Source organism: Monopterus albus, unplaced genomic scaffold (genome assembly GCF_001952655.1).
Source record: "Monopterus albus unplaced genomic scaffold, M_albus_1.0 scaffold54.1, whole genome shotgun sequence".
Lineage (NCBI taxonomy): Eukaryota > Metazoa > Chordata > Actinopteri > Synbranchiformes > Synbranchidae > Monopterus > Monopterus albus.
Genome location: NW_018127934.1, coordinates 170,715 through 241,530, shown reverse-complemented (window position 1 = coordinate 241,530; position 70,816 = coordinate 170,715). Strand labels below are relative to the sequence as shown.

The window sequence follows — 70,816 nt, the reverse complement described above, 5'->3', positions numbered from 1 at the left end:
CATTTTTAAAAGTTTTTTTTTTCTCAATTGTAGTTAATTTTGATGTGGGCAATGAAGAAAAAAACCCGGTGAAAAATGAAAATCCAGTGTTGATTATTGCTTTTATATTGTATGCAATTTACAATACAGCATCTCAAAATTATTTTGAAGTGGCCACATATCTCATATATATATATATATATATATATATATATATATAGTGTAGACACATTGAGATATGTTACATTTTTTCATCTGAATGCCAATGTAGAGAGTCATATTTTGATTATTCTGTGTGCACTTGTGCATATGTGTGCGGGCGTCTAGGCGCAAGCGTGTCTGGAGGGATGTGCCACAGTGCTAATTGCCCATATTCCTAATGCGGGGATGATTTGCTGCAGCACTTAGTTGCAGCAGCACAGGAACCTGACTCTACTTTCTGTCTCTCTCCCCTCCACCACCTACAGTCCCCCGCCCCTCACCCTCTCTCCCTGCTACACTGAGGAGGAAAAGAAGAGACATCCGGCACCGGCAGGCAGTTAGGGGATTGGTGAGAGAGGTGGAGGGAAGGAAAGAAAGTAGGAAGAGGAGGAGGCGAAGTGGGGGTGGAGGGTAGTTGGTGGTTGGCTCAGACAGCGTGTGGTCTCAAGGGAGGGAGAGAGGCTGAAATTATTCTACGGTCACAGGCTTCTTTCCCCCTCTCCATCTCCTGGCAAGGACCTCAGTGTATAATCCTTGGCACTTGCCTGGCTCGTATATCTGCCGTCCCTGAGACAAAGGTTATATCGCTTTCCTTCAGGACCACTGGCCGCTGACCGAAGACCACGGACCTCTTCTATTATTACCACATCATCGTCCCTGTAGTGAAGAATTAATCACAACAATGACCTTAATTTTCAAAGATTCATCCTGTGTATTCAATCTGGAGACAAATGATAACGTAGCAATAGATCATGTTAAGACAAGTCTACCTGAAGGGTTTTGATGTGCTCAATAATAATTTTTTGTGCTATGCCATATTCTTCAGGTATCTCATTGTTTGCTTCTTTCATTGACATGCTAGCCTGGATAGGCATGTAGTTCCATTCATTCACAAATGCCTCTCAGCTCTTTCCTCCTTTCTGTATGAAGCATCACAAGCCTGCCTGCCTGCCTGAAATGACTGTGAGCACCCATAAGATGAGAATAATTACTAGTCTCTGCCATTCCAGTCTCTTCTTGGCTCAGGCATCACCTAATCTTGGTGAAACCACTTGGTACCAATCCTAAGGATGGAATTATTGAGAAATACTTAAATGTAATGCAATTTTGCTGCCTCTGTAATGTCAAGGGATGAGAGGTTTGGGATTTATTAATGTTGGGTGTTAAAACCTCAGTGCCCTGTGGACAGAGGCGTGAAAGCACCCCTCAGTTAATGGCTCAAATCACGAGAAACTAGACAGCACTCAGAGATTGCAGACCTCCGCCAAGGGGCAAGTCTGTTTCCCCCTAATGCCATGAAAACAATATTCCTCTGATAGTTTGACCTTCATAATATGATTTCTTGGCCATGGAAACCTACTGCTGGCATTTGTAATGACGCTGATATCATTATTTTGTTGAAAGTTGTTCAAGAAGAACAGTAGACATGACAGCCATTCACTCATTTGTTTAGGGGTAAAACTGGGACTTTAGTGAGTGGACCGTGGGCAAAGCGGTGAAGATGTCGCATTTCTGCAAGTCTGTGTTCTGCTTGTTCAACAGCTGTTTGATAAACTGCTCATACAGTCTCTGTTACTGGCTGATTGTTGCACTATTGAGGCACTTCACATCCCTCTGCCCAGCTGCGAGTGTGTGTCTCTTCTGAATAGAGACTGACATGGAAAATACAGTGAAAAAGCAAAGTAGGACAGTCCACATCAACCCGTGAGGTGCTGGGTGACAGTTAAGGGAAGCACGGGGTGTACCGCTAGTTAAGTTCCGACAGTGGACAAACAACTACAATGTGCAGCTGGAACGCTGAATACTGTGCTCTGAATGAGATGTAGCTGCCTGCTAATAGAGCTAGCTTGGTCTAATAAATGTCTAAATTGGCATTACTTAGACAGACTCACCACATATTCTCAATCAAAGTGGTTACTTTGTTACCTCAAAATATGTCAAAACCTAATAAAATGGTATAATACCAGTCCTATAAATGAAAATGTTAACAGCTTTGACCCTAGCTCAAAATCTCTGCCATCAGGCTCTCGCCCAGCTGTCGCTGCATAAAGTAGATCCCTGTTTCTGGAACTAAAAAGCCAGAGTTTCCCTCATTTCACCTTGAACAAACTAAACCTGCTTTCTGGAATAACATTATCCCCCAGACTGTAGCATGTCAGCTAGCTTTAGCAGCATGAACACCATGAACAGATTGGCTTTACATAGTACATTGTTATCGAGCGTATAGTAAATGCCACAAATGGCTAAACAAATGTCCCATGCAGACTGACGTAATAATGTGTACTTACAGTTCTTCATAGATGCACACTTCACACTACACTTATTAGCTGCACTCTTCTTCACTCCAGTGCTCAATTCATTCATTACTTTTTGAGAAACAAACAAATAAACAAACACACAAGCAAACAAACTAACAAATGCTGGCAAAAACATAGCCCCGCCCTTGGCGAAGGTAAAAATTAGGTAAAAAGACACAAAATCGAGGGAGGGGTGCAAAGCAAACTGAAAAATATTGAGGGAATGAGGGACAAAAGAACAATACAGAACAAAACAAGACACTCAGAAAGAGGCTGAAATGAAGGAAATATGAACCCAAATCTCTGCTTAGTGTGCGGGGCCCCTGATGGGCCATGTCTAAGCTCAGGTATTCAGATACACTGCATGGATATCCCTTCCACATGCACACACACTCAGACAGACAAGGCCCACCTCCCTTGTGCTGCTCATCTCGTTAATTACCTCCCTCAGGTACTGGTACACAGGGATACACCATGCACGTGCTGCCACCGGGGGCACTACGCCAGGGAAAGCAGACGGCAGCTATTCAAGGGGCAGTGAGGAGAAAAAGAGGTGGAGGAGTGATGATGATGATGATGATGATGTGTGTGTGTGTGTGTGTGTGTGTGGGCATGGAGGTGGGGGTGTTGAGGGACTTGTGGCAGTGTAGGAAAACATCAGGGGGAATTGGCTTCTGAAAAACAGGCATCATGGCAGGCGCGCAGTCTCCTAATTACGCAAGGTCTCTCACTGCCATTAGGAGCTGTCAGTAACATGAGGGGACACAATCAGCTGCTAAAGAACAGCAGTCCACTGCAATCTGCCACAGACTGTGTGTGTGTGTGTATTGTGTGTACAAGTTGTGCAAGAATTTTCAGGGGGCATTGGCTTTGACCTGAACCAACTTTTTAAAAATTTTGTTTGTGTAAATCTGTGTTTACACCTGCAGGAGAATTACTGGAGGTCAACATATTTAAGGTGTGTAGAGCTATTAAAAAGTGACATTATTTTGAAATATATAAATGCAGTTATGAAGACATGCCTCTGAGTTGAGATTTATACTTATACTAGGTTTTGTGCTTGAAAACTCACTTTTGCAGATTTGTATATTCAGGACTGGTCTTGGAAGATTATTTTTTCATTATCACCAAAAGAGATTCAGGTCTAATCCTTGGAAATCTTGATTTAAAACCATATATATATATATTTAAATTCTTTGTTGTATTGTCTTTAATTATTCTTCTAAATTTGCCCAAGTACTATATTGATCACTGGTATCAATGTCCCATTCCCACCTGGAAAAAGAAGTTAATATTAACCACACAATATCTCATAAAATACACACATGGTCATGGTTAATGCCAATCTGATGGGAAAACTGACACATTAAGGTAAACACATGCTCAAACACTCAAACCACATACAATATTTATGTGCAGTCACTGACAGAGGTTCCAAATTAGGTTTTACATGATTTATTATATCCTTAGATTGTGATTTTGTTGCGATAATGAAATAGAAGTATTGTTCTAAGAAAAAGACAATGATAAAAATCCCTGTTTCAACAGGAGGTGAATTTTTGATCCATCTCTACAAAATGTATCACTACTATCACAAACAAGCCCCTGGCTCAGACACTACACTTTTGTCTTGTTCTGAGGTCAGTGTTCTTGTCATGTCTGTCTGCAGATGGTCCCCATGTGCCTGGCCTGCAGTTGACTGGATGAGGGTTGTTTGTCCTGTCTGATGTTCTGACACAGCTGGGATGGGGTGAAGCTTACCAGCATGGCAACATGCCAAATGAGTTTCTAGGTTTGCTCCTACTGTACTGAGCTGTGCATCTGCACCTGTGCACCTGTTCACTGAATGCACAAACAAACCATGTAAAAGGAGCTGGCACCAGAAGCTGAATGTCAGAAAAGGCAGCCTAAAACAGTTAAATACTGCTGAAACAAGAAAGACCACCTTTTCCACCCTGTGAATGCATCTTAGTAGTAAAAATACGCCAGTCAGTGTTGAATTTGTCACCTGAGTTTAGTATATTTAGTCTCAGTATTTTGATAAAAAATAAATATGTATAACATTTAGTCATATTTTAGTCATTTTTATAGATTTAGTCTAGTTCTGTTTCAACTAGCAGTATTTTACTCTAGTGTTTTTGCCCTGCATTTCTAATAGTTTTATCTTCTAAACATCTTTGTGTACAGTTTCCAGATGTTGCTCTTGTGTATTGCAAGGTTAGCAAACATCTAGAGGAAGATTTAGATGGTTGACAGTAGTCCTGGAATTTTCTTTTGATGGCACCACAAAAGACAACCAAAACTAACATTAATATTACACCTACAGCCCATAATTTTAAATTATATTACCTTGTCATAAGCGTTGGCTTACTGACTGTATTTTTGTGGTTTCTTTCAGCTGTTTGTTTTGTTTGTTTTTGTTTTGGCTTAGATAGATTGTTGATTAACTTAGTTCATAAACCCATTTCTCCCAAGAATTGGTTATGATGAGGCAGAATGTTAGCTTCTGAATGTAAGATGCTTCTTACAGTACATGTGGATGCAGAGGAAACTGTTTTACTTATCAGAAGCTGCGATTCCATAGATACATGCAGATCATTGGATAAGACTTTACATTAATAGGGTAATTACTTTTTATCAATTCATCCTTATTCACTGGTAAAAATAAATTACATTTTGTCATATATAGTTGCAGGTATCAAATATCCATCCTGCGTCACTCCGTGTTGTCAACCAAAAGCAGCAGCTGTGGTGATAGCCCACTACACACACACTCACACACACACACACACACACACACACCATTCTCTTTGCCTGTCCCTTGTGCCTTCCCCTTTAAAGAGACACACGGGTGGCTGCGCTCCACTTGACATGTGGGCCCGCATTCTCACCTTAGAGACAGAGGATGGTACGGTTTGCGCGCTTTGATGGCTTAATTATCGCTGTGGAAACAGGAGTGGTTGGAGAAAGAGGGAGGGAGGGTGAGAGAAGGAGAAGAGGCACAGAGTATGTGCAAGTGTTAGTAACACAGATAAGCTTGTGAAGGTTGTTAGCATGAGGCTAAATTGGCACTGCGGTCCCTATGTGCTTTGGGTGAGGAGAATTCTGAGGCTTAGGCTCATTGAATAAGGATGTATTTATTATGGTTTGTGATCACATTCTAAAATGAGACCCTGCTGATATATTTTCCTGATTTCTTGTTGCTGCCTCTTCCAATTTTACAAGGATAAGAAAAAACACTTATTACCCAATGCTAAAACACCTGTTAGCCTGTTAACCTGTTTAGCATACCCATCCCACAAGGTCAAAGGTCAAGGTCAAAGTCATATGCACAGTTAGAAAACGTGTTTCCCTGTGCAATGAAATTCTTACTTTGCCATCTACGTGAATGCCACAAAATACAAGTGAAATATAAAGTAGATGAGCAATAACACAAATCTAAATAGGCAATAAAATCACAAATCTGCATGTGCAAAATGAGTATGTAAACAGTACAGATGGAATTAAATGAGGTAGATCCTGAGTCAGCTGTTTAGGAGTCTGATGGCAGTTGGAAAGAAAGAGTTTTTCAGTCTAGAAGTCCTGCATTTCACACTTCTGAGCCTCTGGCCAGAGGGTAGGGGTATGAACAGTCCATGCTGGGGGTGGGTGGGGTCTTTGAAGATGGAGGCAGCTGTGCTACGCACCCTGCGGTGGTAAATGCTCTGCAGAGAGGGCAGTGGAGTCCTGGTGATCTTCTCCACAGTCTTTATCACTCTCTGCAGGCACTTGCAGAAGACTTGCAAGAAGACTAAATCCAACAATGATGGATTTTTATTAACAAATATATATCACAAAAGCTTGATGAGACTTTTTCTCTGTGCCATAGAGCTCCATTTTGTTCAGAAATGATTGAAAACACACCAGGATACACAGTTTTTTTTTACCTTTGTTGGTAACAATAATATGACCCATACCACCATTCTGCTGGAGGTGTACTTGACCTTTGCCGTCATGGAAACAGTCATTAAAACAGTCATTAAAACATTTCAGGCTAGGGAACCATTAGGTTTAAGCACAAAAACAGCTTTGTTAGGTGTATTAAAAATTGTGGTTTGGTTTAATCTAAGTACTTCCTTAAGGTTATACAGTCTTAGGCTGAATAAGCTGACATTACCACAACATCACGTGGAACCCCGTTGCCTTAAACCATTAGTTTTTACACAAGCTGAAATATGTCAAGCTGTATTAACACAGAACCTTAAATGGATGCAGTGGAGAAATCAACCTTACATTAGTCGTCTTAGAATGATTCATTCACATTAATAATGTTAATAAGTCTACAGCAAATGCTTTGTTGAGTGAATTTGAAATTGTAAATGGACTCACTAGACTTTAGAATATGTTCCCCAGGTTATATAAAGTAGACTGTAAGTACAATAATGGTCAGATATGACATGTGGATTAATCATCTTTAAAGATTGTTTATCTTTTTCTGCTTTTGATAGATTTCAGATTACATAATGTACATGAGCTTGTTTTAAATTTCTGGCGAAACAAAATGTTTTGTTCCTATTCTCACACTTCTGGGTTCTCAGATTGAAATTGTTGAGTGTTATAAATACTTAGGGATTAAATTTCAGGTTAGACTCACTTTCAAGACCAACGTTGGACACCTGACAAGCAAACTAAAGGTCAAGCTAGACTTTCTGTATAGAAACAGATTCTTTATTCTTAAAGTCACTTGGCTCTGTGTATCACAGTGCACTGCAATTTATCACAGGTGATAAATTCTTCATTCACCTTTGTGTCTTAAATGAAAATGCAGAATGACCCTCATAAACTGACAGAAAGGAAATGGAATGTATGTTATTTATATATAAGGGTCTAAAACTGCCTCATTACCGCTCTCTAGTTTCATATAAACACAGTACTTGCAATGTCAGGTCACAGAATATTTTAGCATTAGCTGTGCCTCATGGTCAATCTGAGTGTGGGGGAACTGGTTTTGGGTACTATACAAATGGAATAAGTGGCAGAAAAGTTTGAAATCTCTTGTGAAGACTTTAATAAAACATTCACAGTTTCACATGTAATTGTTTTTTTATGTAAAATGTTGTAATGTGTGTGAATTTTTGGTGTCTGTCCATATTTAAATTTTATTCATGTACAGAGATCACAATCTCAGTGAGACTACCTGTTTATATAATGGATTTAAAAAAACTTTATCATTTTTTACTAAGATCAGAAACATTATGAAAATTGTCTTTGTGCATTAAAAAATCAATATAGTCTTGAAAACATGCTGTAAACCAAACAAATATGTAAACAGATTAATACTGGAAACACAACAAGCAAGAGCCAAAAATGTGTCAGCGTGGAAATATTGATGTCCAGTGGTGAAAAAAATTGATAATGGCTCACACACTCACCATAAAGCATGGCAGCACCCGGGCTGCATGGCAGGGGAGTGGACCATTTATCTTGGGAAAGAGGAGCTGTGTGCTCCAAGGTCCATCTGTCTCAGGATGGGGGTTGGGAGTTGTGAGGCCAAGCTCGGTTTAATTGAAGATTATCTGCTTAATTACTCAAGCACAGCCGGCGTTAAACAGCAATGGATTAAGAAAGCGTCAGCGAGGCAGACCTTGGGGTCCAGTGCTGTGCTCAATTAGCAAGAGGGCCCAGATATGGCTCTCCCCTCCTCATCAACCACTGAAGTGGAACTGAAACTGCATGCTAAGAGACAGGCCATAAAGATAATAAACACACTGAACTATAGAGTGTGGATGTGACATCTGGATCACGCAGTGTGCCACTAGCTTCCGTATTGCTAAGTAATCAAACAGCAGCTCCCTAGAGATTGCATTCACATTAGACAGTTTCTTAGGCCCCCGACACACCAAGCTGATGGTCAGCCATCAACCACCGATGGGCCATCGGTGAGCATCTGTCAGGGCTTGTCATCCTGGTGTGTCCCACGTTGGCACTAGTCGGACCCTGTTTGACATGTGGAATCATGTCGGGCCTCATCAGCGAGAAAGATTACTTTGATTGGCTATTCAGCTAAGTGAATCAGTGCACAAGAAGGAAAGCCCCTTCAGCCTGTTGCTGTAGTACCCATGATTTCACATTTACTGTGGTTTCTCCTTCTTTTTTGCCTACACAGCCTCCTTTGTTCTTCAACAACCAAAAGACCAAGGGCAGAGAGCGGCAGTGTCATTTGCAACTAATTATCTGACATATTCTCAATTAGAAGCAGCTATAAACAGCAGCTGTGTTGAACGAGAGCAGCTTTGTGTACAGCTTTACTTCAGCAGTCTAGCTCTTCTTCTTTCTCTTTGTGAATGGCAAATACAGATACCGCCACCTGCTGATAGGGGAGTTATTTCTTTCACGCAGACGCAGAACGTATATACTAGTCGGCCTTTGGCGGTAGTCTGTGCCATGTGTTCAAGTGCCACTTTTTCAACCCACCTGGTCCAGACAAAGGTGACGTGAGGCAACGCAACAGTCAGTCTATGTCTCTACTGGTTCTATCACATTGGCTTGATGTGTCTGCATTTAATTAACAGCTTATGTCCACTGCCAAAGTTCAGTGCCAGTACTGGAAATTGCATGGCCCTTCACTGGGTGTCCAGACTAATAACAGCAGTGTTCACGTGGCCTTCACGATGTCCATGGCAGTAGTTCTCTGCGTAGGCACTCTCACTGTGTGGTCTCACTCAACCAATGAAGGGGGGAACTGAATTTTTTTTTAACTCAGGGCTAATGCTGGTTTTTCTTAGTGGGGTATATGGTGGAAAGAAAAGGTGAAGAATGGGGCAGTCTTTCTTTTTTTAAAAATATTATCCATCCCAAACATTTCTGTTTGCCAATAGGATTAAGATCAACTATCTACTATAGCATATGTTATTAAAATTTGTTAAATGGTAATTAATTTATCAGCATTCAAAAAACTTTCCATCATAACAGTGAACAAATCTTATACATCTGTATAGTTGTCATGTAGTTGTCATTCTAGCTAAAAAATGTCGACCCCCTCCCTGTCAGTTCTCATATTATTACTTGATTAGTCTCAGTCTGTCAAGCTGAGGATGTTTAAACCACAGATATCTTGAACTTATGTCAAGCTGAGGATGTTTAAACCACAGTTGTCTTGAACTTATGGAAAGTGATGTTTGTTTAAGGCTGAAAAACATTTAAAAACACCAATAATGAGTAATACTGTTGAGGTTATGCTGAAGGGCTGGATTTTCTACAATTTGAGTCATTACAAATGTCATTGTGTTTTTCTGAGTCGGAATCCAGAGATTCTGGTTTCAACTCTGGTTTGTAATACTGTGAATATTTCTCCTTTTCCTCTCCTGACCACACAACAGTACGATAGTGATGAAGGTAGATGTCATGAACTGACCGCCCCCTCTGTGCAGGCAGGATACAGGATCTCTTTTTGTAGATAGGTTATTTATACCAGGCACCTTGATGTTAGAAGGTTTAGCTTGACCTAAAAAAAATCCATTCCCTCATCCATATGCCCTGCCACCGAGGTCTATCAGTGTTGTGGCGTGTGTGTGCATGTATGCTCATTTATGTGCATGCTGACAGGTTCTTTTGTCTGCCTGACTCCCCGTGCAGTGAGCTGAAGTGAGGATCACATGACACCTCGGTCTGTTCACCTCCACCATCCTCCTCTTTTTTCTGTTGCGTGGCCTCACTCATCATTTCATCCACCTCTCCATCATCCTTCTCCATCCTTCTTAATCCCTTCATCCCACCCTCTTCTTTGCTTTGCACCCCTTTCATTTTGAAAGACATTCAGGGATGGGGACAACTCATGGCGGAGTCGCACACAGATGGTGGGCTATAGCCAACTAGGCAAACAAAGCTTTATTTGGCGTCCCAGAATGATAGTGATCACTGCTAAATGAGAGCAATCACTTAACATGAAGGTCTTCACACAACAACATGCTTTATTAAACTTGTCAAGTCTTTTAAATGTCACTTTATTTACATTTTAATTATATGCGTTACAATATTCATTAGGACTAACACAAATAAAAAATAAGCATATAAACAAGGTTCCTTCTTACAGCATTCATATGTCAAGTCAGTGTCCACAGTGACCAGCACAAAGCCAGACAAATTGATTCATCACCACATCAACTTCATTAACAGCTTCACCCACACAGCAACATATAATTGTGCTCACTGATGGTAAAAACGGACTAAAAATGGATTGTAGTGATGCTGTATGTGTTCACTGAACAGATTTATCCTGCTATGCAAACTACAACAAAAAAAAAAAAGATAGAGGATGTGTCCCATAAACATTTTCTGGATGTTTTCATATTCAACAGTTACAGTACACACAGCTACTCTGAGTACTTCTTGGCTGGCCAGTGCACGTGGAGAAAACAGTGTGTAATTGTAAGTTTTTTGTCGAAATAATCTCAGTTAGACTTTGGAGACTACAATTGCAGATGCCTCTCACTCATTTAGCTGCCTCTGCAAGATCATCTTATGGAGAATCTGCATTCTTCTTTTGTTTCATTGTGTAAATGAATGATGTCATAACGGTGATTCCTCTAAACTTACTAAATGAGAAAACACACAGGTGTAAAGAGAACAATAGCATCTTGCTTTTATCGTCTACAGGCTTGATTAGAGTGTGAGATACAGCACAAGAGTTACTTTTATTAATGCAGACATTGCAAGTTGTACCAGGCTGTCAGGGAAAAGGTAAATATATGAGAGCAAGAGGAGAAAAAATGGAAAAGTTTCATTGGACTTTGTAGGGGACTGGATTTAATAAATCTCACTAAATCCATACTTTCTGCGGGAGGAGCAGGAAGGGTGTGGCAGTTTAATCTGTCCCCTGGGCTAAGGTGCCACTGCATCAACAGTATGTGGGGAAGAATTTAATGAATGGACCAACTTTCCTCTACTCATTTTTATTTTTTCCTAGCCTCTAGAAACAAATATAAATCTTCAGTTCACAACTTTAATGGAGTCACAAGGTGAGGATTTACTGTAGTTGATAATCCTGATTAAAAATGTGCACTATAAACTCCAAAATATCGGTAATTTAATTTAAATACACATATAAAGAAGCTATACATACATACAGGTATGAACAAATGTGTAAATTGTTAGCCCTGTCACAGGTGGCGATTTGAATTATAAGTAATGTGTGTGTAGTTTCTTGTGCACAACATTCAACCAGAACTTTTCCACAGATATTTTGACATGAGAGGTAATGAAGAGGCAGCATGCAGCACACCAGGACCTTTAAACTGAAGCACCTAAATAGAATTAAACCATCACAAATTTTATTATCCAAAACTGTGCTATTTGTACTGTGGTATCCAAATGTCTCTGCAAAAGGCCTATTGAATTTTGTTTAAAGCTGCATTAACTTAGATTTAGCACAAGTTTGAATATATCAAGTAAAAAAATGTCCAGAAGTGTTCTCTCCCTGTTTTTCTATCCTTCAAACCTCACCCCACTCTGCTATCTTCAGGCCTTGTGTTTATTTCTTGCCCACTGTAGCCATTGTTGTTCAAGTCCACATCACACTTCTTCCGTGCCCCCGCTGATCCAAGCTTATAAGATGTGTTATTTCAAACCAGTATGGCTCATTTCAGAGATGGCCTGTGGAGGCTCCCTTTGCAGGTACAACCCAGGATGGGAGCGGATCTGCCTTTTAGACCCAAGAGGCTGCGATCTGTAGCACATAAAGAGTGCAACAAAGATCAGGGCAAAACCAGGGTTAACATAGGTTTGGCTTTTCAGAGATGGAGAACATTACTGATGTTTTTAGTATTGAGTATATGACCTGTTTCCTTAACTTTATAGTGCCTTTGTCATGAGTGTTATAATAATCAACATGCCCTTGTGGTTGCTGTATGGTCATCGATAAAGAACACGATGTTTCCCACTGGACTTGAGCATCCGTCTCTCTGGGAAAGTACTGTGTTTGATTTATTCATCCATTTCTCTCCAACTAATAAGAGTTTTTATACTGTGCCTGTACTAATTTCCTCCTTTGCTTGTGTCATTGTTACTACAGCTACTAGAGGTGTTACGGCGAGCTGTGTGCGAGTTGTTTAGGACCCAGTAAATATGCAGATTCGAACCCAGGCTAGACAAGAAAAACGTATTTAATGCTCCACGAAAACAAACAAAACAGAGCCGGTCTTGTCCGCTGATCTTGGGGCAGCTGGGCACACTGAGTTGACTGGACTACTGTCTCCCGGGGTGAATGAGAGGCGTTGCTCGCTAAATAAGAACAGAGAGAGAGTTTAAGAACAAGCAGCAGGTATGGTATAGATTGTTTCTGGTAGTCACTCTGGGGACCTGAACAGCTGAGTGCGCTGCAGGCCCAGGGAGTAGTCCAGGGAGGGGGAGACTGGTGCCAGAGATCCCGGGTTCGGTGTGTGGGTCCCCTGATGAGGCAGCGCTGGTAGCTGAGCGGTGCGACGTAAGATGGTGGCGCTGTCCCAGGATTGCCTTGGAGCTCTGAGAGGAGGAGCAATTCACAAAAAGCAGTCCAAAAACCAAAAACTCCTTTAAACGTGAGAAGGGCACGAAAACCGATACAACAGAACAATGCGCAATAACAGTTCACAATGTTGCGAAAGGAGCGCAGATCAAACAATGGTCCATAAACTTGAGGCCTTGACATGAACATGAAACGTAGTTACAGTACCAACAGGATAACACATAATAATCTGGCGACGAGGACGCACCAACGCTGACCCTATATACTGCTCCGACAATGGAGAGCAGGTGTGCCTCGTCGCCTGGAATGCACCCTCACCTGTGCGGGGGCGGAGCTGCTGGAACTACCTGTGCCTGCTACCGAGGTACATGGGGCGGCCCGGGTCACGGACGTAACAAGAGGTCACCTAATCATAAGTATTAACCAAAACCACCTACTGTGCCTACTAGTAGGTGGAGTAGGGCCACACTGAGCTATTACTATGGTGCTGATAACAAGTGATTAAGGGCCATTGAATACTGTGACAACACTTGATTCAACTACTTCAGCAGAAACCTCACACTCCTTCTGCTGTTTGTGCTAAGAAACAAGCAGCATACTTTAATTCACATGGCCACATAAAGGCTTGAAATGAAGATAGTTATTGAGGACAAACTGTGATGCATTGTTGTCCAGTTTGTAAAATATGAGGACAATGCTCTACAGTCACCTGTGACACAGTTTTCTCCCTATTTTTTTAACATTTATAACAATGTTTAACATTTATAAAATACCTGTCTGAATGTACTACTGCCTCCATGTGTTGATGCATGAAATGCTCTTAATGTTCATGTACATGTACAGACTGTGCGTTAAGGCCAGCTCTTGTTCTCTGGAGTTATTTCTAGCATTAAGCTTCAGTGACCCCAAACTCCACAACACAGGCACGCACATACAGGATAGGAGGATTATTCTGTTATCCAGGGGTGCTGCTAGGAAAGCAGGAGAGAGAGAGAATGAAACTGAGAGAGGGTGACAGGAAGAGAGGGGAAGGAAAAGGTAGCTGGGTGGAAGTGCAGTGAAAGGTAAGCAGGTGAAGGGTTGGTTCAACCTGAGTGCTTTGTTCATACGGGGGAAAGGAGGTCAGTCACCTGCTGCCTCCCCCACCCTGTGGTCCCGCCATCTCTTGCTGTCAACCTACCTCCTCTCCTCTCCTTCACAGCCCCTTATCTATTTCCCTTCCTCTTGAGCCACGTGCCATTTTGACAAACAGATTTATTGGCTACGTCATATTTCTTCCCTGTTTTAATCAAATGCCGGGGCGGCGAAACTGACTTGTGCTCAGATTAATATTGCCATTGATCGGATTGGATGGAAGTGTCCTTGCAACCACTTCATACACCCTCCCCTCACGCCCTCATGCTTTCATTGCTGGGAAAAGGACTTTTCACTCTGAGAATTTCAGTAATATGCCTTTCCCCCTGTGTGGCTGTGATTCGACTTTCACATGCTCGCTGTATACATGTATTTATGTGTGCATTTGCTTACACAGTATTTTGGCATGTGTAAAAGTGTTTGCTAGCTCACCTTGGCTTTGTTAATGAATGCTCTCTCTTGTCTGGATTTTGGTGCTGCTTTTTTAAAATGCACTGTAAGAAGTCCTGCAAATGTGCAACTGTGTTTGTATCTGAGCTTTAGAGAATTTGCGGCCATTTGTAAAGCTGTGTGAACAGTGAAAGGGAGCACTGTGACTGGTAGTGAGACAGAGAGAATATGAAGCCGTGGAGGCTGGGGAGGAGGAGAGCAGCTGCTGTAGCAAGCTGGTGACAATGGTGCACGAAGAAGTCATTTTAACAAACACACCGTGGCGGCCAGGGCCGGTGGCTGCCACCAGTACTGCTCCTTCCCTCGCCAACCAACCTCCATCATTCACACACTCACACCCAAACACCCACACACACAGAGAGCATCACAGCCACCTCTCTGACAGAGCTTTCACCCCCTCCCTGCCCCATTACCATCGTCTCCTCGGCCTGCCAGTCACACAGCCGCAGCCCACCACTCTCCCCTACGTCGATCATGTGTGACATGGGGGTCAGCTGCGAGTAGCGGCGAGGCAAAGAGCCTCGGCGGACCCCCTCCCCTCCATTGCCCCCCCGGGGTGTGACCGGGCCAGCAGTTTACCGCACGCACAGGGAAATTACCACACATCTTTTGTTGCTAAGTGCATGGGTGAGTGATGAACAGAAGCGGCCTTTGGCAGACACTAACTGCAGGGGTGTAAAAGGAGGTGTGTGTGTGGGAGGGGGAGGTGGGAGGAGAGAGGAGAAATGTAAAGTGAGAGAGAGAGTGTGTTAGGAGGGAAGTGGCGGCTGGTGGTGAAAGGATAGAATGAAGGGGGATTGGGCGGTTGGGGTGACGAGGAGTATGGAGGAAGGAGGCAGAGGAGCGAGGGGACCCACAGCCTTCTGATTAAGGGCGAAAGACTGCTGGTTGAGGTGGTGGTGGTGGAGGAGGAGGAGGAGGAGGAGGAGAGATGCTGAGAACAGAGTGAGTGGGAAAGGGAGAGAGATGGAGAGAGATGGGGAGAGGAGAAGAGAGAAAGAAAGCGGAGAGGGAGAGATGGGGGAGAGGGAGGAGGGACAATTTAACGAAGCTCAAAGCGTCTGCCATCTCTGGAAAGCAAGAAAGGAGACAGACAAGGAGGAGATCGGGCCAGGCTCAGGCTGGTGTTAACAGCCTGTTAGTTCTGCCCTTGCTTTTCTTCCTATCCTTCCTCTTTGTTTGTGATTTGGGGTTTAGAAAAATGTGAGCCAGGATTACTCCAGGCTTTTGAATGAAACTTGAAAATGTGTTTTCAAAAAGACTATAGGCTGCTAGGTTCTGATAAAACCATCATGGTTGGAGAACTTGTTGATTATTCATTTTTTCCCCTGCACAGTCTAGAAATCTATCTATCTATCTATCTATCTATCTATCTATCTATCTATCTATCTATCTATCTATCTATCATCTAATATTGAAGCCTAAGTCTTTTTTAAACAATATTTTAAAAACTTCCTCTTTCTAATACAGATCAGTTTGTTTCAACAATCTTATCAAACAAAGTGTCATCATTTGTTTTTTCAGCACAGATTTTTGAAACAAACTGATGTGAATTGGAAATGGATTAAAATATTTCATTGGCAAATTTTTCACTTGATTTAGAGTTTTAGAACATACAAAAAATGCCTAGTACATAAGATGGTGTTCTTAGCAGTGCATAGTGATTTCATTATTTCTTGATGACATCAGAAAACTACTAAAAAAAGCCCATAATTAAATGAGAATAAATGAGAAATGAGGATGTTCTGAGTAATCGAGGTGCAACCTCTTTATGAGTATATGACATTCATGCTGAACTTAGAATGAGTGCCATTTAACATTATTGAGGAGAAGATGCAAAACCCACGAACACTGGATGAGAGAGCGAACAACAGAGAGAGAGGGAGAGAGAAAGAGAGCACCTGTATCATTGTTATGCCTGTTGCCTGGTAACAACATTCTTCACGGTGCAGCAAACGAAAGCCATGTATAAAGAAAGCCTTCCTCTTAGAAAAAAATAAGAGTAAAAAAGAATTTCATATTTCACGGAGGTTTTTGAAGATGGCATTTCTGTTTGGATCCATCGTCTTTCTGCAGATTTCAGCACAAACAGGTGTTGACAATGAAATTAACTAGAAGACATCCAACATGCACCGTGGCCACAATTTCTCAGTTTCTGGAGGCATTTCAAATGACTGGTTTTACCTGTTTGTGAACACACAAACACAGTTTTTGAGCTGCTAGCGGTGCATATACATAGATCTATTCTATGTAAATATTTTCTTACAGTGTGTTTTAACCCGGCTTTGTTGGTTTTTCAGTTTGAACCCACACTTTTTTGTCCTATGTGAGTGTGTGTGTGTGTGTTTTTTTTTATCTACAGTGGATTAGAGTGAAACTGGTGACTATTGTTAATTTTCAATTCAATTCAGTGCAATTCAGTTTTAGAATGTTATAGTGCCAAATCACAACAAAAGTCATCTCAGGACAGTTTACAAAGTGATGTCTAGACTTTACTATTATTATGATTGTAGAGGAAAAACCCAACATATCCCCTTTGAGCAAACACTTGGTGACAGCGGGGAGGAAAAACTCCCTCTAACAGAATAAACCTCTGACAGACCCCGGCTCTTGGTGGGTGGCCTTCTGCCTCGACCGGTTGGGCTGAGCGGATAGAGGAGAGAGAACAAAAGAAAAGCAACAAGGCACGACAAACACAGCAACAAACAATCAAACACTGGGCAGGTTGATGAGGCCGGTTGACATGCGTACCACTGATAGCTGTCCATTGCAGCAACACCTGTTGACGAGTTCAGGAAGAAGCCTGTTGCTTTGAGTAACTTGGGAGGATGCTGGCTGTGCAATCAGGTAAATCAACTTTTAAGGATGTAGCAGCTCGGCGGTTCAGGCCCCATCCGTGCACTATGCATCCAGAATGGATTCATTTGATTCAGTTTTTTATGTTTTGGCTCCATCAGACACAGATAGGTGACAAATTAAAGGAAAATCCTGAGTAAATGAGTGGAACATCTAACAAAATAGGAATGCAATCAGAGACCTGGCAATGCATTAACGCTTACATTTTTACCCAGTGAGTTTTCAATATGATAGCATCTGTAAAAGAGTTGTCAAAAACATTGTTCAAGGATTTTATCACTCATAAGCCTTTCAACCGTCACCAGTGACTATATCACCATTCCTCACTTATTTCAACCTTTTCAAAATGTAAAACAGTAATAGCAGGAGGTCAGGGGTTTGTTCATACTGTATTATAATTCAGATTTCTTTCTAAAAGAAACTTTAAGTGCCTATAACATTTGTAATTTCCTCTTTCCACATTTCGATATTAGAGTTGAAAAAAAAGACATTTGTACTTTGAGTCTTCAGTCAGTAAAATAGAAGTTTCCCATCAACCCCAGTCTACTGGTACCTAGAGCTATTCATTGTGGATGGTAAAATGTGCCCATCTTTTCTGCGGTGGTTCTTAGGGGTCATGCTATGTAAGCCTGGCTGGAGAACTTTAAACGCTGGCCTTTGCTGCAGCTGGATTGTGTAGACTTTAATGTTGAACCACTATTGTTGCAGTTGTATGATCTGTGTTAACCACTAAGCTACCAAATGCAATTTGGCTGAAGAAATTATACTTTACATCTCACCACTACACTTTACATACCATTTTTGAAATTACAGCGATGGGCCTAAAAAGGCATTTAGAATTACAGGTCAGAAGGTGACATACAGTATTTGTCACTGATCGGCCTCGAAGATGACAGCATCCGGTCTGCCGTGATGAAGGACATCGCAAAGCTCTTATTTCTGCCCTGAGGAGTGAGGACAGAGGAGCGAGGAGGCTGCCTGGAGAAGCTATAACCGAGGATACAAGAGTGCATCCTTTGGGTCTGTTAAAGACCGACTGACATTTATTGGAAATCAGTTTGTGATTGGACACGTCACACAAGGATCTGCAGAAAGGACATGTCATGTCACCTAAAACATACTGTATTTCCTCGGTTCTTCTCTCCTTGCATTGTTTCTTTGCATCTTCCTTGGGCGGGACTAAGATGTAATGAAAAGATGCAAGTGAGGGAAACGTGGATGCAATTAGGGGAACTGGGATTCACCTAGTAAATGTTGTCATGTCACAATTTTACAGGCCTTATTCTGACACTACTACATTTTGTGCTGAGGACCTTTGTAGCTATTGTGCATTTTCATATGAGACTGGGCTGAAATAGAAGAATGGTGGTGCAGTGAAATAAAGCCCTACCCTCCCTGTCACCCCACCTGCTGAAAAATATTGAATGAAACGCTCCATGGAGGAGGTGTTGGCTAGGGTTGGGGCTCGGCAGCACTTTATCAAATCTGAATTCCGTTTCAAAGTTGCTTATTGAGCCCAAATCCTTTGGAATCACTGAATGTGCTCCATGCAGCTGCAGATGCCCTATAAAGTAAAAATGACACAAAAAGAATACTGATTCCACGTTATCATTTAGTGAATATTAGTTAAGTAAATCGCTGATGTTTTGTATGCTCTGTGCACTTACTGTTTCCTGAAGGCAGGTCACAGAACACGGTGTAACACCAATGGGCCATGCACCCATCCTCCTCAGCTTTAGCCAGCTGGGTGGTAACTAGAGATTTAAACAAAGGACTTTTCATTCCCCCTTCCTCGCAACTACCCTCCTGCTAATGCAGTGTTTTTCAGTTGTTCTGGTGACACTGGAATGTTTATGCCATGTCAATCAGTGGTATCAAGTTTCTACACTTGGTCCGTCCTTCTGTTCTTTGCTAGTAACTACACAGAAAGGCTTAAAAGACAACCTAAACAGACAGCGTGTATGAAAAGGAATTTGTGTGGCCACAAAACTTAACAAAGTTAAGAGTATTTTACCAACTTGGGACCAAAGTAGGACCCAAAATTGGAGCCCATTCCTTTTCAAATATGACACCCACGATCCTCACTGTGGCCAGCACAGAGTGAGAGTGCTGTCTGTGTGGCTCAGGATTCACATTACCCTCCCCGGGGTCAGATTTCACATGCTCTCCACCAGTTGCTGGACATGACAGTGGGTCAGCCATCTAATGGCACACACAGCGTCAAAGCCACGAATGAAGTGAAGCATTGACTATCAAGATAATTGTATATACTGGGGGGAATGTATATAGTTATGCAACTATGTATATGCATTAGTATTCCACTCCTGAATCAGTGGTGTCTGTGAACATTTTGATTATTTATTTATTTGCAAATGGTGACTTAATCAAGTAATAACACTGGAAACAAAATGACTTTCAGCTAATCTTTTGGCCAATCACGAGCAATGGTAAAGGCCTGAGAGCTGGCAAATGAGCCAATGGATTCAATGCACACGGGCTAATGACATGATTATTTGCTCATCAGAGAGCTGTGAGTGTGTGTCTATGTCTGGAAGTCTATATGTGTGATTTTTGGGCTTGGTGGTGGTGGTGGTGGGTGCTGGTCATATCTCAGCATGGTAATAAAAGCCATAGCTGCTGTCACAAAGCTCAGCCCCTGTGCCTGGCTTTTAAGTGCTGCGTCTATTCTCAGAGAGCAGCAGACACATTACAGAGAGAAGAGAAAAAAGAGGAAGAAAGACTCATGGAAAGAGAGAGAGAGAGGAGCGAAGGGGTGGGGTGGGATGGGGGGGTTCGAGGCCTATGGCTGAAGGATTGATTTTAAATGTTCTGCAAAGGCAGTGTTTACTATCCTCTCTGGCTAGCCCCCTGACAGCGCCAGCATCAAAACAAGATTTGTACCCCCCTTCTCCCACCCAGTAGAAAGAGAGGAAGGAAGCAGGAAAGGCAGTGGTCGCTTAAAATGATGGTTCATCGTTCTAGTTTGTCTTAAAAAGCAATGTATTTATATTTTACCTTTTCTTTCTTTTTTTTTAACATTTTGCAAGATTTGTTCTTCTTCTGTAACACAGTGTAAAGGTCAGGAAATGTGGTGACCCAAACTCATCAGAAATCATTATTTATGGGCATGGCAACCTGGCTGGAGTTGTCAGGCTCAGTCCTTACTACAGTCACAGGAACAAATAAGCTTATTTACTTGCTTAATGAGGAAACTAACAGATTATCTGCAGTGTAAGGTAGGTCACAGGGTGCGCTAATGGTATTTATAATGCAGTATTCAAAAAGAAGATTTAAATGTAATGGTTAAGGCTACTGTTTTGTCTATATATTTTTTAATTAATCACCAAATCCCATGATAAGTTCAAAACTAACAATGTCTTTCCAACTTCCCAATGTCTTTAGCTCTTAGTCCCAAGCCCAGTGTTTCCTACTATAGAGGTCAGCCTTTGAAAATTGATAACAAATATTCATGGTTTAATGTAAAAAAGGATAGTTCTGTAGTTTTTTTGTTTTTGTTTGTTTGCAAACATTACTTAAACAGAAGGCAGTAGTGTGTTTGCTGGGAGGGAACATGTCACTGTGGATTAATACACATTTTGGGCACCAGTCAGTATTAACAGTAGCAGGTCGGTGATTGTGAGACTGACTCTTCATAAACTACAGTACCCATGTACATGGTAATGAACATGTCAGCCAGTGCAACAGTATGAGTCACTGATGTTTTTGTAATAGTGTTTGGACACCAAAGGAGCTCTGTTACAAACAGGAACAATCCATTTTAGATCATTCTTGTTAGATGAATATATTCTTTCCTGTTCTTGGGCTTTTCATAAATATAGATTTTTTTCATATACCAGATCCATCCTGTAAACCAAAAAGATGAAACTTTGCATCAAGCGGAAAAGATTTCTTGACAGTTTTAATAGATGCAGTAGCAGACTGCTAATCACTTCAGCGTTTAAGAAGGGAAGCAACGATGTTTAAATTTTTACATCTGGTATGTCTCAACTCCAAAGAAAAAAAAAACAAACAAGTGAGGCCCAGTGTACTGAACATTCTGAGCACTGGCAAGAAATCAGGCTAAATACTTAACTCAATTTGAAGGAGAAAATTCCCTTTCGTGCTACAAGCAGCCACACTCATAATTATCTGGTTGTTGCCAACCATTAGGAATTTGATTTATTGTTCTTTGGCCATCAGGATGGAGGTTTCTCACCCTCCGCCTCGCACGTGTGTGAAATGCACAAGTCTGGAGGGCTGAGGAGAATATGGAGGAGTGAGAGCCATATGTCTGCGCTGTCAGAGAGCCACTTGTTAGAGGAAGTTTAGCCTCCCTGTGCCTCCAGCCACAGCCTTAATTATTAACAACATGTCTCCCCTCTGAGGTGCTGTGTGAGGGCAGCTCACTGAAAAAGGTGCTTTGGAGTGTGAGCTGAGCGCTGACTGCACCTCTGGATATTGAGTTAAGGCAGTGTTTCTGGGAAAGTTGTTGGCCTGTAGATGCATATCTGCCCCTTTTGTCTCATTGGAGATTTTGTAATTGAAGCCAACTTGTAAGCACCCAGAGTTTATCTTACATTAAAATCAAGGCAATCCTCATCATGTTATTCACTGCCAGTGAATGACATGATGCTATATGTAATTAGATAAATTGTAAATCTTCAATAATTAATTAATAATTTAAAAAAGTTTATTCCATGAGGATTTTTCTACTTAACAAGACATGGTATCCTTTTTAAAAATCTAAAGCCAAGCTTGAAGTCCATAATATAAGATATTATATTACTGAATACCATCTTTCCACAACACTTTAGAGTTTCAAATAAACAGCGGCTGATACAGCATCATACAAGGTGATGGATCTCCGCACAGCAGCTAGATAGCATCGAATCAATAAGTGTCTGTTTTCGTTTCAGCTGCATTGTAATTATCCAACAATCAGCCAACTGTAATTATCAATTACAAGATTGAGATGGCTTGATGACTTGTGAATCAGATCAGGTTTACCCTCGGCACCAGAAATAGGTCAAGGTTTGTCAGGTTCATGTCAGCGCCAACGCCAGTCACAGAAATGGTCTTTGTATCACTCGAAGGACATTTTAGAATTTACAAATAATCTCTGATGAGAAAATAATGACAAACAAAAGCAGGCTCGACAGCATTTGCGCATACACTAAGTAAAACTGATGTAAACTGCTGTTCTATCAGTTTAACTTACATGCTGTCTTTTTAGCGACGCATCAACATTTATTTGGAATTTGATGCAGAATAAAAATTTTGCACTGATTTAACCATTAAGATATGAACAAACTCCAACCTGCTGATTTGCAGCTGAATCTGCTGCATGTGAAACAGATTTGCCTTTTGATTTTTCTCTTCTGTCTTCAGAGGGAGTCGGTTTGCACATTAAGACAATGTTACTCCTTGACCTTTTCATAACTCTCTTGTTATTTGTCTTTGTGCCCAAAGCTGCCTGAGGGATGTCATGGTTAAAAAACACAAAGCATTTCACTTGTCTGGATCAGCCCTCACCATCCCCCACTCAGGGCAAACAGACACAAACATACTGGATGCAAAATCACAAACTTTGTCTTTTAAACTTATATGAATTCCACTTAAAGTGTATACTAGTTGTTCTGGATGTTGAGGGCCATTTTCTAAAAGTTGTGCAAAACTGCAAAACTTTTATCAAAGCAAAATTTGATTTATTACCTTCCAACCATCCACTGGATTCCATTTTAAGGCATTTCAATTTAGTTCAACAAACCAGTATTATGATTATGTAAAAAAAAAAAAGTAAAACCATTAAATAAATATCTAAGATAATGTGTTTGTAATCATTGTTCTACAAATTGAAAACCACATGGCAGGCTGATGAATTGCTTTAGCATAACAGTGCTATTAAATTGGAAAATCACTATTAAACATAAGGTCAAATGCTTGTTTGGAAAAATAAAACTAAACAAATACAATGAAAGCTATATTTTAAAATGTATTCACTTATATTTAACACAAATGGCACTGACTTTAAATTTCAGCTACTGTAATGTACTTTAATAGTGCTAGTAACATGGCTTCCACCGTTAACCCTGTTATGTGTTAATTCATCGCTCTCTTTTGGAGCATAAAATATCGTTCCTTCTTTAACATTTATAACATCATACATAACATCTTCCTTTACTGAGTGGTCCCTTTCTATTGAGTGGTCCAAGCCATCGTTTCTATGTATAATGACACAGCAAACTACTAGAAAACAAGTTTCCATTTAATATTTTCATTGGCCATCACAAAGGTGGGAGATGTACAAAAAGTGCATCTTCCGTGCAGAGGAGCTTAAGAAACTTTGATGAAAATTGGGTGTTTGACACCATACCCAGAATAGATCTTAGCAGTAAACAGTGGTACAGTAAGCTTTGTGCTTCTGCACATGTCAGACTTGTTGGCTATGACTTGTAGTAATTCTTTAACTATTGCATGTGCAGGGGGCATTGACATCACAGGGGTGCCTTGGACACATGTAGTCCACACAGTTCACACTGAAAAATATTAAGTCAATTAGGATTCTGCTCTCTTCCTCTCTCCTCCCACTAATCTTCTATTTTTCTTGTCACTCTGTTGCTCTCTCATCTTGTCTTCTCTGAACACAAAGGCCGCTGCTGCAACCCTCCTGTTGTATGCAGCCTGCATAAAACTTAAAGATTGCCCTGCCCCCCCCAAAATAGGCGCGAAAGTGAAGCAATACCTTCTCATATCTCAGAGACCTCAGTGGGGCAAAACAACCTCCACTGTTGCAACTTTCAATACAAACATGGGCTCGGTGCTGGGGCTCACACTCCCAGTCAGTACAAACCAAGTTAAAACCGTGAACACCCTCAACATTTCACTGAAAACAATATAGAAGCATTAATAATTGATGTAATGTTTAATATGGTACTTTGAGGTGCGTAATTAATCCCATTCAGCCTGTTTATTAAAACTGCCGTTGCTGAGGATGAAGGGCTAATTAGATCAAATGAATTTATGAAACAATTTGACCAACTTTTATCTTCTAATCCTTATTTGTGTGAGTAAATTATAACCTCTCCTGTGCCTTGTTCTCGAGTTTTCTTTTGTCCTTGTGTCTTTAACAGGCAAAAACAGTATGTGTGTCTTGAGGCCATAACTGACAATGCAAGGAGACCACGTTGCTTTTCTCATCTCGTCCTTTCCTCTCATAAAAACCCTCACATCACCTCACACACACACCTGCATATATATGCACAGAGGTGCACATACACGCCATCCTACACACACACACCCACACACACACACACACACAGAAGCTCGCTGCTGTGTAGCAGCCATCAGTCAAAGTGTGTTGGCGCTGCAGGTCTGGGGGCATTTACATAGATAGATGATGGAGAGATTATGGGGCACAGGGGTTATTAATCACACTGCTGAGAAGGAGAAGAGGGGCTTCTTGGTGTCACTCTTCTCTCTGGGGATGGCTCTTCGCCCTGGATATGTCTTTTGTGCTATTTCCCATGTTGTATTTGCTGCCTAGCTAAACCACATTGGTATTATGAGTCCTGTGACATTCAATCTTGCTGCAGGGGAAGAGTGGTGAGGCTAAGTCCACCCCCAGCCACTAGCTTCAGGGCTACAGTCCTGAATTTCCTGCAGAATTTTAGTGGGAACTGTAATGTTGCTATACCTGTTATATACATTATCTAATATTTAGACAGTGTAAACCAGAATATGTTTCTGTGTTTTATGATTGTAAACTGAATGTAAGTTGCCTCAAATCTAGAGGGCAGAGGGTGTCATTTGGTATATAGATTGTAAAGCCCGTTGAGGAAAATTAGTGATTTGTGACTTTGAGCTATATAATTAAAATTGACTGTTAGCCTTATAAACAAGTAATTGAGATGGTCAGCTGATTTGGAAATTGTTTCACAGTCTGTCCTGCACCCCTTTACCTCTGCAACCTGGCTTGTCAATTTCTTTGTGCTTTTTGCTTTTAAACCATTATATTTTACCACTCAGACACTTGAACACACCAAATAAATTCAGCAAATTTGAATGTAATTTTGATCAACTACGTATGTCACTGTTGTGTCTGTACATATTGTTGCAAGTTCCTCTTGTTTAAAACTATACCCAAACACTCAGAAATACCACATATCTTATTGAGAACTGCTCTGACCTAAAGTTGATCACCCTGATTCCAAGACTTCATCTCTATTGTGATGTCACATGCAATGACCCACAAATACAGTCAGCTTCTCACATCTACCTCCAGAACCTTCCTGCAGGTTAACATTTTATATGCTCCCACCGTTCTGCATGTTGTATGAATTTTGAAGAGTGAGCGGTTGGATTGCGACACTGAGAGACTGGTGGATGTGATAATGGCATAATCCACAGCGACAAGTGAAGTACCCTGCTCCTCTGGGCTGTTTACTTTGGTAAATGTAGCCACCATCCTCTGACCCCAATGGGGCTTGACACTTGGACCCTCCCTGTTCTTTCTCCTCTCTCCATCTCCTCTTTCCAGTGTTCAGACCATTCACCGACATGCTCATGGTGTTACCACATGTTGCAGTATGTGTCAGTGATAGAAACAAAGCCAGGTGGTATTTTTGTTTACTTAAGATGACGTAATGGCTGTACTGGATGACTTGGCTAGACTTGGTGGGTGGGTGTATAGGTGGGTAAGGGCAGCATTTATGGACAGACAGATGATGAATAAGGGGTTTGATGTGGATATATGAGGATACACTGAAGTAATGCCTTGAGTGAATGAGATACAGCACACCAGGAATTTCCTTCTGTCTTGATGACAGGCATTTTCATCATTCTATATCATCCTATATACAATGCAGCTGTACTGCATCAGCCAATTAAAGTTATGAGTATAATAATTATTAATTAATTATTGAATTAATCGGTCAAGAGGGTTGGGGTGCAAAGAGATAAGTAGAAAATGATGCACTGAGCAGAAGTAGAAATGGAAATACAGTACAGTGTATTGTATGCTTTATATAAAGTAAAGCTGCTTTGTGCTACTCGGATGAATCTTCTTGGAAGAAAAATTATAAATATATTAGTCATGTTCTCTGGCAGTGTTGGAAGAGATTAAATGTTAATCATAGTTTGCACAATATTTTGACATTTAATTAATGTAAATATGACATTTTGTCAAATGGCTAGTTTCTTCATTAACTGGAAAATTGTTGAATTTTTTTTCTTTCGTATCGGCTGGAAGACAATGTTGGAGCCCTCGGTGTGGGACCTCTGGATGATAGCATGAAAAAAGTGAAAGGCAGGCTTCACCCCTGCCTTACACACTGGACCTGAAGGCTAAGTAGATTTAGGCCACTTTGTGCTGCATTGCACTCTTTGAATCACACAAAGATCTCCTACAAAACATGTTAAAATATTATTCATTTGCTATGCCTTATATAGCATATTGAAGGAAATGTAATTTCTGTTGGAATCACATTTGCTACTGTTGCAATGCTTTTTCCATTCCAGGAAGTGCAATGATGCTGTTCTGCAGTGACAATGTAATGAGGTTGGGGTCTGTGGCTTGCCCTGGAAAACAGGACATTGGAGACAAGGGTTTGTGTCCAGCGTCCTGCTTAAAAGATCAGGCCGGTCATTTTTTTATATTAACAGTATTTTCAGCAAAACCATAGACATGACTGTGTTGCCCCAAAGGCTCTAAGCACCTATAATTTCCTGAACGTAGCATGAGTCAGCGTCTACTGCGCATGTGCGAGATTTTGCACGAGCTCTCTGCTTTGTTTACATTTCACTAGCTTCTCATGCTCAGGTCTGTTGTTTGCTAATGAAGAAACATGTCACCAGGTGCAGCGGTGTGTTTCACTGAAGTGTTATTAATTGTTTCTGAACAAAGGAGGTCTATGGCACAGACAAATAAGCTGATCCAGGACTGACACAGTGATGAACATTTAGTGGGAGTACAGGCAAATCATTGTCCGTTTTAGTCTTTGTATGGGGAGTGTTGAAAATACTGTTAATATAGAAACCAATGTAAATATACAAAATAATCAGCTTCCTTTAGTGGTCGTTTTAAGATACTAAAACAAACTGGACATTCAGCATAAGCAGAGATTATTCAGGCAAAGAGCTCTGGTATATTGCTGTGACTTTGTTCAGCTGAGCTTTCAATTTTTCTTTGAGAAAACATCATTTAGGTTCAAACTTGAGATGCTGGTTCAAACTGGAGGACTTGTTGGAAAAATCTGTGTACCCTGGCTCACGCTTCAGTTTAGCTTTGGCATTTTTGATATGTAACTAAGGTGACAGTCTTTTCCTACATGCTTTAAGTTTGACAAACACAACCAGTGAAAGTGTTTTAGATGACATGAAGTACCATAATAACTTTTTTGCTGCTATGTTCAGTTTAAACATCTGTTTTCGGCACTAAGTAGTTTGCAGATATGTTTAATATCAATAACAATGACTTGTTATTTTGATAGAAGTAACCAATGCAAATGAGTAATAATATATATAGAAGACAGAGTTGACAGAAAATAATGTTTTCTCATATTTTAAGTCTTTTAAGACTGTTGTACAGGCACCAGTCTGAAATCCAGCCCTGCTGACTTTGATTACCTAATTCCTCAGAGATCACTCTTAAACTCTTGCCGCCAGGGGCGTTGACATGATGTGGGGAAATGTCACCAGCTGTCACGAAACCTACTGCCCCAATCAATCAATCAGCATGCTTGTACCTCTCTGTGTGTGTTTGAGCATGGGGCTCACCCATTTGCTCTGCTGGGCATGTGAGAAAAAGAGGCAGAGAGACCCTAAATGCACCATAATCCACATTCCTTAATGACTATACCCAGGAAGGTTGTGCCTGTCAGGAGGAGCAGATAGTGTCTCTGCATCTGTCTGTGTGTGTGTGTGTGTGTGTGTGTGTGTGTGTGTGTACGTAACCTGTAATATACTGTATGTGTGTGTGGATACGACAGGATGAGGGTGTTTGTATGTTTGTGAGAGACAGACAAAGGAAATGACAGAGACAGAGATAGAAATGTATGAGACAGAGATGTACAGATGTGTGAGGGAGATACATACAAGTGTGTTACATGAGGAGAAGCAGTGGGAGAGAGCTGGTGTGCTCGGCTGTTTCACTGCGCTCGGTGATGGCTGCAGGATAACTAATCAATCTATACCTGCCTCTGAGATAGAGAGAGAGGAACAGTCAGACAAGATTAGTGGCTCCTCTGCAGACCCTGTTACTCCGTGTCCTCCTTTCAAAACTGCACATCCCCACAGAATTACATAAAACAACTTTCCAATGGTTATGCCTGAACACATTTGACTTAATTTGACTGAAATAGGAATAAACCATGACTATGTTTATTATTGATGCCTTTGGGGAATTTCTGCAAATTAAAACCTTTTGTCATGATTGTAGAAAGCAGCTCTTTTTCACTACATATATTCCAAATTACTTAAATTCCCTGAAGGTGCACAAAATATTGTCCAAACAAATTAACAGTTAATGTAGCTTGTTGAATCACCTCATTGAGGTTTATTCCAAACAAAAAAAAACAATACACTGCCTTTATGCTACTTTTTTATTTTATTTTAGGGGAACAAAATCAGAGATGAACTCAAACAAAACAGCCCTAGTATCTGATTTTCTTCCCACAAACTTTTACAACTTTGTAAATCTACTTTCCACCCAAATGTTGCTTGTGCAAATCTCGCTGCTTCCTTCAGTAGGGAGATGTTTTTCTCCTCCCTCCTGCTCTTAACTGTGTACCAGCGGTTCTAGAGGCTGTCATATTGCATCAGCGCTCTGCTGATTACTTCCACCTTGTCTCCCTCGTCAGGAAATGATTCTGACACGCACTCACACCCTGCTTTCCCTGCATCAATATGCGTGCGATGGAAAAACTGCAGACAGTAAATAAATAATGAAAGACAAGGTAGGGAGTGAGGAGGGAGAGAGAGGGTGGATAAGGGGGCTCCAGATACCATTCTCTCTCGGTCTCATTCCCTCTCCTCTGTGTGTGCATGAGTGACTCACTGTGGGAAAGTGTGATGTGCACTGTGTAAGGATTTTAAGTATTTGCAAGTATAAAGCTACCTCACAATCTGAGATGGAAAAGAGAAATTGGAATTTGATATGCAAAAAATGTTACTTATTTAAGGGGTCAATAAAACAATGTGAGACAGTTTTCAAGCAGGATTCATCTTGAAATTCCTAAGTCACATATCATTTCACTTTGTTTTGATTAAAGCGAATGCCTCTGCCATTCAGTATTCCTTCAGCATTGTGCTAATGTTCCAATACTGGTAATTTTCCTTAGTGCTTCCTCATGGGAAGCTATTTGGATTATTCATTTGCTCACTGCCAAGAAATATGTCAGTAGAGTGAGGGCATGTTCTCAGTCAAAATCCCTAAAGGGATTATCACATAGACTGTGCATTTCTGTGGAGGACATAAGCACATTGGCCCGCTAACTCCTTGCACCTAGTGGCATGACTGGCATCAGAGGGACCTGTACTCATCTTAATTTGAGTGACAGCTGGTGCTCAGCTTTTCTTCGGTTTGCAGAAAGGATTGTCAGATGTCAGAGGTCATTACAAGTGCAAAGAAAGAGACATAGCTGTTCTGGGTGTTTAACTTTAATGCACTCTGCCAACACAAACTTCTTGATCAGTGTTTCTGGCTCATGGTTAAGTGCTAAACTGATAACCTGTTAGTGTACATGATAAAAGATGATATGTTGATAATGTTACTGGTTATACACTTACAGTTATACAGGTAGCAGTTAGTCAGGTGCCCCGAGTCAGTCTAATCCAATGGTCCTGTAATAAATCCTCCTTTATGAATGTGATGATGTTCAGTTTGTTGAAATTGTTTTGGAGATGTGTTGATTCAACCTTATGATCATTTTGGAGGTTTTTGCTGTTGTTGAACTTCATTTCGTACAGCGAGGGGTTTCTGTTATTTAGCCTAGCTTCGCTGAGTTACATAGGATGCACAAAAAGACATTATAACAAAACAGTTTAATAGCAGCACATACTACATCCTCCAAAAAGATCAATGCCTCTCTAAAACAGTTTGAACACAAATGGAACATTATCACCTTCATAACGGAGGATTTATTACAGGACTATTGGATTAGATTGCATTGGTTTTAGCTTGGTGTACTTAATATACTGCTAAGCGAGTGTATTGTGTGTCATGTTACATGTGAAGCTCAGAGACGTATCCAAAGGTTTTGCACTCTGTCCCCAGTTTTCCTTGTGTAATATCCATATTTAGATTCAGTTCCCATATTTATCTTTAGGTTCAAAGTATTCAACAAGGAAAAAGATTGTCTATGGCAGCTCAGAGGGACACAATATCAACCCACTATAAACTGTTATTACAGTGGATACTTTTCAAAAGGACAAAATACTTTTGTAATAGACATACGATATTGGAAACGTTAGATACTTGATTCTGACTCCAAGTCAAAGACTTCAGACTTGACTCAGACTTACATTTTGTGACTCATGAATACCTCTGCTGCTAATGTGCTCCTGCTCCCTCTTTCTCTTTCTCTCCCTGTCTACAGCAGGAAACTGAACATTACCACTGAGGGCCCGAGGACTATAAATCACAGTTCCAGAGAACCGAGTGGGAGGTTGCAGGGAAGGATTAGAGAGAGCTGTTGGTGATGTTATTTAGTCTTACCGGCCAGGGAGTGAGCGAGCCAGCACACCCTTGATGCGTATTTACCCCTTTTCGACCAACACGAACTAAGTGCTAGTTCTGAACTGGTGCTAGAACCAGTTGGGGGATGGTTCAATTTGCAAACTTTCTAAAAACCAGCTTGCTTCTCCACTGGCTATAGAGTCACTGCAGAGCCAGGGAATTACATAACTGTATACATCTGAATATGCCTCTGCTTCCCAGCAATGCTAGCGCCAAGCACAATAACAACAGTGGTGGACTTCAGTATCTCTTTTGTAATGTTGCTCCTGGCTTTGCGAGTGAATATTGGAATCTAAATACTACTGGTTCCACGCATTTGAGCTGCTTGTCATGATATCTATGGTAATTGCATAACACGTTTTGATTCATATTAACACTGAACTTAAGATGTTAACCTTTGTTAGCCTAGCCCTTAGCTAACTAACAGGTTGTCTCCTCTGCAGTCCACTGCTGCTTCGATTTCACGTCAGCAAAGCGCATGTTTTGGGTTTAAAAAGTTAGGCAAGACAATACTAATCTGTGGTTATGTTTTTTAAAAATGGTGGTCACAAAGTTTTAGTTGGTCTTTGGTCACAATAATCCCGCCCCCAGCTCCTGATGTAAGTGATTCTTTGTTCTAGACCAGCAGAGAGTTGGTGCCAAGTTAGAACTGGTTTTCCTGGCTCAGAGACAGTCCTTGGGGTGTTGAAACACAAAGAACTGGTTCAAACTTAGGCACTGGATCTGAACCAGCCTTTGAACAGCCTTAGTCATAAAGGATTAATTATCCACCTCTGATGACCAGTGAAAGGGACTGGGTGATGCCATATCGCCGCCCACGCTGCCCCTGCAGAGCACTTCAAGCCGGCTTCCTGGCTGGCCCTAACCAGTCAGCAGCTCCATTTGGTTGATGGCAAGCATGCTCAGTCAGGGAAAAACACTCGGTCCTGGATGATTTTGCCCTTCTCTGCTCATTCTCCTCAGCAGTGACACCCCTCCCCACCTCAGCTACCACCCAAATGCGCCACTGTCCTCCCTTTCCCTGCTCCTGCTGTCCTCTCTTCCCATAACTACAGGCGCCCACCCCCTGCCTCTGAAACCCAAACACCCAGCAATCGCTCAGTTGCTCAGTCTATCTCAGGAGCCCGTCTCGCTTCACCTCCCCACCCACCATCCTTGATTCTCTTCCTTCCCCATGCCCAACCTCCCCCCCACCCCCCAAGTGCATTCCAGCATGACAAACCACATGGGATTTCACTAGTCCTTTAAAGTCTGCTGCCTCTGGGAACCACTCTTCTTCATGCAACATTTTAGTATTCTAGGGAATACGTGACTGGGGAGGCAACCACTGCTGTTATATTTCTCTTGTCTCCTCCTGGTTGTTATTTCTGTTGATACTTTACAGGAGGAAAAGAAAGAGGAAAATGTTTTTTATCAGCTGATCACTGATTTATCTTTTTTTTTTTTTTTACATTGCTGGATTTATTTTTCTCTTCATCTTTGCTGATTCCTCAACATCAAACATTTTCTGTGAAGATGTCTTTTACTCAAGTCATTTTTTATTTTAACACATAAAAGCATCACAACAACAATATACAAATTCTTAGTAATCTTTAAAACCAAAACACATTTACACATGCAACAATAGGGTTTAAGACAATGAGTAACTTATAGAATAATTTTTGTTTTTGGAATGTGTTAATGTTACTTTGCAGGAGAAAGGACCATTTATACCTTAGCTCCAGAACAATATCTGATATGTCAAATATGTAGTGTACTTTAATCATTTGAATGTTTTCATCATTTCTCACGTCCTTTTTGACAGTTAACAATCTTTTAGAGATCAAAACTCAAAGAAGAAAAAAAGGCTTTATGACTTACATTTAGTTAAAAACATGTACTTGGATCATCTTTGAGAATTCCAGACTGCAGTCTGAGTCATACTGTAAACGTCTGGTGCTGCCACAATCAAATGATGTCCAATTAGATTTTAAAGAAGAGTGACTCACCGCACAGGACAATGTGCCCTGTTCTGCAGTAAGTCCACTCAAATGAGGAAACATGTCAACAAGTCCATCACAGAAGCTCTGCTGCCACCGTTCTCTTCATCGCTCTTATCGAGATACATCATACTGCCAACGTGGCATTTCAAAGTATATCTTTAAGATGAAGTAAAGGACAAAACAAAAGGATAATTCAGTTTGGCAAACTAACCGAAGAGTCAACAGAAATGAATGGTTGAAGAATAACTAACAGAACAGGTTATTGCTCCAGAGTAAAGTGTGTATTGTTATGTCGATGTTGTGGCCTCTTCTGTTTGACGGATTCAGTGTGCTCATATGATTGTCTGAGTCCTTTACATAGGATTGGCTGTAAACCTACAGCCACAACACTGAAAACACATTCATAGACACCAAAAATATACATTATGATACTGTCAAAAGGTACAATAATTACACAGAAAAGGAAATTACAGAGTTAAAACAACACCATTAGGTTTTCATTTATCTTTTTGCTTGTCCACTTTCTCTTCTCTCATCCTCTCCAAATGTGTTGGCTGCGCTGGGCTCTGTGAACACATCAAGCGCTCCTGGCAGAGAGTCAAGAGTCCCACCTGCCCTCCTGCCACTGGACTCTGCAACCCCAGCTCACCTTTCTAAAAGAACCACCGGAAAGCTTCGCCGTTGTTGACCGGCGTCCTCTGTGGGAGACAAAATGTGAAAGATAAGTTTTAATTTGCAAGTTCTGAGGTCATGTCACTGTCACATCTAGGACCACTTTGTAAGAGCACTTTGAAATAACGTGGGCATTAAGTAAAGTAAAAACCCAGGAGGGCACTTAAAATGGCTATAAAACACAACTACCAAACCAAGTATTTCATCAAAGAGTCAGCCAAGGTGATTACACTCACGTCCAACCCACACCCAAATAATCATTACGCTGGATGAAATATTCAATACAAATTCCCAAGAAGCAACAATGAGGCATTTAATTACTGTGAGCTCCAGCCGCAGTGAGGGGGAACAGTGCATCATTTCAATTTGAGCCCGCGCCAGCAGCCGCCCCTCCTCCTTCTCCCCAAAACCTCTACGCCAGAGTGGCAGCCTCTGCTTTCCGAAACTCATTTGGAAATCAGAGACATAAAATACTGAAGTCTCCCACCAATCCCCATGACCAATTAGCACATTTTTTGATTTTTTTTTTTTTAATGTTGACAGGGGGAAATGGTGCATAATCACAACTAAAATCACTTTAGTCTGAGTGGAGGGCAATTTGACATTTTAATACCAAGTGTCATCTGTGGCTCCTTAAAGGCATACTGATGAGTACTTTAGCATCAGACAGGCTCTTACATTCAAACCTTTCTCTAACCTTTTGCAAAGGTTAGAGAAAGATTGTAGTTAAATGTGAATAAACACTGTCTGAAGCAACTGTGAACATTTTCCATATTAAACAGAACTACAATCTCCCCCTAACCTTAACCAAGTAGTGTGAGTGCCTAAACATAACCATAAAAAAAGTTTAATAATGCTCTAGACACTACAGGTGGATTCAGTAGTGCAGGTTTGGATATTTTGGCAGCCAACAAATATGTTTTGTACAAATATTTCCCTCTTAGAAAAATAATCTGGTTGCAGTTACCCTTTCTTCAACATGTATTTGTTCCTTCATTCTAGTTGTACTCTATATCAATGCAATTTCTATTACACAAGATTACAGGACTGGTGCCATCATAGGTATATAATTTAGGCTTTAGATAACTGATTTTATTTAGTTTATGTAGATCGGTGAAATAATCGACACTTCTTCACTAAACCTAGTTGGCACATTAACTAAACAAAACAATCAATTAATTAGAAGAAAGATACTATGAATTAATGAAAAAAATGGGTCTTCATTTGCCTCATTTATCAGCTGTGTTTAAACCGATTACCTCCAAGAAAGCATAACAAATCATCCCTGAGCCCCTACTCGCATTGATTGTAAGGTTAATAATCACTAGTGCTCAGTATCTGGGTATAAAAAATAGCTGTAGCCCTTATAAAACTTGATGTTTTAGAGTCATAGCCCACCCTAAGTCTGTGACTGTCAGCTGTGCAGTGATAGGTACTAACTCACACTGGATGCATACAGTAGCCTACATTCCTTCATATGTGTGTAGAAACCATTTACTGGTTTTCACACCACATTAAGCAATTACTATTATCCTGTGAATAATGAAGGGGCCCAGACCAGCAGGATACCATCAGCACCAATTTAAAGTCATGGATGAAATGAAACACACCATCATATCTTGAAGGGCCAAGACTCACAAATCTCCTGTTTTCTGAGCTTCCTTGTTATGTCACTGTAACTCTATTAATTATGTTTTATCATTGACTCAACAGTGCCAGGTCAGATTTAAACGTACTGTGGCTACACCAGAAAATACTGGAGACAAACATTTGCTCTTTTCAGAAATTCCAGTAGGTTTGTTATGATATGTAAAAATACACGTGTCAAACTTTTAATATGTGCTGTAGAATAAAAGGTGTGATCCATCTTCAAGTCCCCAGAATAAAAACCACATAAACTTGTCCCTCAAATATACAGTACATGATGTATGTATGTATGTATGTATGACCTTCCTCTGGAAACCACTTCAAAGTTCTTTGTTTGGCAGTTTTCCATATTTTTCACCACTTAAAGCTTTTGGTATTCAGGACTATTCCAACATAAATCAGCCATCGATTACATTTTCCAGCGTAAACGTCTGATTTTATTCCAAGAATTATGTCATATAAGAGTGATCAACCTGGTACTAATTGCAATTTTGAAACACGTGGATGTAATACTGAGCATTTGCTAATGACCCACTGGCAATAAACAAGAAAATATTTCTAATTCAGAATTAAAGCACAGGAAAGACACCACAATGAGCGTGCATACTTGCTGTGGATATGACACCACCGCAGGGGCACTTTCTGCCTTAAGCCCTGCTCTCTCGGTCTAGAACGTGACGCTCTAAGAGGCGAACAGGAGGGAAAGGTGAAGTGAGAATGTTTATCTTGATCCATATTCTCACATTGATCAGTCCCTGGTGGAAGTGCGGCACGCCAGAGACAATAATGACCCTGATCTGGGCACTCAGCATGTCTCTGTTTTGTTAAGTTCCCACATTATTGATCCAGTGGGACCTCTTGAGTGCTGCTTGGATTCACTCCCAGGTCTTCTTGCCTCAGCACACTGCAGTGACCAGGCACAAAGAAGTCTCGATTAGAGCAGCTCCACATTGCCTGCTCCCCCACCTACGTGTGCCTTCAAAATCACTCCATCAACCACCAGGGAGAGTGAGAGAGAAAAGACACAAGAATACAGAAACAACACAGAGAGGGGGATCGACATAGAGGGATAATAGAAGGAGAAAAAACAGAAGAGAGAAAGGTCGGGAGAAGGTAAGGGTTGATAGTGTTACACCAAGGACACGGGAGCAACACCAAGGTTTCACCTCAAATCAAGACACTGTGGCAGCAGCTCAGCCTCACGTCAACATCACTGCCTCTGCAGCAGAGCATACATAACAACCTGGCTTCAACGACACACAGAGGGAAAGACAATTTCCTGCTCTGGCAATGAATGCACACGAGCGAGTATTGAGCTGACTGAAGGAGGAGGAAGAGATTTCTCCAGACCTTAAATTAACCCCACCACACCGCCACAGTAGGCAGTGCAATCTAAGTGTTTGCCGGTGGCTTTCGGTGATAACAGCACAGTAAAACTGACATGTGGTGGAAAAATTCTCTGCTGATTGTGGCGAGGCAGTGTGAGGTCTCTGGGCAGCCATGACATCCTGTGATCCTAACTGAACCAGGCAGGTGCAGTTAGTGGTGAAGCCGTGTCGCTGACTGATTGAGACGAGGCGGTTAAAAAACGGCACTAGTACAGGATGGTGAAAAATGTAATTAAACCAAAAGGACTAAAGCCGAGTCACAGAACCCAGCTCTAACCTCGATAAGGGGCACGTGCATACAACATAAACCTTCAACCTTCTTAAATATCCCAGTTAAGTCAATTCCTTCCGTTCATTTCCACATAAATAATAACACATGAACAGTCCTCAAGCCCCAGCCCACCCCTGCCCTGCCCCTCCTCTCTCCTGCAGCCTTGGCATCACACTGAGCTGGGGCCAGAGATAAACCACTCAAGACGATGAGGATGATAATGGCAGATGCTGCAGCGCCTCAAAATTCAATCAGCGCTGGGACGTCAATGTGGATGAGTGTAAAAGTGAAATATGCTTGCCTGCGTGTGTTAAAAGACGCCACACAGGGCTCGCAGAAACAATAACAGGCGATGAAGAGGACGATGAAGAAAAAAGAGAGTAAGAGAGAGAAAAACACAAGGAAAATGAAAATAATGTTTTTCTACTACTCTGTTTCCCAGCTCAATCCCACTGGCATTTTGAGCAGCCCTACTTTAACCACAGACTGTGAATAAATTACCCTTTTGAACTCGGGGTGATTGCAAATGTGCCCCGGTTTCTCCTGAGACATGTCTGGCACTAACCCTCAGCTCTATGCTCCCAGCCAGCCTTGTCACAGAGGCGCCCCTCCTTCTGTAACACACACTCAAGGCACACACAAGCCTGCACAATATAATAAAACTTTTAATTCATCAAAATTACTGGTGGAATTTTTTTTTTCTTGCACCAAACTACAACCTCTCCTCCTCTCCTTTCTGTCTAGGAATTCTCAAGAATCTCCTCTGACTCTGAGATTTTAAAAAATGGGTTCGAAATGAGGAAGTATCCTGGAAAATATGTGTAGTGGCAGAGAAATCAGAGTAGAGATGGAAGGGATAGACACAGAGCAGGGACAGATATAAGGGAAAGGGGAATCTCATGGAGAGATAGTAGCACTGAGCAGGCTGAACAGTAGTCTGTGGGAGTGTGCCGATATGTTTCTGAATGCTCATTATAACACATGGCCCATACATTACCCTGGCAATATCCATTATTTATTAACCTACAGACCAGGAACCAGGCCTTGTTTCATAACTGCAATCCTATGATGTTGCTCTGACAGGTTGCAAATATAAATAAATGCCATCACACCTTCACTCTTGACACACACATACAGTTCAAACTCCAAATGATACTTAAACATAATTACAAACACTTTGCACACAGCAACATGACTGCAAGTGAAATCTGAGTGCAAACCCAGGTCACCCAGTTCGTTTTCTTTTTGGCGTGAATGTCTCGCAACATGCAAGGAAATGAATTAGATTATCTTCTAAGGCAAACTGGTGGTGAGGCAGACAAAACTAGGAAAAGACTGGAAAAAGAAGTAAGGAAAGAGCATTTCATCAGAGTCAAGGAAGGATGGCTTTGTGAGCCAGACAAACATTCAGGACCGATTTCCAGGTCTAAGAACGAGGGGGGGAAAAGTTTCAGCAGCGCAGTCGGCCTTAACTGATGTGTTATATATTGCCTGTCACTTTATTCTGTAGGAATATTGGGGCGTTGCCAAGCTCCCAACTGGAAGGTATAGCAATCCATCATCTGTACCGTTACCAGCAACGGTGGGTGGGGGGGGTGAAATCTCATCTGGAAGATTGTAGCCAATAGTGTAGCCACCCAATGCCATTTATAAAGGCACTGTACCTCTCCAAGGCCACTATCATGGACAGACCGCTCAGCTAGTGATCCACACACCGCTGCCCGCAGTACTGCATCACAACACTGCAAAGCAGCAGATTCTGCTTATCGCACAAGCTAAGATTATCCTCAAAAATATCAAATTGAATAAGCAGCATTTAAATCATCACTCTGCTTCTAAACTCAAAATGTTTGTTCAAGTGTTCTAAAGACAACAGTATGGCAAGACATGAATTGTTACTGGCCAGGTAGTTTTGACATTTTAAAGTTATAGTGGTATTACAAAGTAAAGTTACGTACTGTGCATCACAACAAGTGAAGCCAACTTAAATCTAAATAATTCATTCACCAAGAAGTCGTCACCCATGGAATCGCACAGTTAATACCAAAACGGTAGCTCTTTTTAGTAAGACCTGTTCTTAAAATGCAACAAACAAACAAACAAATAAATAGAAACCTCACAAGATGCATGTTATTTTATTGCTTAGAAGCATCTCATCACTGGGCAGCAGCCTGCCCTGTCTGCAGCTTAAATTCCTGCGGTATCTCATGACTCACCATTCATCCACACCATTCACATTCACAGCTGACATAAATGCTGGAGTGAAATAAATCAGAGATGTGCTTTTATGGTTAACCCTAACTACAAGTGAAACTTTTATCCAAAGGCTCTCAGAGGTTTTAGCAAATTAAATGAAATTTCATAAGTAATCCATCTATTTTTCCTCTAAATAGCACGTGCATTCAGATAACCTCCCCACATGAATGTGCTCTCAGCAACGCTGCACACAGACAAAGACCTCAGGTACACCTGTGTCCTGATTGTAGTCCAGTAGTGAAATACAGCTACACTCTTTTAATTCAAGGTCCAGTCTTGCACCAAGCGTCTGTTCGAGCAAATCGAGCTAAGTGTATTGCAGATGTTTGTGAGTAATGAGGAATTTGGGAGTTTTCTGCTGACTTGACACATATGGACTGGGGGTGGTGGGGGAATGTATGATGGTGTGCTTAAGAACTGTGCCTGGGAGAGGCGGGCGGTCACAGGGGGGAGATTAGGCTGAGGGGCAACGAAGGAAAACCAAATCCATCTCCATCTCGGAAACATCCTAAAGCAGATTACTTACTTCAGTGGGAGAGGAAGAGAGGGCGGAAAGAGAGAGAGTGAGGAGCAAAGGAGCATGAGATGGATAAGGGAGCAGCGGAAGAGAGAAAGCAATTAGCATAGATGCAATTCTGGCACAGTCCTCTGACTTGATATTTGACCTTCTGCGAGAGTCTTGCCAAATATCGCCTGAGACGTGCAGACAGACCATATGGCAAAGTGCTGCTGGAGGCTGAGTGCAGTGTGACTCCAAGCCTCCGTATGCTAATAGGGGAATGTAATTACAGTGCCGTATTCCTGTAGGACGTATATTTTACTAGCCCTCCATAGGAGTGGATTTGCAGTGAGACGGGCCAAGCCTCATTGGCTTCAGAAAATACACTTTTTATCAAACAGTCAGGGAGACACTGAGTGGACAGTGAAATGGAACAGGACCAGTATAACTGGGCTGGCACTGCAATATGTCACTTTAGTAGGAAGTCAGTATATGTCGATATCAACTGAAAAATCTACTGTCAAAGGCTTAAAACAGGTAAATCCACACAGAAACACATATGAAGGAAACTGCTGAACTGCATAGTGCTGCTCTCCTCAATCAGTGATGTCACGGCAGATGTATTTCATCAGCTGCCCGTCCCTGCCGAGTCAGTGACATCAGTAACCGGGGCGTGGTCGGAGGAGCAAACTACTTGAGAGTTTCAAACCACAGGGAGCAGTACAACACCATATTTCTACTTTTTGTAACTCTGCATTTCCTTTCAGTCTTGGGATACTTACCATTTTTGCCTGACAACTGACACAGAAATTCCAGAATCTACTTGAAGTTGCAAATACTCTAAACTGTAATTGGCATTATTATTATTACTATTATTATTATCCTTTACTAACACTTAAAAAACAAAACAGGATGGTTCAGTTACAGTATAAGCTTAGGCATTTGAGCTTCTTGGTCAACAGGCCATCTGTGTATCAGGTGGTTATTATGACCAACAGTTATGTGTTATAGTTTGGTGACCTCTAGCAACCTTAGTAATTATGACAAGAGCAATGGGGATACTTAGGTGACATAGTATATAAGCTGCATCTCGATTCAGGGGCCACATCCTTCAAAGGACAGTCTATGAAGACCGTTCTAGACCGCAAAGGACAAACCATGGGCCAAACAGTAATGAGACGGTCTGGTCTACAGAGGATTTCCTAGTTATGGTACCAACTGTTCCCGCCCTTGCCATTGCGGTAGAAAGTGTCGCTCCCGTTGCCTAGCAACCTTGACTCCTGCTATACCTGCGCAAAAACTCTTGGGATACTGTGGGCCACGAAGGATCCACCAATTGGAGCTTTCATTGCCCAGCAAAGGAAGGACGCACTTCTCGGCTGCATTTGGAGGAGCCTTCAAAATGAGACGGCTTTGTTGCGATGCTATGATGCTATCAGTCTTCAAATGCAGCCTTCGAAGGATGCGTCCCCTGAATTATGACAGTTACAGTATAGCGTCACAGAGTCCATATGAGGAGGAGGCAGGGGTGGATGTCTGGTACATAAAACACAGGACTTCCAGTACACTTGTTGTCTTGTTTATGACGGTTCCCATGATGATGAAATGCTTAAGCTTGCCAGTGTTACGTATGTTCTCGATAATGTTGGCGGAGTTCTTGCAGTTCCACCTGCCGATGCTCCTATAGTTTGTATTACAGATATGACACAGATGGTATATACTGTAGGTCTGATAGGTTGGAGGATTTGTTAAAAAGAATTGCTCTTAAAAAATCCAGTCAGCAATATTGTTTCCTCCAAAATGTATTTGGCAGGGCAAATTAATAGTATTTAAAGTGGTTGAATGTTCATAAGCAGCATCATGAAAAAGGTCTTATTTGAATATGCTTATACTCAGCATGTTTTGTCCAGTAACTCATCAGCATTTGCCATCACCCCATAACACAAAATATAATCTCACATGATCTTCCCATGTGTGAGACATCAAGGTTAAAAAGGGAGTGACCCTCTGCAGCTGAAACAGTGCTCAGATGCCATTCCTCTTACATTTATCATGCACGGAAAATCCCTGCCTACACAAGCTGAGGCTGAGCCCACCCTCATAGGAAGAAACTGAGGCAGCACCCTTGGGTATGAGGCTGCTGTCTGTAGCTGGGATCACCTACCTGTTACTAAGTACAACGGTGCCGGCCTCCATTTCAATTAGCTTCACCTAAGTACCCTTGTCCAAGTAAAAGCAATTTTACACAGGGCTGCTACAAAGCTAACTCTCCTCTGGGAGCAAACCCTACAGCAGAGAAGCTTTCAGGTGCTGCTGAGATTTCAGGAAAACAAAGAGATGCAACGGTGAGGTCAATTGAGTTCCGAGATGGGAAATCAGAGCAGTGTGAGCAGGGAGAAGGGCTGCCGTTGTAGAATTGGAGCAAGGGAGGAGGGGGGAAGATGAGCCGGACATGCGTTTGAGTGTGTAGATACCTGAGGGATCTGGTATGGAAATCCCCAATTTCTCAGCCAAGTTGCAGCCCTTTCAACTGCAGAAGACGTCAGCAAGCACAGCGAGAAGCCATATGGGTGTAACGAAGCGCGGGCTAAGCGAGGCAACATCCTGCCAGTTCTCTGAAATATTAAATTGAAATGCAAAGTAGGAGCAGACCTTCTTGTTTTGAGCAGATTTCTCAGCATCTGTGTGGGAGCCCTTAAACTCAGAAGGTCTACACAGAGAGCTCTGCATATTTACTGTAAATAAACACAATATTTAGGTTCGGATCAGAAAATACACACAGCTAAAGCTGAATCATTAATTGCGTTCAGGTAAATCAATCTGTGCTTCAAATTAAGTGAGTACCAAAATTGTCACTTTAGTAAATAAGGTTTTAAATATGTACACCCAATTTCCACCTGCTTACACTTATGCTACATCTGAGGACTCTATAAGTAAAAGATGCTGGCACTGACACAAAAACAACGGTGTTCTGATCAAATTTTGAGAATTACAAACCCGTGCATAGAAAAGTGTAAGGTGAAAAAACCATGAAAACTTTAAACGTGTGTATCGGTAAGAAAAAAAAAACTAGCTTAAACTTTGGTCACGTGCGCTGTTAACAGCAGCTGGAAGCTAAAGATGACACGGATTTTACAATCAAATTCAGTTTGTGATAAGTTTTGGAAGAACTCGGTAAGTGAGGCATTATGGTTTGTTAACAATTGCGCTACAGTGGCTAAAGTACTGGTTTGTTACTGGCTTTGTGTCCAAAGCAAAGACAACTGAGACACATGGGTACTGTAGTATGTACAGTCAACCTCCATGCCAAACTACCGCTAGAAATAAACTTAAGCTCTCAGGAAACAAAGCGAAAATAATTTAAACTAGTGGCCATAACATAACATATCTATATGACTCTAGGCAACATTAACTTTTTTGAGACACACATAAACCAACACTGTGAGGTCAGGTCTCTGGCATGTTTACAAAACCTCCCTTCCTAAAAAAGAAAGACAAATCATGACTAAAATGACCTAGTCACTGTACTAAGACTAAACAAAACTTGACAAAGATAAAAACAAGACAGTTGTTGTTAGGAAAAAGTCAGTGGGCAATGTAATATGCTAAAGGCAGCATTTAAGACAGAGCTAATCCAAGCAGACTCCCCCCTGCTTAGTCATTCCAGCTCCACACTGATCAAACAGAGAAACCGGTCACAGTTTGTCAAAACACAGCTTGCACTCTGAGCTGGTTGAAATCATGTTTCTACTCAACAGAATGCCATAGACAGATATTTCAAGGAGTGACAACAAACTGTGAACAGCTCAGTGGTTTACCAGTGGTGGAGGACAAAGGGTGTCTCCACTCAGGAATAAAAATATCCACCTGATGTCATCAACTGGTGGATCATAAATCCTATCCTTTGCCTGCGGGCCACAGACTGACTTCACGCTTCTGTGACACTCTCTAACCTCAGGGTTTCTATTTAGAAAAAACCTTGAAATATCTTTCTGGGCATGGTGTCAGATGCTTGCCATGAAATATTCATAATCTGAGCGCAGAGCCACAATAGAGGCAGTGGCAGCATGCGAGGATTTGACTTGCAGAAACTGAGATGCTTAAACCACAATGACCGATTTCTCCCATCACCAGTTGTCACTCACAAATTCACTTTAACGTCAGCTGGATGAATGGCACAAAGCCATCTGTCATTTACTGCCTTTTAACCTGCAGATAGAAAGTCCTCCTGTATCCTCAGAACTATATTTTGGTGGCTGTGTATATAATATTTTATCTATTTTGCAAACTGCAATTAGGTTAACAAAGAGTTTTCTCTTTCTTTTGCAGCTCAGTTGTATCAAGTAGCTTTATGTCTGAAAAAAATTAAAGAACAATTTTCATATTTTTCTCACTTGTAACACATCAACTACAGTATAGGTGGGAAAATCTAAGATTTAAATGTTTGCTGCCAACAAAAAACCCTTTTCAAAAGGCACAATCCTCCAATCCAAGGAGAGCAATATCGCTAAAATTCCATTAATACCAGAGAACAAATAAGCCAAAATCATTTATGCCTTCTGATGCTCTTCAGTGTTAATAATGATAATGTTTATAAATGCAATCCTCTGTTTTTTGAGTGCCTATTTTCAATCTCCAATATATGTCAAAACTTACAATTATACACCTGAATATACCTGTAATTTGTTTTGTCAAATAAATGACTGGGCCTGTGATGCATGGAATTACAAAATTCACATTATACTGTTCATGAGATCTGTCTGCCACCCTAACTCCAGAATGTGAATTATGTTCAGCAGCCAGTCCTCAAACATTGAGTTACCAGCCTGTCCTCATTCCTGGGGCATCAAATACTGACAATATGTCAAATACCTTTAGAGTCTCATATGGATGCCAAAGGCAGCCTTTGGCGTCCATATGAGATGCACAGGATTTTCAGCAGACTATATCCACTTGCATCAGTATTTGATGTCCAGGGCAAAGGTTTGTAGTACAGTATATGAAGGGAGAAAGTCCATGCTAGAAGGTGGCTGGGGTGGATGGTGGGTCAAACAAACATGGAACTTTCCGACGGGAGGGCAGAGTTTGCATCTGGTGTGCAATAAAATTTTTTTAGTCAGTGAGTGTTTTAAACCAAGCCAAGATATTTTCCTTCACCTAACCATGTCATTTTTGTGCCTAAACATAAAGAAAACCCAGAGAATCTCATATGGACACCAAAGGCACCCTTTAGCATCAGTATAAAGGTTTTTTGATTATAGGAACCCACTGAAACGTGTAGCACCAAGTCACACTTGTGACCGGTTCTGCGTTCTGGGAGCTAAATTTCAGCATCTCAGGAGGCAGAACTAAATTCAAGTACCAGGACTATGAAGGGGGAGGGGTTCGTGCATGCAGGGCAGTTGCTGGTGATTGGTTAAATGTCCGTATCTTCACACCTTAAGCATTAGCATTACAAGTGCCATATGTAAACAATAGATGACTGCACATGTGAGAGAGCAGCAGCCCCTTCCTCCTCTAAACAGAAACCGACAAAGAGAAAACACAGTGGAAAAGTAAAGCAGGATGGTCCTCATCAACCCCAGAGGCTATGCTTGGTGATGGTTAAGGGAAGTACGGGGTATATTGTTTGGTAGGTTTCGATAGTGGAAACGCAGCATATGAGATGCAAAAGGTACTTGACAAAACGTCAGTATTTGACGCCATGGGAATGAGAACGGGTTGGAATAACTAGGATGTATATAAACATCTTCACTGACACAGAAGGTTGCTCATATGGAATCTTGTGCAACTAATTTACCATGAAGCTGAGAAGCTGGAGCTGGGAAAGATGTCACACCGGAGCTAATCGTGTTCCAGCTTGAGTTAACCATAACACCAGTTTGAGCCAGGTTAGCCACTGTTAGCGATACCAGTTTATAACGACACATTATGTGTAGCAACATTTACATGATAGAAGATGACTGTTTTAATGTAACATGAATAAGACATAAATGCTCATAAACAGTATTACTACAGCTTTTTACTGTTGATGGGCATAGCAGCCATCTTGGACTTTGAGGTCAGGGTTGGTGAGATTGTTCCAACTTTCCAAGTCAGAAAAAAGAGAAAAAGAAGCTTCTTGAAAGGTAAAAACATTGCTTATGCTTTGGAAAATATGATGGAAAATCTATAACCACTGTAAATAAGAATTCAGACTGTTAGTGCTCCTACTTTTGTAATGAAATGAGGTTTACCCACAGGCCAGGTGGGCTGGCTTATAAAAGAAAGACATTTGCCAGATCAGGAAGCAGGTCAGAAAGAAATGAGTAAAATCAAAAATAGGATAGCTGAGATAAAATAGAAATATCTTAATTACTAAAACATTGATTTTTTTAGGCATTATCTGATGCCTGTTTTCATTATGCTAAGTTGTAAGCAAAATCAGTTCTGTTCTAGACCCTTAAATTTGCTGAACTACAGGCAAATAATCCCTAGGACAGGGTCTTCATCTTAGGCTACAAGAACTATCTGGTCAACTGGAGCCAGTGTGGGAAGCATTATGAGCAGTGAGGAGAGTTTTGAAGTTTGACTTGAGGGAAAATGTCATAAATCAATAGCAAAACTGTAATTCAGTGATCTGTCAAAGAGATTGGTGTTTTATAGAGAGAGAGAGAGACACAGAGACAGGCAGAGGGGCAGAAACTCAAATGAAAATGTACACTGAAAAACAAGTCATCATATAGAGTGGATCATCAGCACCTTGGGTTTGCTGCCTGTTTGGTTGATGCTGCTTTGTTTTAGTATAAAAAGGTGAATACTGCTACTGTGGAACTGCAATAGGATTATTATTCTGCAAACACGGCAGAAACTAAATGTAGTCAACTCTGATTAACAAGTAAAATGTCTGTTAAAAAGAATTATAAATGCTGTATGACCAGAAAGTACCAGGCACACTATTAATCAATTACCAAAGATTTGGTGGAAATGATTGAACAATGTTCAGTTTTATATGAACATATGAGTCTGGGATGGGTATACAATATAAAAACTGAATGCTGATTCCACCCATTAATTTACATTACAATGCCAAGTTTTTGTCTCTTCCTGAGTCGCTCTATGCACCGCGCAGCCAACTACACATGGACGACAGACTCCTTATCCTTGGCCATAACATTTATATGTAAATGTCATGGACAAGAGACAAGACAGCCTTTCTCTGTAGCCCGTCAAGTCCTGTCAACACTTTTACAGATGCATCTTTTATTATGCTGCTTTATGGGAAAATACTCTTAGGCTGATGGCCTTCTTTCTTTCTTTCTTTCTTTCTTTGCAATACCATAGACAACCACTGGGACAAACAAACAGCAGGTACGTCCATATCTCTTAACAGATGAATGAGCTAAAGCAATGGTGCTGGACCCTACGGTCCCATATTATCTTATTATACCTTAGTGTCTGTCCAATTGGACTCTGCACTCTGGTCTAGCACCAACTTTATAGATAAGTTTTGTTCAGTGTTGAAATGAAATGAGAAATCATTTTTGCAGTAAGAATTTCCCATTGGTCTGCATTACAACATCACCTACTCTCTTTATAGCCTCAGTTATATATGTTTGCTGTCTGGCACCACACCTGTGTAAATGAGCACAAAATTACAGTACAGTGTCCAGCTGGTATCTAGAGTTGAATATACTGTTGTAGGAAATTCTTGTTTCTATAACAGGATGAGTTATCCTACCCTCAGTCCTCAAATGAAAGTTTCTTACAGATGTCATCCCCCAGAACAAAACAAAAAAAAGGAACGGTCAGGTGACTTTTATGTTCTCTATAGGAAAGACAATCATACTGGGGCTGGATGTCACTGATCCCTTATCAGGATTATACACATGTATCATGTTCTTATGCAATTTACTCTACAGTTTACTGTTCTTAAGGACAGTCTATTAATATAATTAACATTTAAAGGAAAAGCCCAGTCATTTTCTGCATTAACAGTATTTCCAACACTCCCCATACAGAGACTAAAACGGACAATGATTTGCCTCTACTCACGGTTAATGTCCATCAGTGTGTGTCAGTCCTGGATCAGCTTATTTGTCTGTGCCATAGACCTTCGTTGTTGTTCAAAAACAAAAACACAACAGCGAAACACATTGCTGCACTGGGTGACATTTTTTCATTAGCAAACCCCAGATCCGAATGTGAGGAGCTAGCAGAGTGTAAACAAAGCTGAGAGCTCACACAAAATGCGCAGTTGACTCTGACTCGTGTTAACTTCGGAAAATTATGGTTGCTCTGAGGTTTTGGGGCAACATGGTCAGGTCTAGTGTTTCATTACAAAAACACATGTCACGTGCAGTGGTGTGTTTCCCTGATGTGTTTTTAATTGTTTTTGAACAACAATGGAGATCTATAACACAGATGAACAAGCTGATCCAGGACTGACAGCTGACACACATTAACTGTGAGTAGGGGCAATTCTGTCAGTTTTAGTCTCTGTATGGAGATTGCTGAAAATACTAATATTAATATAGAAAATGACTGGCCTTATCCTTTACAGACAGTGTATTGATATAACTAATACATTAATACATGTTTAATGTAGCTGAAAAGCTATTATCTCTGTCTCTGTTGAGGAATTTGCTAACAGTTGATTGAAAATGGGGAACACCAACAACTTTTCTAATCTGACTCTTAATATAACATTGGTTCAATCACACATTTGCCAGCAGCGTTGTTGCACTTACTTAATAATGAAAAGGGTTTGTAAAAAGCACAAGTGGAGTTGGATTGTTCCATCAGAGTGCAAACGTAACATACACATAGAAATCAAAATAAATCAAGACCATGTCATTTTTGTGGAGAACAAAATCATATTGCTTACGATGGCCTGTGCTCACTGAAAACCCATGATGGGTTTACCAAATACTTTTCTCTCACACTGGTTCTCAGTAATGATGAGATACCTTTTAACTTCTCAGCCAGAGTCAGCATCAATAATTTATTCTCATCTGTTTAAAATTTAAAGTGCCACACATTAACGTCCTCCAGCACCTGCTCTTTTATGCTGTCCACTCTCTGCTGGGCTGCTTTTCCACCCCCGTCTCACTGTCTCTCTCCTTTCACTATAATAAAGACAATGACAATGAGTTCTCTTTCGCCAATGAACCAAGAATGTTAAATCAAACAGGGGTGGACGAGGTGACAGACCATATAATGTAAGGGCATCGTCTGGACGCCTCCGATTGCGCGTTGGCCTTAATTGGTGGCAGCACAAAAAAGATTAATTCTGTAACAGTGTCGTTTGGTTTTGCCGTTCCAAGCCCAACCAAGGCCTAAAGGGGGACAGCTACTTTGTGCAAATGGAAGATGACAGAAAATCCACATGGCACGACCAAGCTAGGGGGAAAAAGCCATGACAATGAATAAGGGGTCCCATGCTCTACAGTAGCCGAGGGAAGCTTGCAGGGAAGCTGTGTATAATTAAGCGGTCTGCATCGTGGTTCAGATGGCAAAATCCTATTGTCTTGACAGAAGCTTAAGGTTGCCCTTTAGGTTGAGATGTGTAACAGCATACGGCCTCATTTTTCTTTTTTTAACACTCCCCCAGACCTCTGCAACCAAATTAATCTGCAGTTTTAAAGCTTGAATAAATCCAGTAAGTTGGAGATCTGCAGATCTAAAAGCTGTCTGTCCCTTAGGCTTTTCCTTCTCAGCTGTTTTTTATTTCTTTACCCCCTCTCCTTTGCTCACAGAGATTGGCTGGGAGCACTCAGTGTTATCTCCAGGGAGGCAAAGGTTGGGGGGGGGAGGGGGTGAAGGCCACAGATTTGTCCTTATCTATTCTGAGCACACCTAAAACAAATTAGACCTGGCTGCCTTTGCTTATTTGGCTCCAGTGCTCTCATTAAGGGGCCGAGCCCACACTATTTTCCTCAAGGTCCTGCTTCCTACCATTTTGGGTCTTGTCTTTTATCACAATAGCAAAGGTTTCTAGGCAGCCATGCCACCTTTTCATCTCACCCATTTCATGTAGTCATATCAACACTGCACAAAGAAAAGAGGCAGAGAAAGAATGTGTCCTTACTCTAGGACACTGTTTTCCTGCACATGACTTGATGATGGCCTTTGACATTGTTAACTGAAAGGAGGAATCTGTGAAAATGGATTTTGTTTTGCTTTTTTTCCTGCTTTTTCTGCACTGTGTTATGCTACAGTTCCAATCAAATACTGTAGGTGCCTCTCTGGTTGTTGAAATAGTGTTTAAATCCAATTGTCCCTGTCAATGTCATCAGCATCCAAGTGGATTGGCACTTGAAGTCTTGTGATTATGTGAATGTTTCTATCAACATGTATAGTGAAGGAGGGTGCTGTTAGGCATCTACACTATCTGTTGGCGTCAGACTCCTAATGACAAGTCTGCACTGTTGAGTGTTATTCACAAGCAAAATTATGAATTAAAAAACCTATGCATGAACAATGCATAACTCAGATCCACATGGTGTCTTCATTCTGCTGGTGTGGAAATCTTTCTGCTAGAAGGTTGCTCCTTAAGCCAATATTACTAGTTTTAATTCACTCAAATTCAGAACCCCTCTGTTCAAAATAAAACCAGGAAGAAAGAGATAAACTTGTATTATAAACTTTGAACAGGCATCAACAATTATATTAAAGCAGGGCCCTATTGAGCCACTTGCTGGATGCTGAACACTAAGTAACTTAAAACAGTGGCTCCCAACTGGAGGGCCAGGACCCCCAGGGGGTCCTAAGGTAAAGATGAGTTAAAGTATAAGAAAGAAAAAAGTTGTATTTGTGTTGCACAGTTATGTTTATTTTTTCTTATTATACTCTAATTTTCACCTCTTTTTTTCTTGTGACAGACTTTCATGTCTTTGGGCCTTAAAACAATCATATGAAACAACCTGAGAAGGAATATTTGAAGTCATACCCATAGGTTTTGGTAAGGGGTCACAAAGAGACTGATAAATGTTAGGGGTAATTCAGTGTTAATCATTTTGTTGAGCAACACAAGCTGGCAAGGATCACTTTAACATTTACAAAATTTAAGAGAACTCTAAAACCAGGTGCCTCACTGCAGAAATACAAGTAAACTGAGGTAAACATAGGTGAAGACAGCTTGCCCACACACAAGTATTACTGCATTTGAAAGTTAATGAAGGACCTTTGAGCCGCTGGCGCACAAGCTTTGCAAAGGTAACTGCTCGGGAAATGTTAGGTTAGATGAGATTCCTCTGCCACACTAATCCATCCTGGAGTCTGAGAGCGGCACAGAGACAGAGAGAGCAAAATCTGCTGCAGAACAGCACAGCAGTGACACAGGGCAATTCTCTAGGGCCTTGCATTAGCGTGCTAAATTAAAGGGGGTATTAGATTAAATTGGCTCTCCGATTTCAGGGGTGTGAGTAAAATTCTGATTTGCATTTTCCACTGCTGCTCAAGATATAATTAGTTCAGGGTGATTCCCATGTGAAAAACACTGACAGCCAAATCTAACTGGCTGCCATTAGCTTATCGTCTCTTCCAAGGCAAAAGGTACATATGGCTCATGCTTGGTGTGCGTGTGTGTGTATTTGTTTGTATGTAGTTAGAGTGTGGATACAAGTGTTTATCTTTGTGTGTGCGAGAGAGAAATAGTGAGAGACAGAGCGTGCATACGTGTAAATGTTTGCATGTGAATTTGCATGCACAGGCTGCAAACTCTCCTTGTAGACTCACTTCAGCACCTGATTCCTCACATTCATTCAAATCCCACTCAACTGTGAGCAACCACTGGCACCATTAACAAGGTGAAAGAAAATCCACTCCCAGTTAATGTTAGTATCAAAGTTTGTAAAAGCAAGGGCACAACTTCACACCCCCGAGAAGCCTTTAAAGTCAGACCCATTTCCGCAGCAGAAGGTGTACCTATAATTACAGATGCAGAGTCAAAAATAACAATTACTTGCTGGAGAAGTCCATTATATGAATCACTGAACTGCTTTTAAAAGCAACTGTGGATTTGTTTGGGCTGTTTTTGCACAATTAGTAATTCTAGCCATCTTATCAAATGGATGTTTTTCAAATTTATGTATACCTATGCATTCAAAATGTGACGCCAACTTCCTGGACACCTGTTGGGTATACCTGTTAGAATATGATATACAGTATGGGGTCAACATTAAATGAGCTTCCAACAGAAACCTCTGGAGTGCACACATCCAACCCATTACCAGTAACACATCTGTGACACCCTTCAGGTGAACCCTTAAACCCTGCTTTTTCCCATAGTTGCTCCCTTAGGAAGTGACAGAGTTTTCTGTATGTCACACCACTTGTATATTCTCTATCTGCTTGTCCCAACACTCAATTTAAGTTACAGTACCAGGCAGTGAATGAAAAATTCTAACCCAGGACACTGTGGTTTTATGGCTGCACCAAAACTAGATCCCGTATCTTCATTTCACACTGCGAAAGCTCCTTTTCCTCAAGTAGTTTTTGTCTGTAATCTGGATCCTCCTGTAAGTTTAATTTTCCTAAGTGAAATATGGTGAGTATTTCTAATTTTTCCATGTAAATAACAATGTTTCGTATAGTTTTTAAAATTCAAGAGCCGCTTTTATTGATTTTAGAGCGGCACCCCCTGCCTTAAACTTTTCTGTTTCACGTTTACACTGATGGCTGGAAGTAAAAAATGGAATCCGTACAGTACATGGTGTTTTTCCATAAGTAGATTAGATAATATTTTATAATTAGCTTCTTCTTTCTCTTTGTAATCACTTAGTTAATGAGCAAATCATCTGGCCCTCAGGTTGCATTTGTTGGTGACTCATCCATACAGGCTCATGTTAACTCAGTGAGCAAATTCAAACTCTAAGGGTAAAGAGAACCATGTTTGCAACTTAACATTCATAAACTGAAGTTGTTTTGATAATCAAATGTCAGCCGGTAAATAAATCAATTAAAATGAACTGTTAAAAACAACACTGCTCCTGATTGTGTCCTAATGAAGCCTCTTGCTAGTTGTCATTTAAGCCAGTGCTTAATGTTTTTCTCTTGAGGCAGATTTTTTCTGCCTCTGCACACCTCTTATGTGCACCATACCCTAGATTGATTCATAATTGGACATAATGACACAAATATAATATAGAATGATTTTATCTCAGCCCCACTGTATATGCACAATCAATTCATACAGGATCAGAGAGGATCAATCTGGGTGCCTCACTCTCCTCCCCACACAAACTTGGGGGTTGTTTAGAGAGACGCCATCAGCAGCCCTGCCATCACTCTCACCATCTCTTGGTGGTCGGAGGCTGAGACTTTGTGGGATATTGATTCTCTCCATCCAGAGACGGTTTCCATAATTGGTTAAAATGACCGGGTGCAGAGAGGGATGGCTCTCTGCTGAAAACCATTTCCCAGCCCTGCTTGGAGCTGAGCCAAGCTCAGGGTTGTTCGGATGCGTTCCAGCCCCAGCCTGACTGGCAGCAATTAGGGGTGTCTGAGCCAAGCTCAGCTTGCGCTCCGCACAAACACCCCTAATTACTGCCAATTAGGCTAGGCGGGTAGGCAGATTTGAGAAGCCAGGGGGATGTTCAGGCATGGGTGGGCATGGAAACAATTTTCAAGGGCTTAGAATGTGACTGGATGAAAAGGTTAATGCTTTGGAGTGCAAGGGGATAATAACAAAAGAAGGGGAAGCAGAGCCCCAGTTCTCACCTCCAGCGATGAGCCAGGCTTCTTCTTCAGCTCCTCGCATTTCCTAAATTTGCAGATCTGGTGGCCTGTTTTGCGGTTCCGACAACTGCTGCAGACACCACAGTTGATTAGCCGCCTGCAGGGTGCACAGACCCCACACCTTTTCCTTTTCTTCTTTGCTGGGTTTCCACTGGATGCCGAGGAATTATTCTGTGGGCAGTCTGCCAGATTGGCAATTTGAAACGCACTGTCTGTAACGGCTGCTGAGGCTGCGGGGGAGTGAAGGGCTGTCATGACGATGACCCCGGGAGGTAATGAGATGCCCCCTAAAGCCGGAATAGCGGAAAAAGTTCCAACACGTTCTGGGAGATTCATTATCTCTGCTTCAGCAGCACCGCATTTCAGCTTGTTCATGCATTCTCCTGCTAAAGGTCTGCAGTGTTCAGGGGATAAGGTAGAGAGGAAATTATTATTTGCCATTTGCAGCGTCTCTGGCGGCACGCCAGGCTTCCCTGGCCTCTGGGAGTCATTTCTATGCATGCCGGTCCTATTAGGGTTTATTGCCGCTGATTTCCTTCCCCAGAGCATGGCGTTATCGCAGTTCCAAGGGGACATGCCAATTCTGGCACTGGGAAAAATGGGCGTTGTGATGCGGGCAATCTTAGCAGTCTGTGGAAATGCCCCATTGGTTTTATAAAAGTTTGCAAAAGACCTGTACCTTTCCATTTCTGCATTATAATCCAAAAGCTGACTTAATCCACCATCCTGAAGATTATCCTTTTGTAAGAGAGACACATCTGCATTTTGTCCATTTTCAATGCAAAGTGCATTGTTTATGTTAGACATGGCTGAGAAACAGTTGTCGGTGTTAAGCAGAAGAGAGTGAGGTTACAGTGGCCTTTGTCGAGCTGAAGCTGGTTACGAACAGTGCGTTACCATCCTGGTTTATCTCTTCTGGTGCTAAAATCAAACAAACAAACAAAAGTTACACATTAAAGAGGAAAATGTCTTCATTCTGCTGAGATTTCATTTCATTGCTTCAACTTTTACCTGAAAAAGACAGCTGAACATTTTCTAAGTCTCTGGCACATTGTTTACGCCCTGGTGTGTTTTAATGGAACCCACACAAAGAGTTCGAACTGATCTTCATCTGGTGACAATAACGTTTGTGACAGATCATGTCATTAATATAACGGGGGAAAGAATTAGCATGTTGTAAAAATACTACACTTTGAACATTGTTTAGATGTCTTGCCAAGTAATTCTTACATATTCTGAGAAAAGTCCAATCAGCTACTTCACAGAATGAATAAATACATTTGAATACACAAATATGATTTATTCCAAAAGTTAGAGCAAAGCCTCACCAGAACTCAGATTATGACATCAGTAGCTACAAACCTAAAGAGTTTTACCTTAGGCCTGCAGTATACTGTAAGCTCTTAAAACGAATCTTCTTTAGATGCCAGGAGGAACACGGTCAAATATTTTCCATTTTTGTCATCTTATCCATATAGTAGAGGTGGTCCATCCATGTAAACATGATCTCTTAAGAGCATCTGGTGTTCATTCATAGCCGGTTCTACTACATTTACTCAATGACAGCACAGAAAACCACTAGTGAATTTACATCCAGATCATGAACCAGACCAACTACAGTGTCAGGATGGGATGTGTGTGTGTGTGTGTGTGTGTGTGTGTGTGTAAAGGGGGGGGGGGGCTGCTGCTGCTCCATTTCCTCTCTCACTCTCACCAGTCTGTCTGGATTTGGTTTCCACAGATAAAAGCCCATTAGATACATCTCTCCCTACTTCCATTACCTTTTTCTGGTCTTTCTCTCTTAATTGCCAAAGCTGATCCATTGCTAGAACACTAAAGCATTTCAAATCGCTTACAAGGTGCTATCCCACAGCTGTCTCAAAATTTTTTTTTAAATAATAAATTATAAATATGCATACATGCAACTGGAGTGATGTACTGGGTGACATTATCAATGTCCTCTGAATACAGGAGTGCATCCCCTTACAAACATAACCTAACCTAACCTTTACCCAATATAGCCACAGTGGCTAAAAGCCCCCCCCAAAAACTCTTGAAGTCTCAACACGCTTTCTAAGATGCACAAAAATATGCAACATTATTTATTTTAAATTATTATTATTAATAAGTGTGATAGCGCAAAGGTGAACAAGTGTCTGGAGTTTAAATGTCGATGTGGCATCCAAAACAACCCGCAGCTCCCAGTAAACAAAACCTCCTTGGCTTAATGATCAGCCCTCCTCAGGGTCATTATTACTTAATCAATTCACCCCTGGAGCGAAATACCCAGCCCAAAGGCAATCAAGTCACAGGACATTGATTTTCAGCCTGTGAACAAAGTTTAGAGAGACAGAAATGTTCAATAGTTGGAGCTGGACAGAGATAAACTGAGAGAGGAGGTCGAGGAGAAAGAGAGGGAGAAAGGTGGAGAGTGAGAGAATGAGACTGAAGAAGGAAAAGTAAGAAAAGCGTGTCCGATGACGAACCGTTGTGCCGCTGCTGCAGCATGATGCCATTAATTACACTTACTGGTCTGTGGTAGATATTCAGATCAAAGGTCATGCATAGATAATCTGACAACTGGAGTGCGGTGCCTGAATGCAAATAAAACCACATCAAAACTACTCTGACTTTGCCTGGATCGCTCGGCAGTCAGACGGACGCAAATTTGGACAGAAAGGGGGGCAGAACGCATGCAACTGGACAGCAAAATATGGACGGACATAAACAGAGGGGGAGCGAGGGAGAGAGAGAGAGCATCACTTACCAGGTTCCTGTTGAGAAGGGCTCTCAAGATGCTACCAGCCTGTGACCGTGGAACGGTACATCACTGCGAAGCGAAACGTGGAGGGAAAATAATGCAAAGATGCGAGAAGACGCACAGACCCAGGGCGCTGGAGCGAGTGTGTGTGTGTGTGTGTGTTCAGGGCGCTCAAAACAAAAGGACCATTTTTATCGACTTTCTTATCACATTAGAAAAAAAGGTTGGAAAGTGCACAAATGAGCCAAAAGGTGTCGTAGAAAAGAAGAAGGTAAATCGCAGAGGGGGTTAGGTGTTTCCTCTCCTCTTGATCCGGGGACTGTATTGTGTGCCTGCCTGGTCTCTGCTCAGTCCGTGTCTCCTGTCGCTGTGTGTGGCTGATTGGTGCTGAGGTGAGGAAGCACGGATGTGGACACCTACTGATCATTGGCTGGAAATTACTATAGAAACACTCGGGAGGTGGGAGGGAGGGATGGCTCAGGGCGCCCTACAGGGAGAAAAATATCTACGGGAGATATCTGCGTCTTTTCACAGTGCCATCTTTTTCCCCCCCACAACATATATTTTTAACAAATGTGTTTCATGACGAGGCATTTAGAGAGGGGGTTGTCATTTGGCAGAGGTGTCCTTTAATAAAGATTGGGGGAAACTTGTCAAATTAATTTGAATGGAGCTCAGATGTGATTAAGATGAAATGCCTGAGCCTGGTTGTTTCCCCCTTTCTCTCTCTCTCTGTCTCTTCGTCCAGCGACAGCCATAATTACGGAGACCGCCGGGATTCATCACCATTATAAATCCCCCCTGCTGGCCGCCCATGCCTACAGCTCCCAGGCTGACAACACTGGAAAGCGTGGAACATTTATCCCACCAGCCCCCGCGCGCCACACTCATTCATATCGATGCTTATAAACTTTTAAAATGAAACGTGTCTCCAGTTGGCTTCCTGGATGATCTTTAAGATTCAGGATGGAGTTTAGAAAGAAAGTTAACATGAGGTCATCATCTCTGTAACGCCAACTATTTATTAATCTCCCTAGACTTATTTCAAAGAGAAGTTAGAGAAATATCTTTATACTTTTACCACACAAAACTATATTTATTTGCATTTTCCTTTTCTGGTATCACTTCCCATTAAGGCACCCTTCATAAAGGGTTGTAATGACGTTAAAACAGGCGAATAAATCATTTAGCTCAGTTATAAATGATAAAATATTCTGGGTTGTCAGGTTGTGAGAAATCCCACTGGCTGATCTTTCCAATTCTATTTTGTTCTATCTGTTAGGGAATATTAGTTTCTCATTTTCTGATAAGAAAAACGAAAACTCTGCATTTATAAGTCATTAATAAAGGATTTTAATCCATTAAGACTACAGTTTTAAGTGCTAATATTAAATGGATTTTTGGTAAAGACCCTCAGCAGCCTTTCTCTAAAACTATCATAAGATAGCCTAACCAGACAAAAGAAATGTTCACAACCTGGCAATGCACAGCAGTTCTTATTACCTGCTAATCTCTTATGCTTTGGTAAATCATTTATTAACTATTAATAAAAGCATTTGTTTAATTATAAACCCATAGAGTGCATCTTATTAGAATGTGGTGCGGTCTTGCATCACTGAGGTTGCAACTAACAATTATTTTTATTGTCAGATTATTACAGGAAACACAAAGTTCCCAAAGTCAAAGCTGATGTGATCAAGCTACTTGTTTTGTTTGATCAGTAGTCCAACCCAAAGACATTCACTGTCAGACATATACTATCGTAGAAGAAGAAACCCATCAAATACTCCGATTTGAGGTTGGAACAAAAGCTCCAACTAGTAGAATTTTGGTTCTTCTGCTTAAAAACAGACAACCCCAAGTCAGAAAAAGTTGGGACGGTATGTAAATCAAAATGATAACTGAAAACTGTGATTTGTAAATCTTCTGTGTCCTGTATCACATTGAAAACAATACAGCAGCACATTATTTGATGTGACACCTCATCAACTTTATTCTTTGTTCAAAATAAACACTTACTTCAGTTCTGATCCCTGCAACACATTCCAAAAAAAGTTGGGACGGTTCCATTTCAGGGCCACCAATGAAGTAAAGCAATGAAATGATGATTCTATTTGAAACTGGTGATGTCAACAGGTCACGCTCTGGTATACAAGTGGCATCCAGGAAGGGCTGAGCCCTTTAGGAGCACGGATGGATTGAGAACCGCATTTTTGCCAACATATTGTATGTGTGAGAAAATTATTGAAATGTTTAAAAACAATGTTCCTCAAAGAAAGATAGGAAGGGATTTGGATATGTCACCCTCTATGGTGCATAGCATAATCAAAAGTTTGAAGGAATCTGGAGGGATTTCAGTGTGTAAAGGATAAGGGCACAAGCCTAAGATGGATGACTGTGCTCTCCGACCCCTCAGACAGCACTGCATCAAGAATCATCACTCTTCTATTAGTGGTGTAATCACTTGGCCTCAGGATTACTTTGGCACACCTGTGTCAGGCACAACAATACACAGTTACATCCATAAATGACTTTTAAAAGTGTACTGTACCAGAGATGCAGTCGACCGTTCTGGGCTTGGAGACATCTGGGATGGACATCACACAGTGGAAACATGTACTGTGGTCAGACCAATCGGTATTTCAGGACCTTTTTGGAAGGAATGGGCGCCATGTGCTCTGGAACAAAGACAAAAAGGACCATCCAGGCTGTTACCTGCAACAAGTCCAAAATCCAGGGTCTGTCATGGTCTGGAGTTGTGTCAGCGCCCTTGGCAAAGCTAACTCACATTTCTGTGATGGCTCCATTAATGCTGAAAAATATATAGAGAGATCTTGGAGCAACATATGCTGCCTTCAAGATGACATCTTTTCCAGGGACGCCCATGCATATTTCAACAAGACAATGCAAAACCTCATCCTGCACATTACCAAGGCCTGGCGTGCTGGACTGGCCTGGCTGCAGTCCCAGCCTGTCCGCTATAGAGAATGTGCGGCTCACTGTGAAATGCAAATTGTGTCAACGCAGACCCAGGACTGCTGCTCACCTTAAGTCTTGTTTGCAGGAGAAACGGGACAAAATTACTCCTGACAGATTTAATCACTTGGTGTCCTCAGTCCCTAAACGTTTTTTAAGCGTGAAAAGGAACGGCAGCATCACACTGAGGCAAATGCTTTTTTACTGTCCCAACTTTTTAGGAATGTGTAGGAGGCATCAGAATTGAAGTGAGTGTTTATTTTGAACAACGAATAAAATTGATGATAGTTGACTAATGAATTAATTGATTAATCTGTTCAGTTCTGTGACACAGTATTTAAAAAACCCCATGTGACAGAGGAATAAACAATCCCTGCATTGCTTCAGACAGGCTTAGGTGTGAGTAAACAAACTGTCAGCTACAATGACACATTCTTCATAGTGCACAGCTCTTCCAGGTGAGCTACAGTATGTGACACAGTTCTATAGGCTGCTAAAGTCTGCATTTTGATGAATTTCTTGAGAGGCTTCTGTGTTAAATGTTTTACAGTTATGTGTGAGTGAATCAGGGGCAGATCTGGAAGATGTTGCACAGGGCGGCCAGGTTGGGGCACAGACTCAGAGAGGGGTGGCGCATTTGAAATACATGTTAAAAGTAAATTAAAGCCCTAGCTCTATGAAATAACAAACCATACATTAATAAAAATGAACGAATAACCTTGCTCACAGGATCCTAAACTTACAGTAGGTACAAGAAACAACCTGGGTGATGTTTTTGATGCTTTAATTGATGTCACCTCTACAAGAAACCTCACTGTCCTCTTCTTCTTCTTTCAGCAGCTGTCAAATCATCACTCTTTACCAACAGCTTGGACTTGGGGGGTGCAACAGATAGATAGTCGTTACTGAAGCCCCAAAACAGCAATGAAACATGGACGTGTTATCAGAAACTGGCAGGCACGTCAGCAGGAGTGGATGTTTAAGTAGATAAGGATGGGCTGGTTTGGGTTTGGAGTAAAATTTTGCATCAACAGTGTGTCGACACACCCCACAGTCACCTATAAGCTGTGGTTACGTCCATGTCAGGTGCAAAGCCTTCATCTCTTCCTTCATCTTTTGCTCATCGTTAAAAGTTACACTTTGACCACTACATGTGCTGTGTAACAGTTTTTAATCTGGTTGCTTTGATGAAGTTAAAGTGATGATGAGGCACTGGTCAACAAACCCAGATCTTTTCCTCTTTATGTTTGTGGCCTGTAAAGACTTTGGTTTTGTTCTTAAACTGTCACAACGGTCGGCAACAGACATGAAAGGAGAGAAAGTGCAGAGAAAGCTTCTTGTTCCATTTCTTTGCAGATGGGTTATTATGGATCCATTTACACTGGATGTTTACAGCAATATTAGTTTTAAACTTTCTGCGTATGCTGTAGAATGACGTTTAACTGTACTGGTTTACATTCAAACAAACCTCTATTGTGCACTCCTTTTGAAACGACAAAAAGCACATTTGACAAATAGGTTTTGTAAAGAGGAGTTTTTGAATAAATTTGTCTTGACCTTTCCCAAAACAATGGTAAATCTAAACTTTTGTTCTTAGACATGAAAACCAATTGAAGGCTACATTTACCATCGCTGAAGCGTTACAGTCGTCCACACCTTGTACATCTGTACATGTGGAAGCTCCTCTGTCTGAAAATCATTTTATCTTTCCAGTGATAATAGCCCCCAGGGGAAATCTGCCTAGGTGGTCCTAACCTCCGTCTGCAGAGCCACGGCAGTATGCGGGTCTAGCGGTGGGAGGCACGAACCCTCCTGGCAGGCCTTTGTTCCTGTCTGCGTGCTCCGGCATTGCTCCCTGTGTGTCTGCTCCTCCCGTTTCCCTGAGCTTTCAACTGAACTTGGAGGGCTAATTAATAACCATGAGCCCAGATTTAAATGTTGCCTGCATTTAGTCGATGGCAATAGAATCATGAAAGAGTGAAGTCATAAGACATGGGTGTTTGGCGGGAGATGGTGTGAATCCATTGATTCATCTGTCTCAATCGGATCTGAGCGCTGTGCTCACATTTGTTAGGGGAAAGGCACAAAACTTGGATGCATTCCGTTTGATTTTCTCTGGAAACTTTGTACACCTTGTACAAGATGGAAGTTGTGGACATTTCCTTACATCTGCACCTCAGGCATGCTGTGTACTTCCCTCTTGTTTGGATGTCCCAAGCACTCGAGGAATGCATAAATTTGGTTCTCAGTGAAATTATGAGAATAAAGATCTAACCAGGAAAAGGGAGGAGTGTCCCAGAGGTCTTTCTGATGGTCTCACACAGACTGATATGGAAAACTGCTTTCCTCTGAGGCCTTTAAAGTGTGAACAGGAAGACACAGGCAGAAGGGAGCGAGGAGAGGGAGAGGGAGATCACTTGGAAAAATAAACTGTATGAGGTTATGGATTTGGCAGTGACGCACCACAGTGCAACAGCAACCTCTGCAATATTTATTTAGAAACCTGCCTCATTTCCTCCTGCAGACTCTAATGTAAGGTGTCCTCACCTCACACACATTAGGCCTTTGGTGTGGTTTTCTGTGTATCACACGGCTTTACGCTGCTTTTCTCGGATACAGTCGAGTGATGCCTCCTCCCTTTGCCACTGCCTGCTAATTGGGATGTGCAGAGCCCCCTTAATTATCCAGTTAGTAGCTTTGCTGAAAGGAAGAAGACTCCTGGCACACAGTGTGGGACAAATGACAGCACCTACACAATATTCACCTCCAAAACTCAAGTAACATGTGGATAGAAACTATCTGCATATAGGCTACGTGGTAACACTTTATAATAACTACACCTTATTCATCCTTAGTTAACCATGAATAAGTACTTAATTAATGATGAGAAAAGCATTAATTAAGCATGACTCATACTTAATAACACATTCACTAACGATTTACTCCTGGTGACTAAGGTCATGCATAAGGTTGTTATTCGCCGTTTATTCATATTTATTTGTTGAAGTATGACAAGGATCTTTTTCATTATTTGGCACTTTAATAACTGTTCTTGACTGTAATGAGCCATGTTTGATTTTATGTATTTTTTTATATTGTAATTGTATTGTTAAGTTTTCAGTACAACTGAAATTGAATACAAAAAATATGTTCTGTATCCTTGTGTCATGTCTTGATTTTGACTGTTTCAGATCTGCATTTCCACAGCTCAAAAGAGCTTGAGGCACTTTTGGGTTTTCTTACATATTAATTAATGCTTAATAAACCATAAACAGTCTTCACTTTAGAAGGGATCACAAAAAACAGTAACTAACAATTAACAACTCCCTGACATATTCATGCATTGCAGTATTAATAAATCATCTATTCATGTTTTATTAAGTATGAATGAACAGCGAATAACGACCTTATGCATGACCTTAGTCACCGGGAGTAAATCGTTAGTGAATGTGTTATTAAGTATGAGTCATGCTTAATTAATGCTTTTCTCATCATTAATTAAGTACTTATTCATGGTTAACTAAGGATGAATAAGGTGTACTTATTATAAAGTGTTACCGGCTACGTTAAAGAAGGCTACCAGTCAGATCCCATAGATGTGTGTGCTTTTAAAACCATCTTCAGATAAAAGGAATGACACTGGAGATTACTGGTATTATTATTTCTGGCTGTGATTGTTTTCTTTTAGCGCATTGTGCACTCAGCAAAAGTAAGCTGTACATTCCCTCTCCAGATGAATTCATCATTCCGTGTGTTTGGCCTTTTTTGGAGTGTTTCCTTTTAAGTCCTGGATCTCCAGCTGTCTGAAAAAGCACAAACAGAAGTTTCCATGGAATGTAGATTAAGTCAATTATGAATTTATTTGGATGTGATCAGTCACAGCAATAGTGGGAGAAGTATTCAGTTCACTAAACAGAAGGAGCAATATGAAAAGTAAAGGTCTTGCACTGAAATTTTTACTTGAGTTTATTTTATTGAATCATTACCAATAATGGTACATATGCCAGTAGCATTTCCCTGTCAAGGTTAAAATACTTTCATTAACTCAATATACACTTGGGTAGTTTGATCTGTAAAAAGAAAAAAAATCATCATACATAACTACACCATATATTGCAAGGCGGCACAGTGGTACAGTGGTTAATGCTGTCACTTAATACCAAGAAGGTTTTGGGTTTGAGCCCGGGCCGAGTGGGGCTCTTTCTGCACAGAGTTTGCATGTTCTCCCTGTGCCTGTGTGGGTTCTCTCTGGGTATTCAGGCTTCCTCCCACAGTCCAAAGACAAGCAGCTTAGGTTGACTGGCGACTCTGAATTGCCCGTAGGAGTGAGTGTGAGTGTGTGTGGTTGTTTGTCTACATGTCAGCCCTGTGATAGACTGTGACCTGCCCAGAGTCAGGGTGTACCTGGCCTTTGGCCCAGTGTCAGCTGGGATTGGCTCCTCTCCCCACAACCCTGTTCAGGAATAAGCAGTATAGATAATGGATATATTTTGCATAAAAATGTCATCTGCAACTAGTCAGTATAGTTATTAAAAATATAATGGAGTGAAAAGTACAACAATTCCCTTTGAAACGTAGCAGAAAAGAAGTATAAAAACTGTACCTGAGTAAATATTACTTTTCAGAAATAAGCTGCTTCACATCTTGCCTTATTAGCTATGAGAGTAAATAGGGAAATAGAGCGTCCATGTTACAAAGTAATCCACCAAGAATGGTGGTGCTTGTACACGGCTGGCAAATGCACCGGCTTAATGATGTCATATTGCATTTCAGAAAAAAAAACAGACCTCAGCTTCCTTTTCCTTGCACAACACTGTGTTGTTTTGGCAGAGACCCCATGATTCCATGATGCCACTTCCGTCATTCAAATAACTGCCTTTTTTCTGTCCAGAGAGAAAGTTAGTTGATGTACACACTTCCTTGATTTGTTACTTTATGGACAGGATATAAGAGCAGTGAGGTTGCAGGTGACAAAGGTTATCAGTTGTAATTAAAAGCTACCGTATGGCCCACTATCAATATTTGCTCTAACCTGTCCCGGGCCTGCGCTGCTCCATGAATGTAAACACTTAGACAATAATGATCCTTCTTCAGTGGCAGATGCTATTAAACTGACCAGAGACGATAAACTGGGGTGTGTCATGTAGCCAGAGCCTGTGTTGTGTTGGAAACGAATGTCAAAAACAGAGGTGAGTGGCTACTACACTCCATAAAATTAGTGTCACTTGAACTTGACAAAAATGACCTGCCTTCCTTGAAGGTTTCTCAGGCCTTCCTGTCCTGTGGGCACTGGATTTAGGATTTAGTGCCATTTTCTTGCCAGGGCTCCCCTGGAAAAAAAAAAAAGGCTGTAAAATAAAGTACGGTAAAATAAAAGCTAAATGAAATCATTTTAAAAATGTTTCATTATTCATGAAAGAATTGATTTTACAGAAATAATGATCTATTTCACAGCTGTTAATTTAAAGTAACTGAAATATACCACAGTATTTCAGAGTAATTCATTTTTCTTTTATACAACAAACTGCCAACAAGAACCACTATCAAACACCAACAAGTACTTCATCCCTAAGTGCTTCTCTTCTTGAACCAGGAAACACTTTTGTTTTTGTGCCAATATGTGCAAACACAGTTGCTGCGCTCATCTGTCAGTGTGGGTGAGCAAACAAGTTTGGCAAACACAAACATCTTGGAAACGCTTCAAAGTCCATAAGTCATATTCCAGATGCGACTTCGTTTTGAGCAGTTCGCACCACACTGTGCTTGCACTCAGACTTGTCAGATCTGGACAATGCACCATGATATCTCTGTTGCCCTGCTAATGACATCTGCAGCAGCCAGTTTATTTGTATGGAACAGCAGCTGGTAATGAAACTGTTGAAATATGGTGGTTGTTATTACATACTTTCTTTCAGATCTGGATTAATAGATCTAAAGACCCAATTTACACCTGTTATGATAGTACAGTCTGTTTCTGTAGGTGTCCCTCTGGTTAATGATGCTGTATCTGATCATCAGGCCCAAACGAATCTGTGGATTTTTTATTTATTTATTTTACACTTTAATGCAGCTATTCAGGGTGGAAATTTGTGGAGTTCTGCAGTGTTTAGTTTTTTTTTTTTTTTTTGCTTGTGATATAAAAGAAAATATTAATTTAACTAACAGCGATGACTTTTGAACAAAAGCACAAAAATGCATTAAAACAACTAAAATAATCTTAAGCAAGGTGAAAGAAATCACCTTATATGAACGTGCAAAGCTGAGAATTTTGTGTGAACATTTGTTGGAAATTCCCTTCCATACAAGTTAAGGACACATGGCCACTGAAATACAAAATTTTGTTTCTTTAGACAGCTACTGACCAACCACGCGTAAAAAAAGGAGGTGGTGGGGGGAGTTGGGATAACGGCGCTCGTTTTCAGACAATCTGGTCAGGAGACAAGATCTTCATTAATAGACATTAACCTGGGTTGTTCCCATGGGTTACTGAGGGGAACAGCTCTAGAAGGTTGACATGAGAAGTGCCTCCTTAACTGCTACATGTTTGACCAGATTTAGCAGTAACTACTAAATGTTTCTGTCTGCTGTTAGGTTTTGGGGAGGTTAGCGTACAGTGTTTAAAGTTTTCTTACCATACCATACCAACTTTATTTATAAAGCACTAAAAACAACCAAAGTGGACCAAAGTGCTGTACATTGCAATAAAACAATATAAATATAAAAACAGCTGCCTGCTGCAGCAAAGGCTTCTGCTATGAGAGCAATGAGAGTGAATCAAAACAGATAAACATGAGCTGTAACTTGCTATAAAGCTCCAAAAAGCTGCAGATTTGAGTGATCATTCTCTGCAGGTTTATCACAGTTACCCTGTTCACATTGTTTTCATATCATATTATTGCCTTTCATACATTGTCATTAATATTAATAAAAATATTGATTGTAGCCAAGCCCTGTGATAGACCTGTCCGGAATGTACCCTGCCCAGTGTGGGCTGGGATTGGCTCCAGCCCTCCCACCCCCACAACCCTCTACAGGATAAGTGGTATATATATAATGTGTGGATGATTATAACCACTTGACAGTTTTTTGTTTTCTTTATTATTATGGGCTTTTTTTCAGGGCCAAAAAAATTGTACATTAGAGTTGGACATCGATCAATGACCTCGTGATTCAATTCATAATTGATTTGTATGTAAAGTTTGGAATTGATGCATTAGATTCTTCATGATGTAGTCTTATCAGATAAATACCAAGGTTGTGTAAAGTTTTTCTCACAATTTATCCTGGGAATTTAAAAGTCTGATATGCAACACGGTTCCTTAAAGTGCCTAGAGTGCATGTTATACTGCAGGTTAAACATATTTTCAGGTTAGAAAACTATGGACCAAAAATTTATCTTTCCTATTAAATGTATTTTAGGTCTACATCTGTGTAACAGTTAGGAACAGCAAACGAATCTGCACCACTTACAAGGGCACGATCATTATTCAAAAAATAAATTCTATCCCATACAGCTGTGCATGGACTGTCAACAGCAGATGCTTCAGCTAAGTACAGACATCAATTGTAATTACCACTTTGAGCACAGACAGGGCAGAACCTGAAATTCTTCTTGTGTGTACAAGACATCAGCCTAATATCTGCGGACAGCTGTTAGCTAGTCGCTACCTGGCATAAGCAGATTGTTAAATTTGCTTTCACAGCCTCACATCTCATGACTGTCTTCAGCAAACACAAATCAAGAGCTCAATTCAATGTGCAGTCTTTTTAGCGTCTGCTCCTCTCATAGACCTGATATCTAGATACTCTAAGAGCTACCCAGAGTCATCCTGAGTCACAACAGTCCCGTAAACTGTCACAACAAGGTGCATAGACAGCTATCGTCTACAATGCTTTTTAACTTAATAATTTTGTACATGTTGTGATAACTTGATTAACAGACATTTTACACATGCAACCCTAAAAGAACTACAACAAGTAAACAATGCATACATACAAAAGGCAAAAATGCAAAGAGTAATCTCAGGAATTCAACAACTGATATTAGATAATTTGTCAAATCATGATTAAGCACGTACACATATGATGCCATAAATAAGGCTCTTTAATGCCTGGTGTTAGTGCTCGTTCATACTTACATTCTGGAAAATATGCCCAACTCTGTGAAGCAGACTGTGAGGAAATGAAAGTGTAGAACATTTGTGGTCAAGCTCAGAGTTGAAACTGAGGTCAGCCTCTGCCCAACTTACTTTAAAAGTTCAGTTTGACGTCACCAACTGCTCCAAATGCCATCACCTGTCTGTGAAGGCTTTATAATGTGACAGTGCAATGCATATTTCCATGAACTGTGTTTGTTGTGAAAATGCTCCTATACCAGCTGGATGGACCTGATATAATATGCTGAAAAACTGAAGGGGGTATATGCATGTATTTCCTACTGTAGAACCCTGATGGATAAAAACACAGGCCGCGCACACTTTCACACTCAGTGTCAGTCATTCTCAGAGGCAGAAAGGCATGGAGAGAGGCATCCATAAAACAAACATGGTAGCAGCAGTGGAAAGGCAGAAGTGGCAGGATGAGAACTGCTGCCAGACACATTACAAGGAGCCCTAATGAGGGAGCCCACACCCCCCTCCCTCCACCCCACCACAGAGGAACGCAAGGCGGGAATTAATTGTGAGGGCGATGATGGCGAGCGAGCTGAGGAGCAGGTCATTATTGCACGCCTCCTCCTGGAGCACCGCGGGCAGAGCGTAGAACACCACGCTACTTGCACAATTCCCATGATCCCACAGGAGGGGGGAGAGGGGGAGGGATGGCAGGAGGGAGAATAAAGGGGACACACAGAGAGCAAGAAGAAGGAAAATATCCTGGAAGCAGAGGAAATCAGCTTCCTCTTTGTTCAAAACAAAAAAAAAATAAAGAAAATGTTTTGATTAATGGCATCATGCACCACTGCCAATTATTTCTTTATATCTGATTCTAAATATTTTCCTTATGCTTTACACTACTGACTTGATCTTCTTATTTCCTTGTGCCATGATAACTGCTAATAACAGACAAATAAAAACTTGACAAAAATGATATTTTATTTGTCCCCTGAGGTGCTTAATAAATCACCCACAGCAAACGTTACTAGATTTAATATGCACACTGCAAGGTGGACACAAAAAGCACTATCTGGAAATTGCTCAATAATAAGGTGTAAAGAGCAAATGGCAAAAATAATATTACATGTCCCACACCTCGTCGCTGAATGAGAACTGAAAAAAAGGCTTCATATCAAGATAATGATCCGATTTAGTGGTGCTTCGCTTTTCTAATCAGCACAGAGTGTAATAACTGACTCTTTGTCATTTCTCTTTTGTGTGGGTTTGTTGCCCTGATGAAACCTGTAACATCAGATTGACTGCGTTGGAAACATTGCCCTCTAGTGGAGATTTAATGTATGTAGGCAAAGTGTATCAGCCACAGGCAGAAGTGACACACATCTTCAATTTATTCAACTCCTATTATACCTCAACAGTTAAATTATAAAACAGATGCCAAAGAATTAAGATTATCAATAAAATGTATGTGATGAGGAAAAATTACATTTGCATAGAAATGCATTTATAGTTCAAACAAATAGGAAAAAAACATAGACAATCAGTTCCAATGTGAATGTGAGTTATAGTGGCTGTGACAAATTGATATATTCAAAAATGTTAGATTAATTTATGAAGGATCAAGTGAATGCAGGTTAAAAAAAACATCATTTACTATGGATTCCTCTTATTACACACACTGAGACTTAACTTAAATATTAGAAACACAATTACAGTTTAAAGCCTTATGTGAAGAATTGAACCTTTGTGTCCAGGTACATTGCCATTAGCTATAGAAACAGGCAGTTTTAATGTCTCCCTGAGGACAAAAGGCTTTGTTTGTTATATGATGTTAGATGAGCTTGAAGACTGTCCTTTATTATATGATGATTATATGATCATTCAAAGGTGAAACATGTTAGAAAGATGTGCTTCACTTGAAAGTTTTTTTGGTTGGATTATTATAAAAAGCCTAAGGTACATATTAGGAAGATATGTGGAAAATGTTAAAACGGATGACAAAATTATTTGTTTGCAGGGTAATTTTATATGTAGCTAACTAGACTCTGATCTGACAAATTCTTTACTATTGTAACTGTATTTTGGTGTTTTAGGTATCCATGGGGGTTAGGAACTGATGTGCATGCCTTAAACTTAGGGTTGGTAGAAGATGGCAGAAGATGTTTGACTTAATCTTAATCTTCCTCTGGATACCAATCTGAGGATTTTTACACTGTATTTGTTACATCACTAGTTTGTTACATCTCACCAATATTTGGTTAATCAAAACAAAAGCGTGTGTTCTAGTTCTTTATTACTCCATTTTTACCCGTTCTCTCCTGTGTCACAACCTTGCCCAGAATTCAGCAGATTGTGGTCCCAGCTCAAATCCCTTGTTTGCTTGACCTCTCTGTTAAGGAGGTCCCGCTTGTCCGGTCTGCAATTTATCACAGCCACATCAGAAAACTACAAAGCATCATGGCTCTGCAAACATTCGACACTCGATAATCTGTGAGTCATCTTGAACCTCTGCCATAAGCAGCAGGATTGTGACTGAAGGTCAAAGGCTATCACACTGATTCAAACATCCTCCCTGCTTATTGCATCCTGCAGATTTGTCCAAACATTTGGATTTATAAGTCCTATGCAGTATTTAGAAAAAGAGATATTTGAATGGCTTTTTTATTGCCACCTATGTATGCAAATTGTTTTACTGAAATGACATTTGGAAGGACGAATAGGGGTTGGAGACATAGGGGTGAAAAGGGCTTGAGGGTGAGATGATGAATCCAAGTTCAGTTCTAATAAACCTGAAAAAAATACTAACCCTTTAACTAACTGCCTTTTTCTTTTTTGAAAAGTTCATCCTATATTCTGGGCTGCGGATTTACATCCTTTCCACTATTCATCCTTTCTTTTCTAAACCACAGACCTACAGCCAACATTACAGATTCACCAGAAATATCTGCAGCAGCACAAAACATGATAATTTATGTAAGCGCTTGTTTATATGTTTGTGAGTCGAGTATGAAGTGGGGAGCAGATCAGGAGAGCGCTTGTGTTGGTGCGTAAATCATGTCTAACCATATGCTGCCTTCCTCCACAGCACACGCGCAACTGAAATTGATCGTCAGCCATCTCCTGCTCACAGCAGCGTGGGCAGAGAGAGAGCAAGGTCACAGCCAAGGACTTGCCACAATCAGTGCCGGGCTGTGAAGGGGGGCTTATGTGTCACAGCACAGCTGTTACGCTACTATGTCACTAGCACATCTTTGCTGCTGCAAAACATCACCTTAATTATCTTAATGCCACACTGTCTGTCCTTGTCCTTATGGATTCTCCTCCGGATGCTTTAATCACAGCCCAATCTTCACCATCATCACATACAGTTCTGTTTCGGTGGTAAAATCATAGCTTTGCCTTTCT

At 41.0% G+C, this 70,816-nt stretch overlaps 1 protein-coding gene across 1 annotated transcript; it reads right to left on the bottom strand.

Annotated features, from left to right (window-relative positions):
• Window positions 1–32,715: 32,715 nt before the first annotated feature.
• Window positions 32,716–56,889, bottom strand: cxxc4 (CXXC finger 4). The gene is made up of 3 exons (XM_020602046.1): window positions 56,331–56,889; window positions 53,546–54,484; window positions 32,716–33,809 (listed from the first exon to the last, which is right to left on the bottom strand). Exons 2-3 carry the CDS (start codon window positions 54,368–54,370, stop codon window positions 33,765–33,767), a joined length of 870 nt encoding a protein of 289 aa, XP_020457702.1. The 5' UTR covers window positions 54,371–54,484; window positions 56,331–56,889; the 3' UTR covers window positions 32,716–33,764.
• Between the last annotated feature and the right edge of the window lie 13,927 nt (window positions 56,890–70,816).

What these genes read in the sequence shown, in the direction of transcription:
- cxxc4 (XM_020602046.1), bottom strand. Translation starts at nt 54,370, where the DNA reads ATGTCTAACATAAACAATGCACTTTGCATTGAAAATGGACAAAATGCA. An exon ending in AGCCTGGCTCATCGCTGGAG is followed by an intron (nt 33,810 to 53,545) that starts GTGAGAACTGGG and finishes TGTCTCCCACAG; the next exon opens with AGGACGCCGGTCAACAACGG.